The sequence below is a fragment of the Eptesicus fuscus genome, chromosome 10 (assembly GCF_027574615.1).
Source record: "Eptesicus fuscus isolate TK198812 chromosome 10, DD_ASM_mEF_20220401, whole genome shotgun sequence".
Classification (NCBI taxonomy): domain Eukaryota; kingdom Metazoa; phylum Chordata; class Mammalia; order Chiroptera; family Vespertilionidae; genus Eptesicus; species Eptesicus fuscus.
This window is the reverse complement of record NC_072482.1, coordinates 88,691,569-88,763,657: the sequence shown is the minus strand read 5'-3', so window position 1 is coordinate 88,763,657 and position 72,089 is coordinate 88,691,569. Positions and strand designations below refer to the sequence as shown.

At 44.5% G+C, this 72,089-nt stretch overlaps 2 protein-coding genes and 1 pseudogene across 3 annotated transcripts; 2 read left to right on the top strand and 1 right to left on the bottom strand.

The window, feature by feature from the left end:
• Positions 1-43,333: 43,333 nt before the first annotated feature.
• Positions 43,334-58,063, bottom strand: IYD (iodotyrosine deiodinase). 2 transcript variants are annotated; one of them, XM_008158593.3, is made up of 5 exons: positions 57,886-58,063; positions 48,218-48,409; positions 46,166-46,325; positions 45,348-45,504; positions 43,334-43,542 (listed from the first exon to the last, which is right to left on the bottom strand). In XM_008158593.3, the coding sequence occupies exons 1-5, from the start codon at positions 58,061-58,063 to the stop codon at positions 43,360-43,362; spliced, it is 870 nt and encodes a 289-aa protein (XP_008156815.2). In that variant the 3' UTR covers positions 43,334-43,359. The 2 variants fall into 2 exon arrangements, with proteins under 2 accessions (XP_008156815.2, XP_027991123.2); XM_028135322.2 differs by lacking the exon at positions 57,886-58,063 and having other exon boundaries at positions 46,166-46,326; positions 48,287-48,409.
• On the top strand, positions 51,371-57,814 carry LOC129150527 (splicing factor U2AF 26 kDa subunit-like). The gene is given in 7 exon segments (XM_054722303.1): positions 51,371-51,374; positions 51,739-51,909; positions 51,985-52,133; positions 52,319-52,452; positions 52,563-52,658; positions 52,958-53,007; positions 57,576-57,814. Coding segments are annotated over 7 exon segments (843 nt in total).
• LOC103301589 (IGF-like family receptor 1) lies at positions 53,933-54,845 on the top strand (annotated as a pseudogene).
• Positions 58,064-72,089: the final 14,026 nt, after the last annotated feature.

Sequence of the window (72,089 nt, the reverse complement as noted above, 5' to 3'; positions counted from 1 at the left end):
GTCTATGTGTGTCAGGCTCTACGCAAACCTCTGACCACATGAAGATAACTGAGACACGACCTATACCGATGTCCAGATTGCACAGTTGTAGGCGAGCCAAGGACATGAAGATGATATACAGAATCTCTTCAAGTCCTAAACTCACAGTCTGAACAAAATGCTCTGGAACCAGAAGGACACAGTTAATCCTATCTGTGGTGAGAGGAGACAGCTAAGGAAGGCTTACAGAATGAGTAGTATTTCTTCAGGCATATGAAGTCGGGGAGACAGTCCAGAGAAATACAGCAAATGCAAAGGAGCAGAGTGTTGACAGAGCATGTTATATTCCGGAACTAATGGTGATTGGGACACAGCTGTGAGACACCAGCAGCCAACACTTCTGGCAGCCAGGAGAATGAGTACTTCAGTCCTGGGCAGCTCATCACAGCACACAGCACCCACTCTACCCAGAGAGACAGTTCATCTGGAAGCTATGCAAATGTTGGAAAACACGGGTTTCTGTTGGGAACTAGTTAGTAGATATAATACATTGCTTACAAACCAGTAAGGGCTCCTCAATGTGTTTAGGCTAAAGTCCAACCCATCATGAGCCCTTCAGGCCCATTTGCAATCTGGCACCAATCTACATTGCCAGTCTTGTCTTCTGCCACACTCCCTCTCTTCAGGCCCTAATTGCAGCCACAATGCCAGACCTGGTGCCTTTGTTAGAGCTGATTAACACAGTGTTGGGTCCATGGATTTGGTGAGTGGTTCTTTTCCACTCCCATTAGATAGGATGATCAGAAACAGTTCTTACATACGAAATAGACAAGAGTATATATTTACAGTGTTGCCCTAGATTTATGGTAACTCCCTCGCCATCTTTCATAATATATACATAGGGACCTAAACATTTCATAGAATATCACACTAGTCCATTAAACCAATGAAATTATGTTATTCAGATGAGCAAGAAATTGGCTGGCCAACTGGAAGTCTTGGTATGCCTCAGGAAAGTGGGAGGTTAAACCCCATAAAGATTCAGGGGCCTGACACATTAGTGAAGTATTTAAGGGTGTGTCAGAATTTTAAGGGACACATTATTGCATCTGTTCCTTCTCAACACTAATAAGGTAACACAATTCTTGGTAGGCTTCCATCTCTAGAACCAGTATATTTCACACTTGAGAATACTGCCTGGTCCATCCACTAAGTGCTAAGGAAGGACTGCAAGATTTGAATCAGGCCCAGAGCAGGAAAGGGCTCTACATAAGTCCTGACAGAAATATGAGCATCCCTGATGCTTAGGCCATTGATCCAGCCGACACCACAGTACAAGAGGTATCTTTAGTGGGAAAAGTCACCATGTGGAGTTGAAAGCTAGCCCCAATAGGAGAAACTCAATGTATAGTCTGGATTTCTAGAGAAAAACCATGCCTTCTATAGGAGACAATTCTGTAGCATTGAAAAACCATCTCCTCATGTGCTACTTGTCACTGGTAAAGATAGAGCATTTACCCATGAGACATCAAGTGTCCATGTGCTTTGAGCTGCCCATCATGAGCAAGGTCCTATCAGACTCACCAAGTCAAAGGGTGGGTAGGTCCAACAGCAATCCATTGTTGGAGTCGTACATTCAGGACTGGCAGAGAGCTGGGCCGAAGGGTATAGAGAAGCTGTAGGCCAAAGTCATCAAAAACAGGAAAGTATGAGAAACCGTCACAACCAAGAGGAAACTAAGGAGACATGACAACTAAATGTAATGGGGTGGATGGGATCCTGGAACAGAAAAAAAGACACCAAGCAAAAACTAAGGCTATCTGAGTAAACTATGAATTTCAGCTAATAATGATATATCAATATCGGTTCATTAATTATAATAAATATAACATGCTAATGTAAGATTTTAATAATAGGGGAGACAGGGTGTGGAATACATGGAAATTTTCTACTATCTGCTTAATTTTTTTGTAAACCTAAAACTGTTCTAAAAATTAAGTCTATTAATAAAGAATATGTAACAACAAAAAAATTGAACTTGGACTCTTACTTCACAGCATATACAAAAATTAACTCAAAATGAATCATAGAACTAACTGTAGAATCTAAAACTATAAAAGTTCTAGAAAAACAACACAGGAGTAAATCTTTCTAACTATGAATTAGGCAAAGATTTCTAAGAACAAAGAAAGTGCAAATCATTAAAAAATGATAAATTGGAGTTCATCAAAATGAAAGGCTTCTACCTTTCAAAAGATATTGTTAAGAAAATGAAAAGATATGTGGCAGACTGGAAGAAAATGATCTCAATACATATAACTAACAAAGCATTTGCTAGACTACATGAAGAACTTTCACAATTCAATAAGAAGAAGAACACTGTAATTTAGTCAGGGAAAAGAATGGTCTTTTTAATAAATGGTTCAAAGTTAGTTAGATATTCTTACAGGGAAAAAAATCTTTGTCCTCTAACTTATACTGTACATATGTATTTAATCAAATCAAATTTATTCATTCAATCAAAATTAATCAACATTTAAAATTTCTGTTCCTTAACATTTTTAAATGAAAACACAAGTCACAGACTGAGAGAAAATATTACATATATAGTCCAAAATATTTTCCATCTAGAATATATAAAGAATTCTTACTGAACTGATGTTTCATAAAAGCTAATAAACATATTAAAAGATGTTCAAAATCATCAGTCATCAGGGAAATGCACATTAAATCCACAATGGAATTCTACTACACATCATTGCAATTGCTGGTGGGACTATAAAATGGGATGATCAGATTGCAAATAAGGAAATTTCTTATAGCTAAACATATACATCATACAACCTAGCAGATTCCACCCTCAGGTGTTATATTAGTCAGGATTCTACAGAGAAGCAGAACCAATAGGAGATATGTATATATACATGGATACTTGTTATGGGGAATTGGCTCATACAATTATGGAGATTGAGAAATCTCACCATCTGCTGTCTACAAACTGGAAACCAGGAGAGCCAATGGTGTTCTTCAGTCTGGGTCCAAAGGCCTGAGAACCAGGGCAACCAATTGCAGTCTGAGGGCAGGAAAGATGAGATGTGATGTCCCAGCTCAAAGAGTAAGGCAGAAAAAAGGGGTGAGTCCTCCCTTTCTCCTCTTTTTGTTTTATTCAGGCCCTCGATGGGCTGAGTGATGCCTACCCACACTGGAGAGAGCAACCTGCCTTACTGAGTCCACCCATTCAAACGCTAACCTCATCCAGAAACACCCACAGAGACAATCCAGAAGTAATGATTAATCTGAGCACTCTGTGGCCAGTCAAGTTGACACATAAAATTAAGAATCATAAACCATTAACCCTCATAGGTGTTTACCCAAGAGAAATGAAAACCTGTATCGACACAAAGACCTGTACACAGATGTCAGTAACAGCTTGGTCCATATTATCTGAAGACCAGAAACAACCCAAATGTCCATCAGCAGCTGAGTGGATAAACAAAGTATGGCTTGTCTGTGCCATGGACCATTACTCATCAATAAAAAGGAAAGTTACATTCAGGAATACAGATGAATCTTAAAAACATTACACTGAGATACTAAGTGAAAGACACAAGGCACAAAAAAGTGCATATGATTCCATTTACTACTATATGAAACTAGAGGCCCGATGCACGAAATTTGTGTAAGGGCCTTGGCCGCGGCCCCCACCCGCTGCCACTTTGTCTGGAAGGAAGCACATCTGGTCTAATTAACATATTATGCTTTTATTATGATAGATCCTAGAAAAGACTCATTTAATCTATGATGGCAGAAAACAGACCAATAGTTACCTGGGGTGGGGATTAGGAAAATTCACTGGAATGGGGTACAGGGAACATTTTTGGGGTGACAAAAAATGCTATATATGGTTGTAGTGGTGATTATGCATGTATTCGTCAAAATTCATCAAAACATTCACCTAAAATGGGTATGTTTAATTGTAAGTAAACCTTACCCCAATTTAAAAGTTTATTGTAAAAAAAAAAAATGGTTCCAACAGTTCATACCAACAATATACCAGCGTCCATTTCCTGATAGCCTCTGTATCCTAGTTATTATTGCACCTTCCGTATTTTTGGTGAAAAGTGTAATTTTCAGCTTTTGAGATAAGCTCCTGTGGGTTATGTGATAGGCATCTAAGAATGAAGACCACACTATGGAGTTATAGCCTACAAGTCATTGCCAATAAAGCTATTGCTAATGAGAGTCACGAGGGTGATCATTTATGCTTCCTCCTGCTTTCATTTTTAAATAACAATCCCAATATTCTACTACTCTCTAAGAATGTCAACATTTCAGGCTCGTTCCAATCTTGTAGTCAATGTCCGTCTTTTATTTTTTGTCATCCTTACTAAATCCTAGGTCCATGTAAGCATGGCAGAACTTTAAAGCTAAATTGTGGAAATAACACCACAGAGTTGCATTAGCCCAAGCACCCTCCATTAGCGTCCTCTTCCCCTTTTTGATGTGGACAATTGCTGTTTCCTCAGTCTTCTGCTGCTCCAGCCTAAGCTACTCCTACATGGGAATGCTAGAGCCATGGCCGACCTTAGAAATCACACGGTCCAACCTTCTCGGTTTACAGAAAACTGTCCATAGTCACCAGCCTGCAGCAGCAGCCGGATCTGGAATTTCAGACTCTTGGCTCCTAGACAACCACGGTTTCTACTAGACTCCAGCTTCGTTAGTCAGCAGATTTCCGCTCACATGAGGCAATCAGATGTGGATCCCCCAAAATTGCAGTTCTTCACACAGCAACGCTTTGGGAACTACTAAAAATACATAATATCGTGAGCTTATCCAAATAGCTTTGTCTGAAGGAAAAAATGTGGTTGTGATTTTTAAGATTTAACAAACAATGAGATAATGCGCTGGAAGGCTCTCCAATGATATCTGTAAGTAGGGCAAATGTATTTGTTTGTCTAGCACATTGATTATATGTTTGCTTAGAACAACCCTCATTTCTGACTTTATCCTGGCATGATTTTAATAGTGTCTTTTTTTTCCACACTGAAAAAGGCCTAGTTTGAAAGATAAATTATATTATCACTGTAATTACATGAGATTTCTAGCTGATAAGCAGCCTTGTCCCATCTGCTAATTTTTTATAACTAGAAATAAGTGTTTGGGAAGAATGGCTTGTAATTACTTTCTAAATTATGCTAAGTTAAAAAAAAATAGCATGATTCTCTTTTTACTATTTTAGGAGAAAAAAATTCAGCCAACTCTGTTGCTCGATGTGATCAAGGATTCCAAGTATCTGTCCATCTGGTATCCAAAGCAAATTATGGTCCCACTCTGTTAGAAAATATTTTTGATAGAATGTGGTATTAAAGCTTATCAAATTTAACTTGTATACAAATGGAAGGGTTTGAATTTTGCTGCCCATGAAATCCCAAATTTGACAGTACACATGTGCTAAATATATGCATTTGTAAAATCTCTTGTTATAATTTCAGCCGCGTAGGGCTAAGGGGAAGGCCTGAGTTTCTGGAGGCTGCCTCATGCCAGGAGGCTGGGCCTGGAGGAAGATGTCTTCTTAGACCACAGAGCTCCTTAAGACAAGGACCTGTGACTTCCTCTCTGAACCCCACATTTACCAACCATGGTGCTTTCAACCACACGTTTCTCCATAGACATTGGACCAATGAAGGACGCTTTCATTCAGCACAGGCTAGTGAGGTAAGGCTGTGACTTCATGTCTGAGGGCGATTGTAACCACTACCACAGACTGGTGGCTTCAGCAACAGAATTTCATTCTTTCACAGTTCTGGAGGCTGAAGTCCAAGATCAAGGTGTTGGTTGCATTCTGAGGCCTCTCCTTGGCTTGTAGGTGGCCGTCTTTTCCTTTTGTCTTCACATGGTCTTTCCTCTGAACATGTCTGTGTCCTAATCTCCTCTTATAAGGATACCAGTCATATGAATATATGCTTTTAATGCATTTTTATTGATTTCAGAGAGGACAGGAGAGAGATAGGAACATCAATGATGAGAATCATTGATCGGTTGCCTCCTGCACCTTCCTACTAGGGGTCAAGCCTGCAACCTGGGCATGTGCCCTGACCGGGAATCAAACCATGACCTCCTAGTTCATAGGTCGATGCTCAACCACTGACTCACACTGGCCTTGCAGGACACCAGTCATATTAGATTAGGACCTACCCTGATGACCTCATTTCAATTTAATCATCTCTTTAAAAATTCCATCTCAAAATACAGTCAACATTCTGAGGTATGGGGGTTAGGGATTCAATGTATGAATTTGGGGGAGACACAATTCAGCCCATCCAGGCTGTATCTAGGATTTTTCCACGAGCCACTCTTGAAAAGCATTGCACAATGCTGTTTCATACACTTCTCCCTCACCACCTGGGAGGCTTGTTTCAGACAAGAGGAAAATTAATGTACCAATTCACTCATGGTACAGATGACAAGCCGGGAAGCCTGGGCAATCAGGCGTGTCCCCATGAGGAACACAGTGTGCCCTGGTGCTCCATCCTGAGAGAAGAAATGAAATGTTATGTTCACCAACTCACCATCTGCTCATTCTCAAAGACGAGGCACAAACACCATCTCTCCTGAAAGACACTCCTGGCAGCGCCCCCCACTTCAGCCTCAGCTGTGCTTACCGGAGAGGCGGGAAAGAGGTTCTTACAGCATCTCACCTACAGGGCTTATCTCTTCGACAGTTCTTGTCACACTGTGTTATTTTGCTTTGTTTCTTTGGTGTCTTCTCAACTAGACCAAGTCTTTTCTTTCTATATCCCCACACCCAGCCCAGTGTTTGACACTCAATAGACAATTAATAAATAATCAAATAAATGAATCGAAAAATGCTTTTCCAGTATTCCTTCTCAACCACCCAGAGGATACACACATGTAGACTAAATGTGTTCACTAACAGAGTCCTACATCCAGCCACGTGATCATGTGTGAAATTGTCAGAAGATTTAGAGAACATCAAAATCCCACTAGGCACCACTACATGAAAATGTTACTCATGAACATTCAGATGGAGAGAACATGCAGATTGATCAGGTTGCCTGGTTTTCCATGATGGTTAAGTGAGGCCCAGAATAGGCTAACTTACAACTGCAGCTCAAACTCTGGAGCTCCTCTGCCTAGGATTGTTTCTTACTGTTAGTACTGGCTGCGTGGCCTGGGGCAAGTTACTTAACCTCTCTGCATCTCAGTTTCCTCATTTGTAAAACAGAGACAATAACAATACTTCTTACTTCAAAGGGCTGTTATCGGGAAGGAAGAGTTAATATCTATAAAGTACTTTGGATAGTACCTGGAAGGTAATAGTGCTGTGTAAGTGTTTGCTACTGGGGCCATGTTAATATTGCCACTGTTAATGGAAAGAGAATCATTTAGTTGGGTCCCAATCTACCCCTGAGTGCACCAGGAGTCTCCTCAGGGCCCTCTGTCCCTGTTCTCACGGGCGTCCCTTCCCTGGGATTTCCTGCCTGAGTTCCCGCCCTCCACGCCCGGCTCTGGCCAGTGGCTGCCCAGGTTGAGGCTGCCTGTCACTCTGTCCAGGCCAATGACTGCATCCCCTCCTCCAGTTTGTATGTCCTGTGGGGTTGGAGGCAAAAATAAAGGCCATAGCCACCCTCTCCAGAAAAAGGAGGGAGAGGAGTTTGGGAGGGAAGCCTTGGTGCTTCTCAACAGGAAAGCACCGCAGGGAAAGCAATGGAATGGAGGGAAAAGAGGGGGTGGGGGTTGGAAGGAGATGGGAGAGGGGAGAGGGGAGAAAGAGGGAGGAAGGGGGCAGGGAGTCCACGGGAGCTTGTGATGGACACTCCAGGTCGGGTTTGAGAGCTTTTTTAGTGACTCCCCCACATAGACTCGACCCACGGCCACCAGCTCCCCAGCACCAGCTGTTTCCACTTCCGGAGCATATGTTCAGTCACATAAATTGTTTACTAACTTCACATCCAGAGGAAAACCTGGGGCGCATCTACACCAACCAGAAGAGCACAGATAAGAAGAAAAAAACTCAACAACAAATGAAACGAGAAAGCAGATATAAGAGCTACTGGCCCAGGAGACCTAGAGCAGCACATTCCCCTTTACTTTCGTGGCTTCCAGGATATTGGGGGGGGGGGGGGGGGGGAGGCGGGGGCAAGTGTTGCGTGTGCTCAGCTTCCAGCACCACTGCAGCAGGTTAGCAAAGCCACTGTCCCGACTTCCAGAGACAGCTGCATAACCAAGAACAGACTAGCACAGCAACGCATGACAGGAGGGTGAGAAGTACCATATTTGAAATCAGGGTCACAGTGAATGACTCTTCAATTCATATTGTGTAGTGTTAAGAGGACAGACCAGATCTCCAGGTTGAGCCCCAGCTCTGCTGCTTGTGAGCTGTGTAACCTGGAATGAGTTACTTAACCTCTCTGTACCTCAGTTTTATCGTCTATCAAATAAGGGGTTGTTGTGGGTAAAATGAGTTCATATTAAAGCACTTAGAATAGTGCCTGTCATTCACTAAGCCAATGTAAACGTTCACTATTTTTATTATATACTAAAGGCCCGATGCATGAAATTTGTGCAAGAGTAGCCTTCCTTCCCCTGGCTGCCGGCACCAGCTTCTCTCTGGCACCCAGGACCCAGGCTTCCCTCCAGCCACCAGCAGGCACCCGGGACCCAGGCTTCCCTTGCAGCCCCGGCTTTGTCCGGAAGGTCATCCGGAAGGATGTCCAGTCTAATTAGCATATTATGCTTTTATTATAGATACTCATATATTATTAGCTAATTTTAAAAGCTAGAATTTATTATGCTCTTTGATATTGGTAACACAGTTTTATCCTGGGATTCTGATTTAATATGATGTCAGGCCTGATAGTCCTGAAGCATCTTTGTTAATTTCCATGAAAATACTATTGCTTCACCCTCCAAGCCCAAAATAATACAAGCTTGCAAATTTCCTGAGTAGTAAGTGTAAGGAAAGGCCACATGCCAAAAACAGATGGAATTTCTACAATTAGCATCATCAACACCAAGGACTTGATAAGTACATCTTGATACATCTAACCTGGGGCTGTGGCCAGAAGGAAAATGGATTGGAGGAAGCAAATAAAAAATATGTACGCACTAATTATAAAATCAGAAGAATTAATATTATAAAAATAATAGTGCAACCAGACAATGAGGCTAGATTAATATTTGGCATCTCTTTCCTCAGCATCTCTAAGGCAGCTTCACTTCCTCCAACATACATGTATGCACACACATGCACGTACAAACACACACAAACATGCATGCATGCATACATTATACACACACACACACACAAGCACAAACAGTCTCATAGGTATCTACAATCCAGGGAATTGATTTCCAATGCAGAAATACTGAGCAGGATGGCTAATAGAGCACAAGTTTAGAAGTCAAGAAAAAGAGACCCTCACCCTGACTCTCCTGGATTTCTAGGTGAGGTGCAATCTATACCTTGAATCATCAACTTCTGTGAGGCAGAACATATAATTTTACATTCCCCCCCAGCCAATGTCTTGAGCATACCAAGTAGGAGGGAGAGGATAAGGAGATTCTGCCGGGAACCCCTTTTCCAGGTCAGGTTGTAGGCCCCAAGACTGAGTGCATGGGTTCCCCACCCCGCCCCAGCCAGGTAGAGAGCCCACCATATGACTGCAACATCCAACCTCATGGGTTCTCAGATAGCATTTGGGTTTCTCTGCAGATATTCTTCCCGCATATACCTATCTAATATGGCTTTAACTGAAAATTTATGTCCAAGCAGGTACAGGTTTTGAGAACCTAGTGAGTAGGGCAAATCCCTCTGCAAAAGCAACCAGTTTGGTCATGAAGTTATTTAACATGGATCATAAAAGTCCTGAAAGAGCTTCAGAGGTTAACTTTGCCTCGTGCCTCCATGCGAGCAGTGAACAACACCATGAATTAAGTTTTCTTTCACCAGCATCGCTATAGCCCAACACAAGTTGGAAAAGATGGGAAAACTCCATTTTTCTCTTAAATGAAAAAGGGCTTGCCCCAAACTCATCTTGTCTAATCATACTGTACATATGATTCTTTATACACCACCCCCAGCATGGACTCATCTCTTCGCCCGTATCAACTGTAAATATTATATCAATTGAATGTGTTCTCTGAAAGTTGTCCAGGAATAGCCAACTCTCCATTATCTGAGGTGCAAGTTAACTATGCTCTATAGGGCAACTCTTTTAAAACTATATATATTTTTATTGATTTCAGAGAGGAAGGGAGAGGGGGAGAGAGAGAGAAACATCAATGATGAGAGAGAATCATTGGTTGGCTGCCTCCTACACAGCACCCACTGGGGATCGAGCCTGCAGCCTGGGCATGTGCCATGATTGGGATTTGAATCATGACCTCCTGGTTCAGAGGTCAACCACTGAGCTATGCTGGCCGGGCTGTAGGGCAACTCTTCATTGCCTCAGCCTGCCAGAAGCTTCCTTGTGGGCCGCATTTTGGATATCTATTGTACCCGCCTCCCCAAAGGGCCAGCCACCCCCAGAGAGAGGGTGATGTAAAGGGCTGGGAAGCGAAAGGAAGGAAGAGGTGGGGGCTGGTTACCTACCACCTTATGTAATTTCATCATTTCTCCTTCTTCTTTGTGGATAATTAAAATGTGAACATGCTCTTAAGCATGTTGCCTCCAATCCTGCTGAAATTACCTGGACTATATATTTATGTCCAAATGACTTTCTTCCCCCGGATCTCAGAGTACGTGGTCTGTGTTGTGTTTCATGAGAACATTCAGTAAAGCCACCCAAACTCAGCTGACTATCACTGACAGGTTGGTGTCAAGCTGTGTTAATTAAAGGCGAGTTGACTCATCTATAAACAATAATTCCCTCATTTCCCTTTGAGCAATTGTCAAGTGTGCTTGACGCACAGCAAGTGACCTTCAAATACAAGGCAGGGAGGGGGCTGGCCTGGACTGTCAGTGTGGATTTGGCAGCCTGAATCACTCCAAAGAATCCTGATTTCTTACGCCTGAACTACTGACCCCGGGGCCTTGAGAGCAGGACGGGAAGGAAGGTGAACTCCCGCTGATTCAGGACCCTCCCAGGCAACCTTTTCCGCCGTGTCAGCAGTATCCACCTCACTTTCCTCTCCTCCCTCTTCCGCCCGCCACAAGGCCTGTCCCTGGAAGCACTTGTCCGTTGCCAGGAATCATGACCGTTGGGAAACAATCCAAAAAGCTGGGTGGCTGCTTTATTTTCCATGGCCCCCATGGTAACACGTGGCCCCGGTTTTAGCCGTGGGTCATAGGTGTGGACACATGAAATTTGGGGACCAGAAAGAGAGGCCTTCAGCGACTCCAGTACCAAGCACATGTGTGGCCCGGAGGCCAGCCTTCTTAAGGCCCTGTCTGGGTGAAGGCCGAGAAATGTTCATGGGGTTTCAGACTTTTCTCCTCCAGCTCCATTCCTCAGAGTGATGCTTCTCGGTGTTGAAGCTGCTGGTCTGAGGACCACACTTTCAGTGGGAAGACAAGCAGGTCCCCATGGCAATGTCATTTCCAGGAGGTGGTCATGAAACAAGGAGGAAGGGCCCAGAAGTCAGCATGCCTGCCCAGTGGGACCATAGGAAACTCCTTTAAAACCAATATCAGGTCCTGAGCTGGAGAAACATCTCTTTTCTTTGATTTAAAAACGTTGCTAATATTCCACTTTGCCAGGAATATTGCAGCGCCTTGGGCTCCAAAGGCGAAACCGTGCACGTTGTTCTGTGTGGTCTGCGCAGCCGCATGGGGACCTGCCTTTCCACTTCATTAGCCCCTGATGACAGGTGCAGCCCAGCTTCTGTCAAGTGATGGGTTGTGTGAGCAAACAGCCCTCATTCCCATTTGGCAAAGCCTTCCTAAATAAGGCGATGAAACCTTCCTCTCTTTGTCTTACCCCTTCAACTGCCTCAGAACCTCGTCTTCCACACCCAGCCCCATGGATGCAGAAGCTATTTGCAGATTTCCTCTGCTGGTGTCCTGGGCCATTCAAAGATGCCCATCGACGGCCCACAAAGAGCCCTGTGTGAGTGCACGCGCTGTCACTGATAAAGCCAGTGGGTGGTGAGCGGTTCTTTTCACACTTCACATCCTGGAGCTTATTCTGGATTTGTGGGGGTGGCACCTGCTTGCACCATCCAACCCTCGTCTGAGATTCTGCCTCTTCCCCTGGAGCAGGTTGAGGCCTTCCTTTGCCCCTCCTACAGCAACAGCTCCTTGCCCAGTGCCGTGTGTCAAGCTGGCACGTCTGCTCTGCTCGCTAAAATCCTCCCTGGAACTCCCCAGTAAGATCACCCACTGAAGTGTTTCCTGCAATTGACTTTCAGGGGAAAGAAGCCAGGCCATCTAAAGGAAACAAACCAATCTCATGGCTTTCTGAAAAAATAAATACAAAACATCTTCCAGAATGTGTTGGGTTCTTACACTTAGCTTAGGTTCTTACACTTCGTACATTAGCATGGACTCAGTCATCCTACCTGGTGTTTAGAATGAACGGTTATTGTGGGGCCCCTCATCAAACATCAGACAGAGACCATTAGGTTCAATATTTTACCCTAAAGCAGGAAATCAAACCGAGTTTTCTAAAATAAATATCAACTAACAGAATGAATAACAAAGAAAAAGAGAGAGGGATTGACAGACATTCTTAGGGAAAAACTCATTTTCAGATGATTATGGTCAAGGCCTTATTCTCCTAAACCTCAGAATCACAGCTTAGTTTTCGTTGTACTGGGTACCTGACGTCCATTATCACGGCTCTTCCCAGCAGCCCGGAGGTGTAGGTGTTCTTAGTCCTCTTTTGTCAATGAGAAGGCTGGAGATCGTCTGATCATTAAGCTGCCTGGTCTTAGGGCAAGCAAGCAGGACAGACATACACACAAACCTCGTTCGTTGTGCTTTGCTTGTCTGAACTTCACAGATGTTACATTTTTTACAAATTGAAGGCAAGACCCTCCACCAGCACAAAGATTGTGACTCACTTAATTGCAATGCTTGCTTTATCGGGGTGGTCGGGGACCAAACCCACAATATCTCCGAGGTACGCCTGTATTTTCAACTGAGGCCTGCTTGACTCCAAAGTTGATGTTCTTACCTTTATGTCTAGCATCCAAAAAAAAAAAAAAAAGTTCACTAATTTTTTTTTTTTTTTAGCACCAATTCTTAACAGTCAATTTTGTTCAACAGTTCTTAAGCACTTAGCATGTCTGGGTTGTGATAGGGAGGACAGAATTACAGCTCCTGTCTTCAACTGAACAAAATAACACCTTCTTTTAGGGAATCTTTCTGAACAAACACTTTCAGAAAAAAAAATTTTAATTGGACCTGAGATGGTAACTTGACTCTTTGATTCAATTTTTAACCAACCAGCTAACTTAGACAACCTTCACCAAATTAAGCATCCTGTGTTTGTTCATGCATTTAAAGCCCTGACTACTGAAAAAGTTTAATGTTTTCTCCTAAAAAAGGAGATAAAAGTGTCTTTTCTTGTCATATAATGAAGCTAAGTAAGCAATACAGTGTCAATACAGTTATATTAGCTTAGATTATCATGAGGTGTTGCCAGGTATCAGACCATAAAAAAGAAACAACGCTGCCTGACAATGTGTCTCAGTGGTTGAACATTGACCTATGAACCAGGAGGCCAGGGTTCGATTCCTGGTCAGGGCACATGTCCAGGTTTGGGGCTTGCTATCCAGTTGGGGGCATGCAGGAGGCAGCCAATTAGTGATTCTCTCTCATCATTGATGTTTCTATCTCTCTCTCCCTCTCCCTTCCTCTCTGAAATATATATATAAATATACATATATATATATAATATATTTTTTTTTAGAAAAAAGAAGCAACACTAAGCATTAGTCCAAGGTATTTTACTTAATGAGGTTGGAGTATGATTTCTGAAAATCCTAACTTTATATGCGTAATGGCAACTGCTGAACAGGAATTCTGTAACTGGAGCTAGTTGTGTGAGTGAAGCTGCTTTGTATTACACAGTAGGCCACCATTGCAGCCCACAAGAAATTAGTGAGCAACGTGCATATTGATGAACATTGTTGATGTTTTAGTCTCCTGAAGCACCTGGGCCTGGCCGCCCCGGAAAACTGCGCGGAGTATAAACCGATCATTGTTTGTGAGTGCTCAAAGGATGTTTCCACAAGATGCTTCTGTAAGTGAATAAGGCTGCTTATTGTGGAGCTTTTCTTCACCAAAAAGTAATGACACTGATTTACGAGGCCGATTTGGAATGGAGCCTAGTAAAATCCATCGCAGAGCGAGGCTTTGCTTTGAAAACCTTCTCTGTCCTTAGCGGTACACTAAGGGAGTATTTTCTTTCCTTAAGTGATATTTGTTAAGCTACTTCAACTCTGTTTTGGAACAAAATTAGGAATTTAAAAAAATTCTTATAGTAATTAAATTTAATAAAATATCATTCAACAGTTATAGTCTATGTTCTCTAGTGTCCAAAGTATTTGATTTATTACAAACTTATCTATAGTACCCATTTCTTAAGTTAATGTCTAATCTGTTATGAATTGATCCAAAAAATAGTAATTTTCATAGTAATAGAATAAGTGTTTTCAATGGCATGTAGAAAGATGCATTTGACCAAAATAAAACTTTGGGTATAGCAGTGAGTATATAAATGAAGAACTGATCTAGCAACCAGTGGGCTGATTGGCCATAGAGAAATTGGGTTGGGGGTAGATTTTACTTGTTTTTTAAATACTCCAATAGTTTACCATGTGCCAGCATTGTTCTATAAGTGCTTTATAGTTATTAATGCATGAAACTAGTCTTCCTAACACTGTAATATCTAATTTAGAGATAAGGAAACAAGCAGAGAGAAGCTAAGTTGCCCAAGTTCACACACAGCTAGTGCTAGGGCCAGGACTCAAACCCAGCCAGTTAGATTCCAGAGTCTACACCAGGGGTCCTCAAACTTTTTAAACAGGGGGCCAGTTCACTGTCCCTCAGACCGTTGGAGGGCCGGACTATAGTTTTAAAAAAAACTATGAACAAATTCCTATGCACACTGCACATATCTTATTTTGAAGTAAAAAACAAAACGGCAAAAACACCCGCATGTGGCCCGCGGGCCGTAGTTTGAGGACGCCTGGTCTACACTCTTCACCATTGTGCTAGGGAGCCTCCCACATATGCTAGTCCTCTGTTCATGAACACTTTCAAACTGGCTTGGGTTCTAGGCAGCTGGCCTACTACATCTGGCCTGACGCCTCACCTGCTCACCTGCCTCTAACTTTCAAAAAGTTCATCTCCGTGGGCGAAGCATTGTTTCTAGAAGGACACTGCTGCGATGGAAATGTACTAACTGGGAAAGAAAATTCCAAGGCCGTTAGTACTCAGTGACATTGAGCAGGGAATTTTCTTCTAAGCTGTGAGTCATCAGAGAGGTAAGGGCATTAAGAAATAAAACAGATCAAAGAAGATCACTTTGAAGGTAAAGAGAGAAGACAAATGAGCTAGCATCAGGCCCTGCTAGCAGGAAGTTCAGGTAGGGAATCCGAGAAGCCTGAAAAGAACTTTGTAAAATATTCCTATGAAAAACTCATGGAAGCACTGGTTTTAACAGTGAGAAAAATGGAAATACCCAAATACTCATCAATAGAGGGTTGACTAAATTACATTAATATGATGAGCTGATCCATTGTCATTAAAAGATGAAGTTCAGCACATTAAATAGGGTATGATTCCAGTTTGTAAATATGTACATAAATTACTAGGTGTACCGGTTAATCATGAGGATTTTGTAATCAAAGAAAACACGATAATTTCAAGAGAAACATCAAAAGTGCTTTATTTAAGTAATGTCCTAGCTACACATTTCCCCCATCTTTCAGGTAATTTGTGGGTACCGTCCAATAGAACTTTTCTTGTTTTGAGGCAAACCATTCAGAGACCCAATTTTCCACTTCTTTGTACATTTTGAAGTGCTGCTCAGAAAGTGCCTGTGCCATGGATTGGAACAAGTGGTAATCTGAAGGAGCAAGGTCTGGTGAATACAGGGGATGGGTTAATACTTCCCAGACAAGATCTTTTAATGTGTCTTTAACTGGTTTTGAAGTGTGTGGTGGTGCGTCATCATGAAGCAAAATTACTTTGCTGTGTCTTCTGGAACATTCTGGTCATTTCACAATCAAAGCGTGGTTCGAATAGATTATTTGTTGTCGGTAGTGATCAGTATTAATGATTTCACCTGGTTTTAGAAGCTCATAATACACCACACCTTCCTGATCCCACCAAATGCAGAGCACTGTCTTCTTTCTGAAGCGATTTGGCCTTGCAGTCGATGTTGATGGTTGACCTGGATCAAACCATGATTCTGTGCATTTGGGATTCTCAAAATAAATCCACTTTTCATCGCCAGTCACAATTCGATGCAAAAAAGACTTTCTTTCGTGCTGTTGAAGCAACATTTTACTGATGACTTTTTGGTTTTCCATTTGTCTTTCGTTCAGTTGATGTGGCACCCATTTTCCTTCCTTTAAAATCGTTCTCATTGCTTGTAAAAGATCAGAATTTGTTTGCTGAGCAACATTTAATCTTTCTGCAAATTGTTTTTGAGTTTGACACGCATCTTCATCCAATAATGCCTGTAATTGTTGATCTTCAAACTTTTTCAGTTGACCTGGACGTTCTTTGTCTTTCACATTGAAATCATCACTTTTAAAGCATTTAAACCAGCGTTTACAAGTATCTTGAGATGGAGCATGTTCACCATAAGCTTCCCGAAGTATACAATAACTTTCAGTAACACTTTTCTTCAAAATAAAGTAATGAATTAAAACTTCCTGCAAATGCTCCTTTTTTTGGCACAGAATTTGACATTTTTAAGCGTAAAAATATCTATGATGTTAACACCTTCAGAAAATTTGACATATGAAGATTTGAAACTTGTTTTCAATACAACAAAATAGCACACATATCAAATCGTATATATATCAACATATGTGTAACTCTATCTATTGAAAAACATCTGCATTATTAACCAGTACACCTGGTAGTGCTGTGCACACATGCAAAAATCTCAGCAGAATATACTTAAACTGAAATCTGAGGGATGAGATTACTGGAAATTACACATTTTGCACTTTATATTTTAGATTTTTTTCATCTTTGTAATGAATGTGCATTACTTTTTATAAGAATGAAAAATAATAAAGAAACAAGTTTGTGCTTTTTTTTTTTTCTAGAAAAGGTAAGCACGTGTGTTAAGTGGGGAAAAGGGGAAATCGGGCCATTGGTTTTCCTCATCATCCTATCAGAACCAGCCACAATAACCCCCAAACACTGACTCCAAATACAGCTTTTAGGCTTTTGGCTTCTCAGCAGCATTCAAAACACACTGCACACTGTGGTAGCTCTCTGGTTTCACTCAGTGGACTCTGGCAGACCCCTTGCTCTGTGGGCTTTCCTCCTCTCATTGGCCATTAACACAGAGAGCCCCTCAGAGCCCTGCCTAGGCCCCTCTTCTTACCTTGCCCAGGTTTGCTGGATGATTCCACGCTTGCCTATGTTTTCAATGAGAATGCCCCAGAGTCTCCCAAATTTGTATTTCTAGCCCAGACTCCTCTTCTGACTCCAGACCAATGGGTGTCCATAACTCCATTAGAGTGACTTCAAACCTGCATGACCGAACTGCATCAGAGATGACCTCATGATCTTCTGCAGCAGCCTGTTCCTCTTTTGGGTTTCTTACTCAACTGGTACTCTTTCCCACCTAGTTCTATAAGCCAGAAGTCTAGGCCCTCCCTGTCCCTCAACCCCCAGTGCTTATCCACCTACATGTAGCTCACAAATCTCTCTACACCTCTTTGTCTCCATAGCTACCACTTCAATTCAAGCCACCATCTCCTCTCAATGGAGTTATTTCAATGGCCTCTTAACTGGTCCTCCTTAATCTACTCTTACCTCTCTTCACTAACACTTTACGCATCAGAGTGAAAAATCTGAACACACCCACCCACTGACATCCATTTGAAACGTGTTCTTAAAGCAAAATCTTTCACGTGACCTAAAAGGCCCTTCATGGCCTCACCTTTATCTTATTCTCTCCTATACTGTCTTTGCCCCAGTCTCTTAAGCCTTCTTTTAACATGCCACTGGGCCTTTTCATATGCTTTTACTTCTGCCTGGAATGTTCACTTGCCCTACCACCCATTCCCTGTTCATCTTTACTTTTATTCAGATCTCAACCCAAACATGATTTTTCTTAGGAAAATTTTTGCTACTCCCAAGAGAGCTCTCATGTCACGATTTAGCTATCATTCATAGTACACCACATTTTGTCATTATACATTTACTTGTGAAATTTTTGGTTAATGCTTGTATTCACACTAGATCACAAGCTCCAGATTGTAGGGGAAACATCATTTGTTTGTTCTTATTACATCTCCAGCAACTATAATAGTATGTGAACTCTGTAGGTGCTTGGGAAATATTTCTTGAATGATATAAATGAAATAAACCCTATGTGTTATTTACCTATTATGTATTGATCTTTGTTTCAGTGGACTCTAAATCAGATGGAATTTTTATTAGGTTTTAGATGCAGTGTTATTTTGGTATGTAATGGGTTATTTATAGATTTAAAGAGGAGATAAAAATATTCCCAAACTTGTGAAATTTTTAATCAAAATACTGGGATGATCATTTAAGAGGATAACAAGAATTTTAAACTTATGTATGTGAAACAATGAAGACCATATTTCAATAATCACAGATAATTAGAAAATAATAGTTCCATATTAATTAGAGATTTTTAAATATGAAAATTACTTCATAATGTATTAGGAATAATGGTATAATCTTAGGTAATAAAGTTATTAAACAAGAAAAATCTTGTATTACTAAGTAGTTACCCTTCAAAAACTAATGGTTGAAAAAGCAGACAAACAAAAACCAAAAACTCATGCTTAAATTTGAAAAGTAGAAGACCTAAAAAAAAAGAGCAGTTATTCAGATAAGAAATTTACTAGTAGTTTTTCTCTACATCTGTTGTCATGTCTTAGAAACCTATGCCCTCCTTGCTATATGGGGAGGTTGAGTTGAGGTGATAAAGCAAATCTTCAAAGATTAACAGTACAGGGTGACTTTCTCTTTGTGAGTGACCTTATTGACTACCTAGCACTTCTGCACTTGAGTCTCATTTTAGAATACAGTTCACTTTTGTATCCTCGTTTGGGCATGCTGTTTTTATTACTGTACATTACTGACATTAGAATGGATGACACAATACAAGCAGTAGGAGATGATTTATTCTTTACGAGGGTTTATCGAGGTTTTGCTGCCTCTTGTTCCAGACACCCCAAGTCTTTGTCAAGACTTTGACAGATGGAGATGCTATGCAAACAAGAGATTCTGAGTTGCTCAGTATGATTTATTAGATGACTGGCTTTTCATTTGTTTGAGAAAGTGCTCTAAGTGGAAAGGGAGGACAGAACCCACATAAAAGTGTGGGAGCTGCCAGCCACTGAAACATAAAACTGGTTCAGAGAGGACTCCATCTAATACAAAAAAACACCATGTCCCATAAATGGATAAGTTGAACCTCATGAAAATTAAAAGGTCTGATCTTTGAAAAGACACTGTTAGGAAAATGAAAAGACAAGCCACAGAAGGGGAAACATATTTGCAAAACCACAGATCTGATAAAGAGCCCTTATCCAGAACATATAAAGAATTCTCAAAACTCCATATTAAGCAAACATCCCAATGAAAAAATGTAGCAGAAGGTTTGAGTAGACACTTCATCAAACAAGATGAACAAGTGACAATGAGGTATATGAAATGATGATCAACATCACTGGTTATTAAGGAAATTCACATTTAAGCCACAATAAGGCACTACCACATTAGAATGGCACGAAATCAAACCAAACTGAAACAGAGCTGACACTGTTAAGTGCTGGTGAGCATGTGGAGCAACTGGAACTTTCATCCACAGGCACTCAGCAGTTTCCTGTAACATTAAACACACATTTCATACAACTCAGCAATCTCACTCCGGCATATTTACCCAAGTGAAATGATAACTGGGTTTCACACAAAAACCTGAATGTGATTGCCTATGGTGGCTTAATTTTTAATTTCCCAGTTGGAAACAACTCAAACATCCATGAACTGGTGGATATATAATCCGTCAGTGGCACCTCCATATATTGGAATACTACTCAGCAGTAGAAGGGAATAAAGGACTGATACATACAATAGTGTGAATGAATTTCTTCCACCATCCATGCCCCAGGTGGATGTCATATCAGAAGCTCAAGTTCACTGAGGCTGGCCAGTCCCCTCAGAGAAAAGATGGGTGCCTTTGGTGCTTCTTCTTACCTCTCTAGGTTTCAGTTTTCACTTGGATTTTGGCCTGATCATTCCTTACTATCTTCTCAATGTTTTAATGAGATACTTTAGAATCTTTTGTCCAGAAATTTTAGTTGTCAGCAAGTTGATCCAAATAACATAGCCCCGTGGTCGGGAAACTGTGGCTCGCAAGCCACATGCGGCTCTTTGGCCCCTTGAGGGTGGCTCTTCCACAAAATACCACGGCCTGGGCGAGTCTATTTTGAAGAAGTGGCGTTAGAAGAAGTTTAAGTTTAAAAAATTTGGCTCTCAAAAGAAATTTCAATCGTTGTGCTGTTGATATTTTGCTCTGTTGACTAATGAGTTTGCCGACCACTGACATAGCCCACCATGCTACCAGAAACAGAAGTTGAGGAACTGTATTTAATAACAGTCAAAGAAAAGACCTGGTAAGGGTGGATTCAGGACCCTGGATAGAGAGTCAGGACACATCCTTAGGGAAAAGGAATGTTTTCCCAGTGCTACTCATATCTCACCCCAGAGGAGGGTGCTGGCTCACAGTGCTGGATTGTGCAAGAGAAATTGCAGTGCCTGAGAGGTGTCCTTCCGGGAACAGCATCAGAATAATCTATTATGTTTAGTGAGCCCTATCCCATGGTTTCTTTTAAATTACCACCACTCCCTCCAGTCTATGTAGCCAGAACCATATGAAATGGGACTGTGAAGCCCTGTATCTGGTGGTCTTAGCTTGCCTCTTCCAGAACCACCCTTGCCCTGTTCTTATCTTGCTGCTTCAGACTCAGTTTTCCTGTCTCCCTCTCCAGCTTCTCTTCACTTATCATGCTTGGTACTCACCACTCTTCTTTGGATATGATTTATGTGCCACTCTGACTTTAATACCTTTTTCATGTAGTCTCTGCATCACATCAAAAAGAAAAATAGCCTCCTTCTGCAGAAAGCATACTATGAAAACCATTAGCTTCTTGCCCTGGCTGGTGTGGCTCAGTTGGTTGGAGGGTCTGCCTGCGTACTGGAGGGTCATGGGTTCAATTCCTGGTCAGGGCACATACCTAGGTTGCAGGTTGATGTCTCTCTCTCACATTGATGTCCCTCTCTCTCTCTCCCTTCCTCCCTCTCTCTCCTTCCCTCCCTCCCTCTCTAAAAACAAAGAAACAAAAATACCCAAATAACTTTTTTTTCCCCTTTTAGTCACCAGCACTAAGAGAGATAAAAAGATCAGCTTTGGGGGCATATAAGGATAAACAATTAGAGTCATATTGTGTTGGAACTTACCTATTTCCTAATATCTAAGATTGGGCTTATACAATAAAGATGGTAATTATGTCATAAAATGCTAAGCCTGCAAGTAGATGGTTCCGGGTTAGATTAGTGTCTCAGCGTGTCTGAGGCCCCAGGCTCTTCCTTTCTGCTCTGTCCTCCTCCTGAGAAGGCTTGGTTCTGGGGTGTCACAGGATGGCTGCCAGAGCTTCAGCCCCAAGGCTCCACGCACTGTGTGCAAGGCAGCAGGAAGGGAAGGGACGCTCTTCTCACAACCTCCCCTTTTTACTGGGGATAGCATTTCCTCACTGAGCACAGGGACCAGAATATGCTGTCTTATTGTCCTAGGGCTACCATAACAAAGTACCCAAACTGGGGTTGAAATCATGGAAATGTATCATCTCACCATCCTGGAGGCTCGTGGTCTGAAATCAAGGTGTCCACTGGGCTGGGCGGGAGCACCTGTCCCAGACCTCTCTCCTGGGCTGGTCCCTGGTTGGTTCTCCTTTGTCCCTTTATATTGTCTTTCCTCTGTCTCTGTGTCCAAATTCCTCCCCCCTACCCCCCCTTTTTTTTGAGGACACTGGTCACAATGGATTAGAACTCACCCTTGTGACCTTCGTTTAGCTTAATCGCCACTGTAAGACCCTATTGCCTTTAGTAATGAGGTCAAGTTCTCAGGTACTGAGGGTTAAGACTCCAACAGGCCTTTTCGGTGGTGAAACAATTCAACACAAGGCCACTCCTGAACCAAACACTAGGAGAGTGATCAGCTGGTTCAAAGCTGCTGAGAGTTCACATAAGTGTGGACCGAGGCTTGTTCACTGGACTCAGTTAGATGGCAATGGCCCAGGATATTGTCAAGGGTGGTGACAGAGAGAGCTGTAGGTGAAAACCAACAGGAGTAGCATGAGAAGGGAATGAGAGATGAAGAACTGGAAACATCCAGTAGGGACGATTTTTTTTCAAGATGTTCTGCTGCAACGTCAGCGAGGCTGCCCCGGAGATGGAGTCTGACTGGGGCACGATGCTTCCACTGTCTCCTCTGATCTGACCGTCTGCCAGCCTTGTGCTGTCTGGATGGTGGCACCGAATAAAGCATCTGAAACTCTGCTCTCGGTGATTCGAGGGTTCCCAGTCGGGTCCCAACTAAGCAGTCAAGCCCTCCCCAAACAGAAATCTGAACGCGGTGGCTGGCTTTCTCTGGATCAAGCTGTTTGTCCGTCACCCTCCTGGCTGCAGAGTCTAATCTGAACCACTTCACACTGACTGTCACAGGGCCTAAGGTGACATAGGGTTGAATTATTTTACACTGTTGATGTTGTAAACAAACCAGATGTCCCTTTAAGTGAAATAAAATACTTTCTTCCCTGAACTCAGTTTGAGGTAGCAATTTGAGTGTAAGGCCAGGCCTAAATATAAAGTTGGTCTGTAGGTTTTACCTTCTTCTAGAAGAAAAAATTCCGGTTGTGCATTATGCTTCAGGACAGGAGAGATCCACTGCCCCAACCGCCTGCCCCCATCTCACAGGGAGACACCCCATCTCACAGGGAGACACCCCATCTCACAGGGAGACACCCCATCTCACAGGGAGACACCCCATCTCACAGGGAGACACCCCATCTCACAGGGAGACACCCCATCTCACAGGGAGACACCCCATCTCACAGGGAGACACCGAGGCCGGAGCAGGAAGCTCTGAGCCCCAGCCCAGCCCGCAGGGATCTGCCCTCCTCAGAAGTCAGCCTCTCAGGGAGGAAAACGAGAAACCTGCCCAGAGGGATGTAATAGGAAAATGACTTCCATCTTTTCCTTTTTACACATTTTCTCCATTGTGAACTACAGCATATATTCCAAAGGACATAGGTAACATATACTATGTGCAGTTCCCGCCTGCCTCTTTTCCTACATTTTTACTGTGAAAAAAAACAACAACACACACACAAAAACAAGATGCACAGAATGAGCCTTTGCACTTCAGTGCTCTGAAGGGCGTGCCTACGAAAGGAGGTGAGGTAACATGACGTCCTGCATATGTGAACCCCGACCCCCAGGGGGACCTGGGTAGAATAATAACCTCTTGGCTCACACTGCTTATCTCCCCTCAGCAGCACGGCAGGCGGGTCCTACACAGGCAGGAATCGGGGCTCGGCCAGCCCGCCGCCTGAGCCCTGCACCCCTTGCCGCTGGCTCAGCAGCCAGGCAGCAGGGCAAGGCTGGAGCAGCGGGCTCTTCTTGTCATTGTTTAGCTGCGGCCTCTTCCTGCAAGATGGTGCACAAGGTCACAGCCGGCAGGAACTCCTGCTAACTCAGCACCGCTTGATGCAAATACTTAAAGGCACCGTGCACATATAAATGGGTTATTCGCTCACTGGAAAAAACTTTAGAAGCCTAGATCCAGACTCTCAATTCACATGGTAGAAGCCCTTTTAGCCAAACATTGTACCAATTGGTCATCTAATGAAAAAAATAATTCAAACAAGTAGGTTGTGTAATGCTAACCACATTATAGAAATTGACTTTTCATTGATTCTTAACCAGCCCTAGGGTTCTCATTGGTAAAATGGAGTAACTATCTTCTTAAAAGATTTTATTTACAATTACAGTTGACATTCAATGTTACTTTATATTTAATTCAGATAAAAAGCATAGTGGTTATATAATTTACAAAGTGGTCCTCCCCAATTATTCAAGTACCCATCAGGCACCATACCTAATTGATTTATTCCCAATGCTGCATTTTACATCCCATGACTGTTTTGTAACTACCAATTTGTACTTCTTAATCCCTTCACCTTTTTCACCCATCCTTCATCCCCATACCCCTCTAGCAACCATGTGTCTGATCCAAAACACGTTTAATATTAAACACTGAGATAAATGTGAGCTATACACACACTTAAGAAAGAGTCATAAAAACAAGGAAGGGCATTATTTCCTACCTGCTTACTCTAGGTTTGTGTTCACAGCCCCAGGCCTACTTTTCTGCTACCTGCCCTCCTCCCAGATATAAAACGGTGACAATTTGCTCCTTTAGGGGAAATGACCATTTCAGCCACCTTAAGTCTGCATTTGTGGCAATGGTTTAAAAAGAAAATCCAAAAAGTGAAGAATATGAACATAGTAGGCAGGGCTGAGGCTCAAAAGATGGTTGACTTGAGACGCAGGATGTGGAGGTGGGATCAGGATGGTCATCCGTGGGGCCGGCTCCAGCTGAAATTGTTTTCCTCCCTGAATAAGAGGGAGACAGCCCACCTCCTGGTGGAAGATTACCCACTAAGGATGTGGGATTGTGTTTATGAATATTTAATTTAGACCTTTTAATGGATTGGTTTTTAGCATCCTTATTGTTTAAAAATAATTCTGACTTCATCCCCCCAAAAAATGTAAATGGAAGCAAAATAGTGCTGAGAAAGCATGACCTGTGGCTTCCCAAACATTTGTTTTAGTGCCAGGACTCGGTGCTTCTTGTGAAGACCTGAAGTTAAGAACATTCTCTGAAGTGCTTCATCCTCCCGCAGTTCCTGTCCTTCACCTCTGTTACTGAAAGGACTTCTGAATGATTAATTAGTCATACATAGATCTGGAGTAGTCATGGATCTTGAAGCTCCGCACCCCTTCCCCAAAATATGGAGTATAATTCTCTAGAGCTCATCAAGTGGAGGATGGTTATGCTAGTTCTCTCTGAACAGATTGAATGGCAAGAGAGAATTCACCTATTAGCTAAACTAGTAACTCCTGGACACAACCACATGCTGAAAGTCGCAGGATGGGTGACTCAATGTGAATCGAGAATGAAGACCTCTAAGATAAACAAATAATGATGCATATTGAAGAAAAGACAATATTTAACTATATAAACTGTCCCACTATTATCTCTCAGTCGATCAATAGCAGCTGACATTTCATATGGTACTTTACTGATTATAAAGTGCCTTTTGGAACATTATCATATCCTCAAGTCCCTGATCTGAGAAAAGGCAAAAGGGTGACTTCCCGTTGGAGGTCCTCTTAATGAACTTGGAAAATAAATAATGAGGCCATGTCCTTCATTTATATAAACTAAGTGTCTGAGAAAGCTGTGATGGCTTGGCAGTAGGCTGGCCACATTAACAAAGGATTTAAAGCTTGTATCCTTAAGAAATAGATTAAATCGACTTAGAAAAAAATCATGCTGTTTTATAGTAAACTTCCTTGGTCAAAATTTCACCAAGATTCCTTAATCTAGACAAGTGCTAGGTAAGGGAAGCTATTTCCCAAGGCCAGACTTTGCTTATGCCTGATGGGGCTGAGTATGAGAGGGCCGGGTCTGTTGGAGGAGTGCATCAAGAAGTGGAACACTGAGCAAATGAGAAAGAGAAAGAGAGAGAGAGAGAGAGAGAGAGAGAGAGAGAGAGAGAGAGAGAGAGAGAGGGAGAGAAAACTCATGGACATGGACAACACTGTGGTGATTGTAGGGGGGGGGTGTGGTGGGTGGAAGTGGAAGAGGGCATAGAGGGGATAAATGGTGATGAACAATGAAAAGGAAAAAAAGAGGTGGAACATGATGTTTCTTACCCTGAAACAAATACTTTTGTATCTTTCTGAACTCTGTATTGCTGGTATATGTGTGTAAATACCAGACTATTTTACACCAATATCCAGGTTCTCTTCCTCCTGGCGTGGATTCCTAGGACTAGTTCTCATCAACAGAATGTAAGTAGAAATGGTGTTTGCCACCTCCAGACTGAGGCAGGTAAGTGGACTGTGGTCTATTCATTCTTCTTCTCTTCTCTAATCTGCTGATAGACTGCAAAGCACTGACAGAGGAAGCCAAGGTACCCGAAGAGGGCAAAGCCACCAGATGGGAAGAGCCTGGATCCCTGAGTGGGTATGTGGAGCAGATCTCCTGCCTCCTGAGAGAGCCACGTCAAACTGTGATGAATGTGAAAAACAATCTTTTGTTTTGAAAATCCACCAAAATGTTCAGTTTTTTGTTACTGCTACCAGCATTGCTTGTTATTACTAATGCCAAGTAAAAATCATTTGTAAATATTTGCCTTCCCAGAATTCAATTTAATTATTATAAAACTGAATCGATGTCTACTTTAATATTTGTGTTTTGTCATGGGACATACCATTTTTTAAAAAATAATAAGAGCCCCAGAGCCCCAGAACATAGTTTTAAGGTGCAAGTGTATAATGTCAAAACTTATTACAAGATGTCTAAATCCAAAGAACAGACAGGAAGGTGGGGTTTAAAATTAAAAAATGAGTAAGTGTTATAAAAAATGCAATACTATATAAAATTGATCCAATCTATTTTTAAAAATTGAAAGAACTCTACCTTTTCATAAATGTCAAAATACCACAAGGTTCTTTTTATATCCTAAGGACTAGGCCAGTAAAAAGAAAAAAATCTTTAACTCTATACTCTAGAATTAAAGGTCATCTCTGGAGACCTCAATAATATACTTATAAATAGTTTCTAAAATCCTGTCTGCACAATCAAGGGCTGTTTCTCAACCCTTTTCTATAAAAAACTAGCTCACACCCTTGTTTTGTGATTGAGACTCGATTATTTTTGTCCTCTCCCTGGGGAAGCTGAGCACATGAGGAAATTGGGGAGAGCATGGCCAATGTGTCCACTTCACCGCCTTCACTTTCCATCCTCTTGGGTCGGGTCTGCCAACCTTTTCTTAGCACCTATCACGCTAGGGGCTGCCACTCTCTCAGTGGGACTCCTCTTCACGTTTTGTGAGACCCCTAGCGCAAGCATTTCTTGGGACAGCAGCGGGAACCCAGCATGGGTGGGACGCCCAGTCCCCAGCAGGGCTTCAAGCGTGCAGCTTGTTCTGGCTTCACATTTCCATACCAGGAGCCTCCTGCAGGCCACCTTGGTGACACCGTGACCTCAGGCTAACGAAATCTCATTTCTCTCTCCTCGCCCTCCAAGTCTCTTCCATTATTTTCCTTTGTTGGCTCTGGGTTTGCTCCAAATGATGCCCTACCAAACTTTGCCTCTGGGGGCTCGAGTGTGTCTGGCCCTAGAGCGGGTGTTGGCTGGGGCCTGGGGTAGACTGGGAGGTGATGTCAGGACACGGTCTCACTGACACGCCTGGTCTCGCCGGTCCAGCCTCTGACTGCGAATAAAATGTTTCCTCCACTTTTCTGTCCCCCACAAAGGAAACAAAGACAAATAAAGCTGGGTAAAGAAAGCAATCCTTTACTTTGGTCTTGGGACATTGCTTTTCTCTGACATCTTTCCAGAGGCCGGAGCTCCCTCACACTGTGCACAATGAAGTGAGGGACATCTTGAAGAGGGTGAGGAAGTTGATGTACTGTCAGAGAATTTCCAGTACATTAGAGAGAGCAATGCCCCCCTCCATCAGTGTGTTTACAAAAGAGAAGAGACCCAGGCCACTGATGTAACTGTATAAAAAGAAAAGAATGTGTGGCAAAGGGATAATCCAAATACTTGAACTGAAAACAAAGGGAAGGGGTCATTTTTACAGCCCGGCTCTAGTCCCTGAAGGGTGGATGTGGATGACTAACCCCGGCGCATCTGTATTTACATGAGCTGGAAGACAGAAATTGCTAACACGTAGGGAGATTCAGAGGAGGGCGGGGAAGGACACTGCAGCTCCTTAAGTATCAGATGAAGTAATCCAGTGAGACTCTCCTCCGCCAGCTAACGTTCCATCACATCTAGCCTGACTGTGCCATCTAGTGGTCTCCCCAGGACTGCCTCCAGTGGGAATTCCCCTGCCAAGGGGGTCGAAAGAGGAACTCCACAGCCTCAGCATGAAGCCATTTCCAAATAGCATGTAGCTATTTCCAAATTTCTCAAGTCAGTCTTGGAGTGAAAGCCCCATGAACTCCACTCAGGTGCCCGATTTCACGCCACTGGTTTCATCATATAAGAGCATCCATTCGGTGCCAAAATATGTAGCATGACTTTACCAGAGACACCAACCAGCTTCGTAGACCCAGTCACTGCCCTCCAGAAGTTCAATGCTGAGGAGAGAAGTTACAGACTTCCCTTTCCTTCTCTTAAGGTGGGGAGGGTACTAGTAGCAACTAAGAAAGACACAGAAGAAGAATCCCCAAGCTCAACAGCCATCCTTCAAATAACCAAAAGCTGATGCTCTTCACACAGGAACAACATCGACCTCCCACATTCCTTGCTCTGAAATTTTGATGATCTTTGCTCATTTCAGCTCTAAGTGCGAAGCCTTGTAACACCAACTTCTGGCTCCCTCTCGCTTTACCTGGGACCTCCTGCTTCCTGTCCTGCGCTCTGAAGGCCACCAGTACCTACCTGCCCGAGGTTGTCCCCAGCCCTCAAATGCCCACCACTCTGCACAGTTCCCTGCTCAGCACCTACACTCTCAATGGGTGGGCTCAGTGCCAGCTCAGAAGAAACTCGGGGAAGAAAACGATTTCCATAGTTTACTTTTAAAGTTGGTTAGAAAGGACTGCGCATTTCATGTCCACCTTTAAGAACACATGGACGCTCTGAATGGAATAATAGCTGAGCCGAGAAGGAAGCAGGGCTGTGGCCAACGCCTCTGTATCTTTTGGAAAAGTTGGACAACTGAAATGTGCCAGGATTTTTAAAACGCATGCTGCTTTTGAAACTGGACTATTTCAAATATTTGACTTTCATTGGGTGGTGTTTTTTCTTTCTTTCTTTTTCTTTTCTTTTTTCTTTTTTTTTTTTAGAAACAATGCCCAGAACCTAAAATTCACCATTTGAAAGTTATGTAGTTCAGCAGTTTTTAGGTCATTCTTGGAGTGGTACAGTCATCACATAAAACTAATTTTAGGACATTTTCATTACCCCACAAAGAAACCCCATACCCAGGTGGTCATTCCTATTCCCTCTTCCCACTCCAGTCTTTGGCAGCCAATAATCTACTTTTTACCTCCATGGATTTGCCCGTGCTAGGTATTTCAGATAACTGGGATTATGCAGATATGGCCTGTACTGGCTGTCTCCTTTTACTTAGCATGTTTTCAAAGTTCATCCATCTGGTAGCATTATAGTACTTGATTCTGTTATGGCTAAATGGTATTTCATTGTATGGATATATCACACTTCATTTATATGTTCAGTAGTATATGAACACTTGGGTTGTTTCTATTTGGGGCTATTATGAATTATCCTGCTATAAACATTCATGTACAAGTTTTTGTGTAAACATATGTTTTCAGTGCTTTTAGGTATATATCTAGGAGTGGAATTGATGGGTCACATGGTAATTCTATGTTGAACTCTTAGTAGCCAGCAATGCATGAGGGTTCTCATTTCTCTTTAACCTTGCCAACACTTGTTATTTTCTGTTTTAAAAATTATAATTATTTATATGAATATTATTATTATTGCCATCCTAGTGGGTGTGAAGGGGGTCACTGATTTTTAAGAGCAATTATTAATGCAAATATAGACTGGAAAATAAATGGATGCTATTTGAGCATAGAAAAGACCTCTCTAGATATTAAGGTTGTATAAATTTGACCTTCTCTAACCAGAGGGGATTGATTGCACAGCTTGTTTACATATGTATTCTGCTACCAAGGTGTTTATAGAATCACTGAATCTTAACGTCAGAACCATCATAGAGGAGGTTCCTCCAACCGATGCAGGAAAGTTCTCTCTGATTTTCCTGACAGTCATTTCATTCACTTCAGGCAATGACAGGGACCTCTTTTCCTTACAAGGCTCATTCTATTTATCATTTCTAGAATGCCCTTCCTTACATTTAAAGCTTGCCATCTTATAATTCCCTGTAAAGTTTGAGATCCCATAAAAACTCCTGAACTATATCATGCCACCTACCCTGTCCCTGTCCTCAACATCTCTCTCCATTAAGCTAACTATCTCCAGATCTTCACCTTTTCTACAAAGTCATGGATCCCATTCCTTTGCATCTTTGATGCCTTCTTCTAGGTACTAAAATGTGTCAACATCCTTCAAAACATGCACACACAAATGTGAGCAAGCTGTGCTCCTGGTGGTAGGGATACATCAAGAGCATAATTTGGCCATGACACTTAGCAATGCATTCTGAGACTGACTTTTTACAACTATGTAACACATGAACACAAATTGCGCTTGCACCAATCAGCTAAAACCCTCAAGCTAAAAACCTTTAAGACTTTTTAAAATATATTTTATTGATTTTTTTACAGAGAGGAAGGGAGCAGGATAGAGAGCCAGAAACATCGATGAGAGAGAAACATCGATCAGCTGCCTCCTGCACACCCCACACTGGGGATATACCCGCAACCAAGGTACATGTCCTTGACCGGGAATCGAACCTGGGACCCTTCAGTCCACAGGCCGACACTCTATCCACTGAGTCAAACCGGTCAGGGCCCCTCAAGACTTTTATTGAATGATTTGCTATTATCCCGTTGTTCTCGAGCAGTTAGTTTTTAAAGCTCATGGGACTTGATCTTTTGTTGTTAAAATATATTTTTATTGATTTCAGAGAGGAAGGGAGAGGGAAAGAGAGAAACATCAATGATGAGAGAGAATCACTGATTGATTGCCTCCTGCACACCCTACTAGGGATCGAGCCAGAAACCTGGGCATGTGCCCTGACCAGGATTTGAACCATGACCTCCAAGTTCATAGGTCGACACTCAACCACTGAGCCACACGGGTGGGGCAGGACTTGATCTTTTTTAAATCTCATCTTTTAAATTTTAGTCTATAAAATCAGCTTGCTAGAATCTGTTGGATTCATGAATCTGTTTCCACTTCACTACCTCTCTCAGCTTTATGTCAATTACGAATTAGAAAGGCATTTTTATTGGTCTTTGGCCAATTCATTCTTATGAACCATATGGAAAGTTTCCTTTCCAGGACAGCCTCTCTTCTTGTATGTAGCACTGTTACATCGTTTAAATACCTGTTCACTTGCTCATCTCTCTATTAGATTGGACTCTCTCTGTTCTTGTCAGTGCTGGTCACTCAATAAATGTTTGTTGAATCTAATTGAACTGAATCTCACTTTCAAATGCCAGCTTAGAGCTTTGTTGATAGAACCACTTGCCAAACACATGAGACACCTGTCTCTTGCTAAAATCCTGCTAAATGTTTAGCTATGTGAAGCCATGGTCAAGAAAAAAAATTAAAAAGAGCTGTTCTTGGTTCATTAAGACCTTTTGCATAGCTAGCAATTCATTTCCTAAAACATCTTGCTTATTAATAGCTTATATATTTTTAGTCTTTTATATGTGCTAATATCTGGACTAAGCATTTTTTCTATATTATCTCATCCTATTCTCAGAGCAAACCTAAGATACACAGATTAATGCTGGTGATTGATAACCTTCTTTCAGAATGAATTGAGACCAAGCACTGACTAATAAGGCCTTACGCATTCATTTCTAATGCTTTGTTTGTTGTGCTTAAAACAAGGCTGCAGAATTATAAAATGTAAATAGTCACTAATTTGAAAGGCTGGATTCATGTGTGCTTTTCTGTTCTCTATACTTGCCTGCATTTTTCAAGTTACCAAATGAATATTTCAAAGAGCAAATCCACAGATGTGTGGACATTTAGATGCACGGGGAACTGCTGGGGCCACCGTTCTTTCTGACCCGGCTCAAGGAGGCGGGTCAGCAGATTTTACATTGCACCACAACACATTCAAGACACGTCAATCAAAACATAAGAAAATCACTTGGGGATGGTTACAATATTCCTCATAGATTCTTCTAGAAGACCAATTCACCCCACAGCACTGAGGAGAGAGAATAACCAGACTTCCTTTGGGTCTGTGGATTCCTATCAGTAGCTCCAACAATAAGCTTCTATTTAAAGAGTTAGGCCAGGACATTAGGAAATGAACTAATAAAAAATCACAGTGCTCTGCAAATTTACTGCACATGTTGGCAAACAGGAGGAAATAAAACAAATGGTTAACAATAATTATTTTTAAGTTACAAGATCAGGGTGTGTGTGTTTTTCATACTCTTCTTATATGTTCCACATTTTCCACAGGGAAAAAAAAATGTATTTTAATATATCCTCCTTTGTCTTCCAATGTTTTACAGTTCACCTAGAGGTGTGCACACATTATCAGAATGCCAACCTTGAACACTAAAAGCTGCAAGTACTCTAGGTAGTTAAGTGCCCCCAGCTGCTATCAGTAAGGGCATCCGAGCTCACAGCTCTCTGCCTGAAGAATGTCAGGGAGCTGTCTCCTTAACGCTGGCTTTGAAATGGACAAATCTTCTGGTAATTGGCTGGCACACAGCCCACGTTTTATGATCGATCATAGAAATATGGCTGATGAAAAGGAAAATGACATTTTAAATCATATCTATTTGTATGTAAGGCTCGGAGCTGTTTTAATGCCTCTGTATAATTCATCATTTTGAAGTGAGCCGTTTATCTCAATGGCTGTGATCTATAGCTTTTTCCACGACTGATGGGCCACATGTCATAGTAGAATGGGCTGAGACAGCAGCTGTAAGTGATGAGCAAACACTGACGTATTCCTTAGAAACGTCTTTCCACACTCACAGTTTTCAAGAGATCTTATGTTGAGATAACAGTGTAATGTGATCATCTTAAATTCTATATCTTTGCACCCAAGAATGCTGGAAGAAGGAAGTTATATTATTAGAAGTTGCCTTTCTTGTTGTTCTTAACTTTTCTGTGTTTAGTTTGTTTTTAAATATGTTTCAATAGTGTCAACTGCCTTAAATCTTCATCAAAATAGACATTCAAAAAATAAGTAAGAGAGATTCATGCATTTAGCAAATACTCATATTTCGACAAGTATGGACGTGGCCATGAAAACTAGTGTTTGGATATTGAAGTCTTAAGGAATTCAAGCTTTGATTTTCCTGTTCGATTAGTTTTAATTAGTAGATATCTGCCTCTTTTAAGCTTCATTTTCTCTGCAGCTTCTGCCCCACCGTTTTCCCTTTCCAGGTCACTGCCGGAGTGCACGCTGACACTGCTCTGCTTTCTGCCTCTAAGCTAGGAAACTCCGAGGTTTACTTTCAACATGGGAAAAAGCCCTTCATGCGTGGATGCAAACTGGCACAAGTTAAATCACTTCATTTCCTTAGACCTTAATTAAGGGGACTGCAAACGTGTTAATTTAATTACACTTAAAAACCTAATTGAAAATCAGAAGCCCACCAACTTCTAGGTACACAAAGAATTTGTAAAAAGGAAAAAAAAAATGTGGTTTTTAGGCTGCTTTTAAATTAGATTCCATTTTAATTTTATGAACTGAATTATTGATACTTGGGTGGTCTCAAATGCTTGATATCTTGTGTGTGTGTAGGTTTTGTTTTGTTTTAGTGGTTAATACGTTGAGTCTGAGGCCAGATAGCCTTCCGGGATCACTAGCACAATTATTGTTCTTTCAGAAATTAATACTATAACTTTAAAAGCTAAAGAAGCAAGACCATACAGAAACCAGTGGGGCAGCTCATGCGAGAAACCAACTTGCATGCTTTGGACGAACAGGCCCACCTGCCATTTAAACAGCGTGGGAGCCGCACCTAACCCTGCACCGTCCCTGCAGGTGGCGTGGACTCACAGGCCCTGTGGCCGGTGGGGTGGCCCCAGCACAAGCTGACCCCCAGGGCCCTAACCCCGCAGGTGCAGCACCTCACCCCTGGTCTGTGCTGGGGCCCCCGCGGAGCCTGGCAGCCTTGGAAATGCCATCCTGAGATGAGAGGGGGGCTTATTTTGTCTTTCGTCCTTCCTGTTGCTGGTTTAATTGGGTCCCAACTGGGGGACATTTGTCAGGATGCCAGGACAGCACTGACTCTCATTGGGGGAAAGGGTACGTGTATGATTCAAGGCTGAAAATGGATGCTACCTCACCTCCGAGCCTCCATATTTCCATCAGGGCAGGAGAGGTGGAACAGGCTCTCTATCCGGAGCTGTCACAGACACCGGGGAGCCCAGGGCCGCTTGGAGTCTTCTCCTGCTGTTTGCCAGGCACTGTCCTAGGCCCCTAAGCGTGTCAACTCCACGATCCCTACGAGAATCCCAGGAGGTAGGACCACCGTGATCATCTCCAGCTTCCCGCCCCTGAGGACCCCGATGGTGAGGTGGGCACTTGCAGGGAGCACACGGCTGACCTGGAACTCGAGGGAGGAGCCTGGCTCCCCGCTCCCGCCACCGGGCCCACCTCGTCTCCAGTGAGATGGGGCCGTTCGCCTGTGGGCTGTGTGGCGCCTGGAAGTCAGGAAGGGAAAGGCAGAGTTCCTCGCTGCTTTCAGGGCTACCTATAGTTTTTCCTTTTTAATTTTAAATGTGTGGTTTTTCTTTGCTAGATATGTCTGGAAAGCTCCGGAAATGTTTCCCCTGTTCTTAAAACAATTTTTTTTTTTTAAATCTTAAAACAAAGATAGAGAAGGAAGGAAGGAGGCAAATAGGCAGGGAGAAAGGAAGGAAGCTCAGGCAATGGGAAGCATTTGTGGGAAGTTTGTTTGGAGGGTGGGAGGAAGGACAAAGTCAGGTACCTCTGTCTCAGGTGGTGTCCCCGGGAGTGGCCGAAAAGTCCTTCGAAACCAGCAGCTACCGGCAGCTCATTCAGCTCCAGCTTCCTCCAGGCTGAGCCTCCCCCACCCCCTCCCGCCGGGCCCGCCCCAGGATGGAGAGGGTAATGCTCATCAGCTGTTGCCGCATGGCGACCTTGGGTTTCCAGTGCCCCCGTCACCTGCGCAATCAGTTTCTTGTTTTAAATCCCGTTATGGAAATGCCTAGAGTGCTATCTGATCATTTGGCGGGACCTAATACATCCTGTCGCACCTCCCTTAGCATGCGGCTAAGGGGTGGCCTCCATCCCTTCCAGGGGCAGAGAATGGGCCTTAGAAACAGCCTTTCAATTCCTTCTCTGGTCCAAAACATTTACAGAAATCTGGTGTTCAGTCAGCCCACATGCTCCCAGTTTGTGACCAGAAATGAAATGATAAATGCAGGATGCCAATGAGCGAAGAGGTTGCACTTAGTTTAACCTCATTCCACCCCTGCCCTTCAAACGCATGCCTCCTCTCTGCCCATAATTATGTGGGTTTTGTTGTAGCTGCTTTATCTAGCTACTAAATCTAAGAGATTCAGACTCTTCTTCTTTGTTTTTTGTTTTCTTCAAGAGTTTTCCACCAAAAATGCAGAAATGGTTTTGGGGAAGTCTCCCAACCACCATCCAGTGATATCATCAGATCACAGGGGGGTCGCTGCAGTGGGCGTGCTGTCAGCCAATATTGACCAAGGGCTGCATGGGCCAGGCCACGTGCCGGGTGGGGGCACAGAGCTGAGCTAGACTCGGTCCCTGCTCTCCAACTGCTGAGCTGAGGTAGAGGGCTGGCCTGAGGAAGAGGATGGCAGGTGCCATATGAGAGGCCAGCCCAGCCTTGGTCTTTCCTGACAGAGCCAGACTGGAGAATCTGGCGAGACTCCAACAAAGTGACAGAAAGTTAGGCCTTCAAGATAAAGCCCGGAAGTCTATGGAAAGGTATTCTGGGTCTGAGCAGAAAGGGCAACCATGGGGGATTGAGGGGTGCAGAAGATGGTCCGTGTTGAGCAAGGGGGACCCAAAGCGGGGAAGGCTATCATCTCAGTAACGGTCAGACAACCTGATGCTGGAATCATCTTGTCTTTCACGCACACATTCTCTCTCTCTCTCTCTCTCTCTCTCTCTCTCTCTCTCTCTCTCTTTCTCTCTCTCTCTCTCTCTCTCTCCTCCCCACCCCCCTCTCTCTCGGTATCTGAGTCTGGTGGAACTGGCCCTCAGGGACTGGGAGACACTGTGACTCACATCCCCTCTCTGTGACTCCCTGAACTCAGCCCACTCTTCCCCCCGCTCTCCTTTCTCCAGTTGCCTTTCCTCAACCCCACCTTGGGGGTTTTATTTTCCACCCCTTTGGTGGCCCTGCTGTTTGCTTGCTTGCTAAATGATTTATACATTCCAGGCTGGCTCCAAGACCATGTGGGATGGAAACCAAATGCAAATTGACTAAGGAAAGGCCAGAATAAACACAAACTTAAAGACCTCAAACTAACAGTTTCCACGGCTGTGTATCCATCTGAGCTGTCTGTCCTCCCCAGCTCTCCAGCTCACTCCGCGCTGTCCTCGCAAGGCCGTGCCAGGCGCTGGAAGAAGGTCCCTTGGCGGCCCGTCTTTTCCTTTTGAAGATGAATGTGGTCTCAGGCTTCCACAGGGAGCCGCTGCTAGGCTGGCAGTACTTCTGCCAGCACAGTGGCCTGTCCCCCGACACACACACACACACACACACACACACACGTATCCCCGCCCCCCCCCCCCCCCCCCCCCCCGTCATCCCAGCAGCTCCGTCCCTATACTCCTGAGTCAGATTTTCACCTTCTGAAGGATCTTCAGGAACCACACCTCCCTCCTGGGGAGCGTGCGTCTGGCCCACACCAGTGCAGGCAGGCACTGTGGGAGGGACCCTGGTCATCACTGTGATCTCATTCCAGACTTTCTTCCCAGGACAGGACCTTGGACCTGGGATGGTATTTACAATAACTGCTTCCTCCTAGTCAGGCTTTAGGGAGTCGGCACCCTGGGCTCCAATCCCAGCTTTGTCACTAAAGATCGTTTGTAATCCTGGGCAAGTCACCATACCCTCTAAGTATCTATTCCTTCAGGCATTCAACAAATATTCATGTAGCAGCTACTGGCACTGGGGGTATAGAGATGCACATGATTGAGAAGATGTCTTAGAAGATGCCTGGTCATGGGAGATAAATGGTTTTTAAAAATCATGGCGGGGGGTGGGGGGGGAGAACTTTAAGAAAACAATTTGGTAATATTAAGAAAAGTTGCAATATGAATGCCCTTTGATCCAACAATTCTAAGTTTGGGTATGTACTCTAAAAAATTCTTACACATTTACACAAGGAGAGAAAAAATGAAGATAAAAGAATTTAAATGTCAACTCACAAGAGAATGAATAATGCGTGATATATTCCCACAATGGTGTCCAGCAGTGAAAATGAATGAACCCACGCTGCATACATCAGCATAGTCTGTCTCACAAACATGATACTGGCTTAAAGCAGCATGTAGCAGAAACCATGTGAAGTGCAATGTCATCTATGTAAAGTTAAAATTTGCAAAATAACATTATATATTATTGAGTAGCAGCGGTATTTTTTTAATGGATGGGAATGAATAACGCCAAATTTGGGTTGGTGTCTTCCTCCACAGAGGGAAGGAAGAATATGGAATTGGAGAGGGGTATATGGGTCATCAGCTGTACTGATAATGTTCTTTATCTTAACCTCAGTTGTGAATACATAGCTGCTAGTATTTGCTGTAATGTTCTTTAGAATGTGTGTATATTTTAAATGTTGCCTTAAAATTTTTTTACTTTATTAAGGGTTGATGGGTGCTATGATGTGATCAAGAGTGGCTGGCATGGGGGTATTTGGGTTGAGTGGTCAAAGAGAGCTTCTCAGACAGGTAGCAGTTGAGCTGAAAACATGAATGGCATGAAGGAGCCAGCCACAACAACATCTGGGGGAGGAGCATTTCAGGTAGAGAGAAATTTTAGTGCAAAATGTCAGGAACTGTGAAGGGTCTGAGGTTATACATTGCTTGCAAGCTAGCAAGGTAGCCTGCCATTTTCGTGGGAGCTGGCAGGAGGCACGAGACATCTGGGTCAAAGGATTTTATTCTTCACGCCAGCAGGCAGCGTGAGCTTCATGTTCACATGGGTCCTCCATGCTCCCTTCCCAGGGGCACTGTTCAGAGGTGAAGTCAGGAAGACGTGCTGGTGGATTTGGATGTGGGAGATAAGAGAATGGTAGAAGTTTAAGGTGCTTTCTAGGTGTCAGGCTGCATCCACAAAAGAACAAATTGAGGGTCGAGGCAAGAGAGAACAAGGTCACCCAAGTGCTACTTCGAGCATGTAACCGTTGAGATGCCTAAGGCACATCTAGGTTCTTAAAAAACAGTTGGGTGCAAGCATTTGCAATGTAAGGAAGAGATCACGGCTGGAGGAGCAGACCTGGGAGGCCCTGTGCGATGACAGGTACTTAGAGCCCCGAGATGAAGGAGGTCACCAGAGAATGCTTTCTGAGTTCACCAGACTTCTCGGTCAGTGGAATCACCTGGAGTGCTTGTGAGAAACATAGACTCCCAGGTCCCGTTCAGATCTCTCATTCTAAAACTTTATGATCTATCTAAAGTTTTTGCATAAATTCTTTCACCAATATTTATTGAGTGCCTGTTATATTTCAAGCACTGTGCTTGGTTGTGATGGGTGGAGCTAGAGCAGCATTCTGTGGTCACGAAGAAAGGCCAAGGGAACACTGAGATCTTGGCAGATTTCATGGAACCAATGGATCGGCATCCAAACTTGTCATTATGGGGGAAAATAACCCCCTATTTATTTAGTCCATTATAGTGGGAGGGGGGTTGTTTGTTTGTTGCTTTCTGCCAAAAGCATTCTAACCTAATACATATGTTTTATTACTATATTTAAAAATCTAGTAAATTTAAATAAATCATTATGATTAATGTTTAATTAACTCAAGTTGAGTAGGCTAAACGCCCTTAAACCATCGTTCTCATTTATAAGCATAATTTATTAAAATCTCTTAAACACTTTAAATTGCTTGTATAGACTTAATAATCATTGAGTTTCTGGTTTAACACTTCAAATAACAGACCTGGCAAGTTTACAACCAAGTAAGCCAAAATGTTCTCAGATATTTAAACATCTCGTCTAAGTCTAATAAGTTAAACTTACAAATATCGTGAATCTATCCTAAAACTATTAATGAGCTCAGTCAAATTTTCTTACATCTTCCAACTTAAAATCACAAGCCTAAAATCAATTTCATGTTTTAAGTCAGAATCATAAGTTTCCACTTAAAGAATCCCTTAAATAAGAAACACACGCAAGATTATTCCTAAGCTCAACATGAAAGTACCAATATTACGGGTCTGATTTATTTCATCATCGCCATATTTAATTCTAAACATTCCCAGATGTGGAAAGTCACTTACTCAACCAGGGAGCAGATTTTCTACCTCCAGGGAGTCAGAGTTACCGGGTCAGGAACTCATGACCACAATATGGTGAACGTCTCAGATAAGCTGAGGTCGCTTAGGAGCAGAGTCAGAAGGCATGTGAGCGTCCTGACCCTTTCTGTGGTCACTATGACAACAGGGGACATCCTTCAGTGGACTTTGATTTTAGAACCTTAATTCCAGTCTCCCCTTCATTATTCTTCTTTATTTTTAATTATTAGAAGAGATGAAAATCAGCAGCTCCACCTCCACCCAAGTGAGCTCACTTCCATTATTTCTTCATTGGCTTCTATGCTCTTGGTGCTCTGCTGACATTGCTAGCATATTTCCATGCTGCTCTAAGGGAATTTTAAGGCCGTTGGGTTTAATCCTGAACAATTGGCCCCATGCCATGACTCTAAAGTCATGATAATGACACAAACCATTCCCCTTCCTTGGGACTTTCCCAAATGGGATGATAGCATCTCCCATTTCCTCACAACTACTGTATCTGACTCGGCGGGATCTTGGCTCCAGGTGCTGCTGTTCACCCTCCAGAGTTGCCTGCCAAGGACATCCTGTTCCTTAGCTAATCTGCTTCAACCTCAGATGCATCAGCCGGTTCTCTCCACTGGAGTGTGGGGAGTCTCCTTACCATCCCCACCTCCGTTCTCTGTAGTCACCTCTCTAGCAGGTAGACAGGGGCCTCTTTGTTGGACTGTCCAGCCTTCCTTTTCTTAAAAGAAAATATTTTTATTGATTTCAGAGAAGAAGAAAGAGGGAGAGAGAGAGGGAAACATCAGTGATGAGAGAGAATCATCCATTGGCTGCCTCCTGCATGCCCCCTCCTGGGGATTGAGCCTGCAACTGGGGCAGGTGCCCTGACCAGGAATCGAACTGTGACCTCCTGGTTCATAGGTCGAGGCTCAACCACTGAGCCATGCCGGCCGGGCTGCCCAGCCTTCCTGGTGTGGGAGTGAGGGCACGAGCAGCAGAGCTGGAGCAGCATGTGTTTTCGTCTCATCACTGTGTGTAGATATGCGCGGACTGAAACATTACAAGTATAAATGGCAGTAACAACAGTACTAACCGTAATATCAGGAGCCGACCCTGAAAGCTTAGTGTTCGCCACCATAAGCTACGAACTACATGTGAACCATCACATTCAATCGCCTCAGTAACTCTGAGATAAGTGCTACGTTTATCCTCATTTTACAGATGAAGAAAATGAGCCTTTAAGAGATTGTTTTCCACGGCTTCCAGCTGGCAAATGCCAGAAGAGAAACTTGAATCGGATCCATCTGTGCTGTGCTCTGGGGACCGAGTTAGTTTTAATTCCATCCCCCAGAGAGAAAGCTGGCTGCAGCACGTCCCAAATCTGTGCCTTTGTACCTCTGCTTGCCATCTGACAAATCAGGGCTGTTTCCGGGCGTGGTGATCTGGAGGGTGGCCAGCCCTTGCACTCTTTTCCTCGAGGGCCCCTAACTCATGCGCATTCTAGACTTTTCTTTCCTCTCAAGTGGCTTTGTACTTGAATGACTGTACTCAGACCGCCACCACCGGCCAGATTCCCTCTCCACTCCATACCCCAAAGTCCAAGTTCTCAGCCCACCTGAGCACAGTGAACTGAAACTACCAAAGAGCTCCCTGGGCACAAATAGTTTCTAAACATAAGAAATAGAAGTTTATTTAACTTCAATTTTTTTGTACTGTGATGCCAAAGTGTGTTTATTATCCTGATATTTGGAACTAATAGTGTCTTTCCTATTAAAAACACTATGAATTATAGTGGTTAGATTTCCATTCCAGCCCACTTAAGTCTAATAGCCATATGTACTTTGAGCCAAGCTCATCCTATATAATAAAGAGCTAATATGCAAATGGTCATCATATCCTCATGCTGTCACAATCCATCACCAGGAGGCTGCATGCGCAGCAGGTGCGTGCAGGTGGGCAGGGACTTGACGCTGTGTGCACAGTGTAAAGGCGGATCCTGGTGGCTCCGCGTGGCGAGGCCTGGGGGTTCCGCAGCTTCGCGTGTTGCGGAGGTGGGACCCCCCGGCTCCGGCCTACCTCTTTGGGGCAATCCATCGAGGAGCCCCAGATGGGTGGGTGGGGCCTACCTCTTTGGGGCTATTGATCGTGGGGCTCCTGCACTGTGAGAGGGCACAGGCCAGGCTGCCCCCCCCCCCCCGTGAACGAATTTCATGCACCAGGCCTCTAGTTTACAATAAAGAGTACAGGACAAATGCCTATCACAAAAGTAATGATTTTCTTTTACAAAAAGAATAGAAATAAAATGTAAGAAAGTTTGTATTTATCAAAATGTGTAGACTTGGGGGAAAGCATGTTTAAAGGAAAATGAAGATAGTGATGGAAGATTTGGGAGATTCTAAAAGAGACTTCTGGGTACTTCAAAAGACTTTGGAGGTTGAGGGCTTGGGTACTTGTAATATCTAATTATATGTCAAAGGGGAAAGGTCTCCCTTTTCTCTAACACAGATTTGTCACCAGCTCTGACTCTCAACAATGATACTTGGGCTTTTCTTGAGTCATCTGACTCACACGTGGGATGAAAAGAGGCAGGAGAGGTTTTCCTGAGGGAACTGAGTGGGAAAAAAAGTTGAGGGAGGACACAGTAGAAGGGGATAAAGAGGTGAGTAGAGTTGCCTGGTGAACAACTATTTGATCTATGAGTGTGCTTCGGTGTACAGTCCCCCTGGAGGGGAAGACAGGGGCGACAGGTGAAAGACTGGCATTCCCAATCTAGCACCCGTGACCCCATCAGCTCTGAACAGCCTGACTGCCGTCTGAAGAGAAGGGATAAGTGTGTTTTATGGGATGAAGTAGAAAAAGAAGGGAGCCATGGTTAGTTCTGTGAATGGAACACATTTCTCTTTAAGGAAAAAAAAAGTCCTGATTTATAGTGTCTGCTGATTATGGTGGTATAAATGCTCCCACTGTGGGCATTTTCAAGTGACAAGTGGTTTAATAACTGGCTCACAAATTCCTGAATATTTAACCATCAGCTTCCACATGCTGATGTGAGCCAGCTCCAACATACCACTCCAACAACAGACAGTGCAACTAACCACTTATATGTTTAGACAGTTGCTGATTCAACATCCCTACTCAAGCATTCACTGTTCTGCTGTGTGTGACATTTTACTTTTTCGATGGTTAATTATTCAAAACTGACAGAACATTCATGAAATCCATTAAAAGAGTATCACAAAAAACACCAGAAATCCTAGGGGCAGAGGGTCATTTGATTTGTCGAAGTTTAAATTCAAGAAGCATCACAGCTGGATTCATGGGACTACATTACATTTTCTGATGACTGTGCTTTCTGTGTGATTTTTTAAAGTAAAAGAAAAAAAAAATCAGCCATGACTTTTCTGGAACAATTTAAAACACTTAATGTAAGAAATTAAACACCAGAGCATGTTTTCAGTAAAATTGTAATCCATTTCCAAAGTGGGTGAGAAATGGAAGAGAGTGTACCTGTTGATCTTACTCTATGTTCCCCGAACCTCACTATCAGAAGCAGGGGTCTCAGACTCCAAGTGCTGGGGAATGTGGAAAGTTTTCTGCACACACAAAGTGGCCCCCCTCCCCCAGCGTGGAGTGCTGGGGAGACCTAAACTTAGAGAAAGTACAGCCAGAGGCCCAAGAGGAGCAGGAGAGGGGAGCGAAACCCCCTCTAGCATCTCCCTGCTGGTCTCTGGCCTACACAGTCACCATGACCTGATCCAGAGGTTTCCGTTTGAGGTCGGGCACCGTGGCCTCTTTGCTGGGGTACCCCACGGGGAGCAGCATCAGCAGCTTTTCATTTGTGGGGCGGCTCAGGAGCACCCTCAGACGGGGGCCACAGTTGAGAGGAGTGGTAGTGACAGTCACCAGTCCTGCGTTCTGAAACGGGAGAGGAAAAGAGGACATGGAAACATCAGCAGCAAAGTGGCAGCTCTGCTTCAAGGCTGGGACATCCTGGCCCTGTCAGACCTGCTTGTTCTTTCAGTTCCCAGATGTTGGGCAACAAAGGGGCACAGGGGTAACGTGACTCATGCCTGCTCTCCTCAATCTCCCCAGCCCCCACCTTCTTTTAACCAAACAGTAGGAAGGTTCTTGAAGAAGAAAAACTCCAGTCTTGCATTTCTTTAAGCTTAAGAAATAGAAATGATTATTTCATGGAAAGGAATTTGGGGAATCCAACTACACTAAAGGAATGACAAAAAAACAAGTGGTTCCTATGATCCAACCATGGACTGTCCCAGCTGATAACCCCACATCCAGTGAGACAGGACCCAGCAGCCAAGGGGGGAGGCAGAGAAAATACTTCATCAACCTCTCCCCAGATAATATACAGCTAATAAAAATCATGTGTAGCCTTAAGGCACCTCCCAGCTGGCCCTCTCAACCCTCCAACCCTCCCACCCCTCACTTTTCCAATCACCGCCAAGCCTGAGCCAGAAAGTTCTGGAACTGCCTTTGAGAGTCCTGCACAACTCCAGTCACTATGCCTTCTGTCCAGATGGGGGCTTCGGGAGATTTCTCTTTCCTCCCCCGAAAATCAAGACCTGCACTCAGAATGATGCCTTATGGAACGCTAGAGGGCAGCAAACTCAACGCTAAAGTGGCAAAAGGCTGCTGAGTCAAAGGCCTGGAGGCCACTAGTGATCTGAGCTCGCTCCAGGACCAACGCGCTTCTCCCAGGACACCTGAAACTAATCTAATACTGTACATCAACTATAATCGAAACATAAAAAACTATTTAAAAGGAAGAAAAAGATGGATGGAGGTGCCCTGTGGCACAGTGATTCCTTTATTTATTCGTGTACAGACTCAGGAGAAAAGAAAAAAGATTTCAGCTCCTTTAGGACAAATTTTCAACTAATCTATTTCTCTTTTGTGCAACAATGACTATACTTTGTGAGGTGTTTTTGACGCACAGACTTTTCTTTGAGATGGTGAAGCAGCACACCGTGACTTATTTGTTCCTTGGCAGTATGATCTCTCACTCTTATAGTCTTGTTTGCTTGACTTGTTTACTATCTCTCTCCAAGTCCTATCAGAATGCACAGTTCATGAGGCGACTATTCCTGGTGCCTCCCAGGATCTGTCACAGAGAAGGAACTCAGAAGAGATTTGTTGAGGGAATGAACTGACTCAGGTGAAAGGCATACCTCAGCTACTCTGCTTCATGCTTAGTATTGCTCTAGCTACTAGGTAGATGGACTTTTTTAAAGTACATGAACTTATTTCTAATGCAATACAATGTAAACTCAACTTCTCAGGAAAGGAGCTCAGTGATGATGTCCTCCTTACAGTTTTGAAGCATTCCATCAGCATAGATAATAGCAAACATAGCTAGGAAACCAGTCCCTGGAACTTCCAGGCTCTGAAAGTGTGTCTCCCAACACCCTTGACCTTCACATGTCACAGATGAAGGCAAACAGAAGGGCCTTTCTTCTGACCCTGCAATGACATTTCAGGTGAATTTCCAGGAAGAATTCCAGCGCATTGAACCATTGTACTCACCCAGCCTGGTTCCAGAGTCAGCTTTCACATCAGAGTTACCTCCCTCAGGAATTCAACTTTAGAATAACAATTTCCGAATGTCCCTGAGCCCGAAGCTCAGCTGCCCTCTGTGAATAAGGCCACCGCTTGGCCCCCAAGCATCACCCCTCTCTCCAGGGCCAGGTGGGAGGCTGACATACCTGCAGAGCAGCGAGGAGGATGCCACACGCGATGGACACACTGATCTCGTTGTAGTAGTGGACCTTCCTTTTGCCATTGGCGGTAAAGCCGTGCACTTGTTTGAAAATGAGAATCAAAACAGGAGCTGTGTCCAAGTACTCTTTAATCCAATTAGTTCTGAAGGGGGAAAGAAAAGATATTCCAGAGAATATTTGCTCTTATGATTTTTTGTTCTTTTCACTACTTAGCTTATTTATGTTGCAAATAACAAGGTTTTGCAATGAGAAGACCAAAGCTAAGATTTGACCCAGACCTGATATACACTGAGTGGCCAGATTATTATGATCTCTGAACACATAATAATCTGGCCACTCAGTGTGTGTGTGTGTATGTGTGTGTGTGTGTGTGTGTATGTATATGTATGTATATATATATATATATATATATATATGTATGTATTAGAGGCCCTGTGCATAAATTTGAGCATGGGTGGAGTCTGGCCAGCCTGGCCAGGAGCAGGGGACACGGACGGTTGGCTGGCTGGCCTGCCTGCTGGTCGAACTCCTGGTCAAGGGGACAATTTGCATATTAGCCTTTTATTATATAGGATGTACAGTGAGTGGCCAGATTATTATGCATTCAGAGATCATAATAATCTGGCCACTCAGTGTATATGCTCAAGGCAATACAGTGGTGACACCAGGCCTAACTTCCATAATTCCTCACAGAGGTAGATTCAAACATTTGAACACCTAAAACAAAACCAGGAAACTGAAGCCATCGTTACTTCATTTTAAGAAGTCAAACCAAACATCCCTCATCCCACCAACATTTGTACCTCAGTTTCTTCAGGTCTGTGACCCATCGTTTTCCCATCCTTTTCAAGTAGTTTATTTTCTCCTCCTCCTCAATGATCTCCCGGATCTTATGCTTCATGTCCGGGTCCTTCACAACCACGAAGGTCCAGGGCTCTGTGTGGGCCCCACTTGGGGCTGTTCCTGTCCCCCATTAAAATCAGAAATTAAAACTGCAGGAAAATGTGCGACTGTGAATTAAGAATAAATAGAGCAGTTAACACTTGCTGAAAATGAAGTTACCTCTTCTGGCAAACAGCGCTTGGTGGCAGCCCCTGGTGTGTTGCTGCTGCCTCCTTTCATTCGGCCTCACTGTAGGAGGCTCTGCACCCGCTGGCTGAGATCAAGGCCAGTGGTTCTAGGGTTGGAGGGCCCTATCACTGCTTCTCGAACTAAGTGGGAGAAAATATCTCTAGGAACTGAATCTTGACCACAGAGGGAACTCAGAGGGGGAATTCTGATAGCCCAGATTCTCCAAAATGTCATCTGTTTTGATATCCTTGAAAAAGGATGAAGTCATAAAGCTTATGGTGAAATTTAAATGGTTAAGTAGTTTTAAAAGACACCTCCAAAGGCAATGGAACCATACATTGCTTAGTGCCAACATCAAAGCTCTGAGTATGGACTGTGGGGCTTGTGGTTTCGTTGGGGACACACAAGAACTCTTGGTCCTGGGTTCAGTACACACATCAGTGTGTCTTCTGCCTCTCACAGGCTTCGGGAGCACTCAGCCCACACCTTGATCATCCCAGGGACTCCGACAAAGCTTCATAGTACATCTCGGTGCTCAAGGAGCTTGCATTTCCTTTTAGATTCCAGCCACGGCCTGGGCCAGCTTCTGATCTGGATCTGATCACCCCTCAGTCCTAGAAATGGCCCCTCTGTTCCTAGACCACAGTGATCCTCTGGTGGGATATTTCAGAAGCAACTATTCCTTTCTTCCTGGTGAGTAATTTAATGGCATAAACTCTACATGAGGGGACTCAGGCCTCCAGCCTTAATGACGTCCTTGTTTGCCACCCACGACTCCTCAGGGTAGAGGGGGCATGATTAAATTGTGAAATGCTTTGGCAAGTCAGAAGCTAAACATAAAGCACAAATTTCTACACAGAGGGATTCCAGTTTAGTTTGTACCTATGCTATCCGCCCAATAAGTATTTGCGTCACTATCCTAAGAAATAAATTCAGCCCTAATATTTTCAATTATACCAAATTTATCTAAGCATCACATGTACACACACACATATATATATATAGATACAGATAATATACACAGAAGAAATTTAATAACTGCTATTAGTTAGATAAAGGACTCAACAATTTAGTGCATTTGTACTCGTAATTGAAATGAATAAAACTCCAATCACAGAAGACTCTCAAATAAGGGGTTTGCTCTTACTTCTCTTCCCACTTTCTTGTAGTTCTCATGGTTTTTTGTTTATTTGGTTTGTTTTCTCTGTAGAGATGGCAATTTGCATTGAAAATAGGTGTTTCTTATTTGATTTATTTTGCAAATTCACACAAATAAATTTGGTAGGTCATCAGAATATAGTGTTAGAGCATTATGGAGTATGATATAAGAGACTTGGTTCCAAAAAGAGAAATATATAAATGTGAGTGTATGCGTGTGTGTGAGTGTGTGTTGTGTGTGTGTGTGTGTGTGTGTGTGTGAGTGTGTGTGTGTGTGTGTGTGTGTGTGGTATGTTTTAAGGGGAGGGGAAAGGAAGATGTTTCTCTTCCAATGTATAATAGTGTGTTCAGAAATTTTTGTTTTTAATGGAAGTTCATAATGTTCAGTAATTTCAGAAGTTTTGAACTATTGTCTCATCTGCTCCCAAGGAGTTTAGAATAGTCAAAAGTTTATAGAAAGTGGGAATAATTACGTTTCTGGCCGTCAGTCAGCACCTGGGTAAGACTTTATAGGTAAGCTTATCACTCTAGGCTTCCTTCACTGTGTTTGAGCTTCAACATTGCTCATTATTGTCACAGCAGTAATGCAGCTGACATTCGCAAAGACCCAGTGTGCGATTACAGACCTGCTGTTTTGATGACATTCTCAATGACTTCCATTGGGACTTGCTCGTTACTTATGAATCTCACTGAGCGTCTCTTATTGAGAAGCTCATAAAACTCCTGGGATCTCGTAACCATGTCCTCCTCAGGATACCGGGTGTGGGAGAATGGGATGTGTTCAACACTTTCCTCTGACTCTTGCCACTCATCGGCATCTGCAAATAAGAACAAGAAAAAATAGCAAATTAAATGATCTCTCTCTCAGTCATCAGGTGGCCACTTGGGAGAAGGGGATCAAGTTCTCAAAACTTTAGGAGCTCATAAGCATCAACAAAAAATGAGATGAATAGATCTACAGAATCTTGACTTGGATCTTGACAATCCTTTAAACTCCAGATTGGTTATAAATCAAGAAAAAGAAAAATTTCCCCTACACAAAGATGAGGAATGCAACTTTTTATTAACCATGAACTAGCTACTAGGTGTACCGGTTAATAATGCGGATTTTTTTCACTAGATGGAGTTACATATATGTTGATATATATGCGATTTTATATGTATGCTATTTTGTTGTATTGACAGAAACCTTCAAAACTTCATATGTCAAATTTTCTGAAGGTGTTAACATCATAGATATTTTTACGCTTAAAATGTCAAATTTTGTGCCAAAAAAAGAGCACTTGTGGGAAGTTTTAATTCATTATTTTGAAGAAAAGTGCTGCTGAAAGTTATCGTATACTTCGGGAAGCTTATGGCGAACATGCTCCATCTCAAGATACTTGTGAATGCTGGTTTAAATGCTTTAAAAATGATTACTTTGATGTGAAAGGCAATGTTCAGGTCAATTTGAACCACGCTTTGATCGTAAAACGACCAGAATGGGCCAGAAAACATGGCAAAGTAATTTTGCTTCATGATAACGCACCATCACACACTTCAAAACGAGTTAAAGACACGTTAAAAGATCTTGTCTGGGAAGTATTAACCCACCTGCTGTATTCACCAGACCTTGCTCCTTCAGATGACCACTTGTTCCAATCCATAGCACACGCACTTTCTGAGCAGCACTTCAAAATGTACAAAGAAGTGGAAAATTGGGTCTCTGAATGGTTTGCCTCAAAACAAGAAAAGTTCTATTGGACGGTACCCACAAATTACCCGAAAGATGGGGGAAATGTATAGCTAGTGATGGACATTACTTAAATAAAGCACTTTTGATGTTTCTCTTGAAATTATTGTGTTTTCTTTGATTACAAAATCTGCATTATTAACCGGTACACCTAGTAATTTGAAACACTCTCTCATCAGCTGAAAACCACTAAGATCACTCAATAAAATATTGTTAAAGTCCTTTTAAAATCACCGAAATGTTGACAACATAGTAAGAAATCCCCAGGCCAAACCTAAAGAGAAAATATGAACCTACAGAGGTAAGTAAGCACAGAAGCTCTTTTCCCTAATAGTATTTGTCAAGCCCTACACATTTCAATTTCCATTTTTAGATTTTCAAGAATCAAGAGGGACAGATATCAAAGCCCAGGCCCAAACACAATGGGGAGTCTAATAGTCTGAGACTTTCCCAGAAATAAGGAAAAAATACCAACTCTACATACTTAAGAAGGCCAGTCAACTCCAAGCAGTATAAGAAAAAGAAACCCACACCTTTTATGATAAAATGTTAAAAGCAGTCAGAGGGAAAAATATTACCTTAGAAAGACTAACAAGAATAACTGAAATCCTAACAGCAGCAAGAATAATTGCATTGAATACCAGTGGACTAAATGTTCCTGATACAGGCCAATAAGTTACATGCTTAAGTCCTAATGTGTTTTTTATTAGAAAGTATGGTTGACATACAATATTATGAGTTTCAAGTGTAAAGCATAGTTACTCTGTGGAATTGTACAAAATGAAAGACTTCTATAGGCAGAAGGGAGCAGGGGCAAGGAAGCTGTTGTAGGCAAAAAATCGAGTTGGTGATTGCAAAGTTAGATTCTTTTAGGACATGGCAGGACATGGCAGGGGTCTATTAGGCAGATGGCCTCACTAGTGCGATCAGGCGATTCCTGGTCGACTAGTTTAAGATTCCATTTCTAGGGGATCTAAAATTAGGTTCGGTGATGTGGAGCTTAGCATGAGTGACTCCAATTTGGACCTGTTTTTTTTTTTTAACACATCTAGAACATAAGAATTTAGAGAGGTTGAAAGTAAAAGGCTAGAAAAGTTATACCATTCATCTCATAAGCATATCAATATCCCATTTTTTAAAATTAAGGATCACTTTATAAAGTTATAATATTAAATTATAAATCATAAAATTACATTACATTTTATAATATTAATATTTAATTAAATTATAAATAACATTATTATAATAAAATTATAAGAAAATTTTAAATGTGTATGCAAATGTTAATCATAGCAGAATGAATACATTGTGATATCCTCTTGAAATGAAATAAACACATGAAAACATTTTATCTGAATGTGAAAATGAATGAACTTCAGTCACATGCCTAACCTGGATGAATTTTACAAATATAATGTTAAGCAAAAGAAGCAAGTCAAAAGAATTTTAACATGATGATTCTATCATTTAGGAATGGATACATAGGCAATAAATCTGTAAATAAAAGCAAAGAAATAATTCCCATAAAATTCAAAGTAATAACTACTTCTGTAGGGTCAGGAAGAGGTTGTAACTAGAAAGGGACATAGGGGGTTTTATGGAGTGCTAAAAATTTTTGTTTCTTAACCTAGGTGATAATTATATGGATATTTGCTTTAAAATTATTTGTTATGCCATTCATCTATGTCTTATACACTTTTTCAATAAGTATATTACATTGCACAAATTTTAAAAAATAAGGCCATAGAAATTAATTACCAAAGAAATCAAAAGTGGATCAAGTGACTAGAACTGTGAGGTTAGAACATCTGAAGAAAGAGAGAAAACAGGCATATTCCAGATGGGGTGAGAGTTTAAGTGGGTAAGGTCTAGTTTAAGTGGGTTAGATCCTTAGTGATGAAGTCCTTGCCATGTTACTATTTCTCAAAGCACAACAGCAAAACCAATTTTTAACATTCCTGTTTCATATTTAAAATATCGAGGCTTTCAAGAAAGATTGAGAGTTTGAAACAATCAATGAGAACTGAAAGTAGGAGCATAACTGGCCATGGGTACTTCCGTCTTCTGAGCAAAGAGCATAATTCCAATCAGTGAAAAAGACCCCCCTCCCCGCCCCCTGAGTTGTTCGCTTTCCCGCCCAAAAATGTTGAGGGAGGAAGAGGAGACACAGTTCTAAACCTCGGATGGCTTTTCTGTGTTGCTGTGTCCCTGGCTCGTGGGTTTTCAAGCACCGGAGCGACTGTTTGCCAAAGGAGCGGAGCTGCCCCACCGGACAAAGCGAGGGGAATAGCCTGTGGGGAGAAAAGCCCAGACGCAGATCTACAAAATGGACAACCAGAAGACCTCTGGGGAGTTTGTGAGCGCGCGCTAGGCCCGACGAAGCAGCGAAGAACTCCACTTTCCCATGTTCTGAAGCAACAGAAGTGACTTCGAGCCGATCGAGTTGGAGAGTTCGGGATGGGGGCCTGCGGCATGGGGGCCAGTGCTCCCGGCTTCACGACAAACAAACTTTAAGGCTGACAATAGTGCTGCTCAACCTGTACCGGAACCCACAGAACACCGCCCAAACCGCAGACGGATCGCACTGGAGGGACCATTTCTTGGGGGCAGGACAGACGGCCCTCTGCAGGCCACCTCCTCATTCCACCCTACCCCCTCCAGGTCACGTGCGTGACGCAGAGGTGCAAGAACACTATGATAACTTATTTGAGGAGGTGATCATGGAACGGCAGGAGAAGTACGGGGAGACTGAAGAGATGAATGTGTGCGACAACTTGGGGGACCACCTCGTGGGCAATGTCTGTGTCAATATGCCTGCTTCTCCCTCCCAGCGCCCCCCCCTCCCCGTTAGAGACCAGAGTTGGAGGCATTTCAGTGCCTAAAGGCCACCACTTAAGCCTCATAGTTTGAGGTCCATCACTAAATCCAGTCCAGCCCCAGAGCTGCTTACAAATCCCCTGAAGATTTCTGAGTTTGACTACCGAACCTGACCTACTTCCGGCATGAAGAGGATGCTGAGTGGGCAGAAGCTGAACTCAGTAACCGCTGGTTCAGTGGGCAGGCTGTGCATGCTGATCTGTCTCCTGTCACCGACTTCCAGGGGTCATGCTGTCGGCAGTATGAGATGGGGTATGGCAGTAAGCGGGTGGGACGGGCACCTGGAGTTCCGGACTCCTGTGTGTGTGTTGGTGGGGCTGTCAATGACAGTGTCCTCTTCCACCCATCCATCCTCAACCCAGAGAATGTACTCGTGGTAGCCTTTGCAACTTCATGCACCTGTGACCTGCCTCCCGGAACTTCTGGCAGCAGCTCCATTGGTGGGAACCCAGGCTCAGGTATCTCAGGACCAGCCTACCAAGACTTCTCATACTCCGAAGCTCCTATAGCCTGAGATGAACCTGATCCTATGTCTCGATAACAATATCTCAAGCCTTTGGTATCCTGGGACTAGTACTGAGCCCATTCCAAGACCAGCACCTAAGTCCCAACCCCCAAACCATCCTGAATCCCAAACCCAAGACCAGCTTGGATCTCTAATCCTGAGATCAGCTCCTGCGCACCCTCAGGAACTCTAATTACTTCATCACCTGCTCTGCCCCATGCCTCTAACCCTTCTCCCCACTCCTGTTCCCAGGTCACCCCCAAGGTCCCATACCTGCCACTGTCCCAAAGAAACTGATGACATTCCCAGACCAGCAGGGCCACTTCTGAGATCCTGACCCTCCTGCCCTCCACCCCTAACAGGTAGAGATGTTCCTGGCCAGTTGGAGGCCAGTTGGCAGACCCCTCCTCAAAGCTCCCTTAACTCCCCGGGGCCATGTTCCCCAGCCTCTAGGGCAGTGGTTCTCAACCTTTCTAATGCCACGACCCTTTAATACAGTTCCTCATGTTGTGGTGACCACCAACCATAAAATTATTTTCGTTGCTACTTCATAACTGTGATTTTGCTACTGTTAATGAATCGTAATATAAATATCTTTGTTTTCCGATGGTCTTAGGCTCCACAGCAGCGGTTCTCAACCAGTAGATCACAACCCACAGGTTGAGAACCGCTAGCAGGGTCGCCTAAGACCATCAGAAAACAAAGATATTTACATTATGATTCATTAACAGTAGCAAAATCACAGTTATGAAGTAGCAACGAAAATAATTTTATGGTAGGGGGTCACCACAACATGAGGAACTGTATTAAAGGGTTGTGGCATTAGGAAGGTTGAGAACCACTGCTCCAGGGTCTGCCACCCCTCCCTGAATAAAGTTCTGTATTTTGAGCTTGAGTCTAGCTGTGAGCTGGAGTTTCCTCCTACCCCCACATCCGACAAAAAGGGGAAGTAGCTTGGGCTCTGGCCACAACTGCAGCTGAAGAACTTCAAACAGGTGGAAAATTATTGGACTCAGGGCTCAACGCCCTAGAAACCCCCAAGTGGGACTGGTGGAGCCCCTTTGTGCTGGACACTTCACCACATCCATCTGAGGCTTTTCAAAGGGAAGACGCCTAGTTGTGGCAGATTGGAGGATTCCCAACCCAGAGGAAACTGGGGTTAGGATCGAAGGCACTGTGGCCGCAAGTCCTGCAGTCTCGGGCCTCCAGGCTGCATGCACCACTGGGATGAGGCCCCAGCACCTCCTCTTGTCTGCTGCGCTGTTCCTGGCCCAGGTGGTGCCGCATGAAGCCTCCCAACACTGCAGCCGCCTTGAGAACTGGAACCCCGACAACCTGTGCTGTGGCAGCTGCCTACAGCGCTTTGGGCCTCCCCCGTGGCCCCGACTGTGAGTTTTTGGAAACCTGCGGGCTCAATGACTTTGGTGATCACGTAATGTGTCCCTTCAAAGAGCGTCCTGATGGGCAGTGCAATCCGGACCTCGCAGAGCTGTGTAGCCTCTGTGGCAGCAGAACCAGGGCCCCCACTCCCAAGGGAAGCCGGCAGCGCTGTGGAGAGAAGCCTGCCCCTCCCAAGGAGCCCTGTCCCCTGAAGCCTGAAACACCCAGTGTCCTCAGCTCCCCGGAGACCAGCCATTCCCAGCCCCTCTCCAACATGTGAACACCGCCCCTTGGCAGGCCTTGCTGACTTTTGCCCTGCCCCTGGTGCTGGTTCTGCTCGTGACCTCAGCAGCCATCCTCCTGTTCACCCTGCAAAGGTACAGGCCCTACTACCTCTATCCTGGCTCTCGAGGCTCTCTGGTGGCATCGGAGGCAGAGCTGCCAAACCTGGCACCACAGCCCCTGTCTCGCCTTCTGGATGAGTTGGAGGTGCTGGAGGAGCTGATGGCACTGCTGGACGCTGAGCCTGGGCCAGGTGGGGCTTTGGCCTGTGGTACCACCCGACACCTGGCTGCAAAATATGGACTGTCTGCCTCCTGGCCCACCTTTGCCTACTCACTGCGACCCGGTCACTCCCTCTGCGTGCCATGATGGAGATGGTGGTGGCAAGGGAGCCCTCCGCTTCTCTGGGCCAGCTTGGCAACACCTGGCCCAGCTAGGGCGGGCAGATGCACTGCAGGTGCTGTCCAAACTTGCCTGATCTGGGGCTCACCCGGCCTCGTTCTCAATAAAGTTTCCCTTGAATTTTTTTTTTTTTAAAGGCCTTTGGAAGGAAAAAAAGGCTGCCCCAAACTAATACATTGGGTAAGTGGTTGGGAAGTGGAGAAATCACTGGAAAAAAAAGGAGGGGGGGTGATTTCCATAGGCAAGTAGGTGTGAGTGGGGAGGAAAAACACTGACAAAAAAATCAGGAGGCCGTGGGCTTGAAGCTCAGTGCCACAGGTGGTCGCATGAACCAGTTCTGGACTAGAAGGGGTCAGTGGGGGAAGAAGAAAGGGGACATCTGTAATACTTTCAACAATAACGATAAATTTTTTTAAAAAGAAAGAAAATAGATGTCCAAGAGGCGAGATGTCACATAAAGATGAGAATTACCCATGGAAACAAGAGGGGAGAGAGCAAGGAGATCCAGGCCTGAGGGTCTGGGACATGCCAGGTGGAATCCAGGTAGAGGATTAACCTTCTCTGATACTGGCTCCCACACACTTCACTCCTAGGTATCTGGGGATGGGGAGGAGGAAGGCAGGAGGGGACTCTCATGAAGGGGGACTGACTCCAAAGGGACTGCGAACCCAACTACAATACTAGCAGGTTCCACGTGGCTCATAGCTCTTAGTGAGAAACTTCTTTTGACATTTTACTAGCCAGGGCAGTCTGGCCCGGGACTATATACATTTAAAGAGAAGAACCAGGTACTAAGTTAAAAGGAAGTAGGTGTGATGGGGGAATGGCCACAATCAGCTATCAGCTTTCCAGCCATCAATTCTGAATCAAACCCAGATGTCAGCATCACCAACCCTGAACTTCCTCAAATGTGCCAGTAAAGACTTTCAACACCAATGAGACTTTCTTCACCATTTGTTACGAAGTCTGGCAGCCCCTGTAATCAGTGCACAGTCAGTGCACAAGGCCATGAGACGCTTCCTGAACGGAAACGTAAGTTACGAACTCTTAGGATCCATTCAACCAGCATTTATAGAAACTAAAGGCAGCTTAAGGGCATGACTTGGCAATTTGTGCAGCTTCTCAAGTACAGGGTTGTGGAGAGCGGCTACAGCGTTTGCACAGGTTCAAGCCTGGGACTAATGAGAGGGCACGATCCTCTCCTGGCAAAGCCACGTGCAAGTCCCAGCACAACTATAGTTGTAAGCTTGACTTTATGGTCCAAACCTGTGGCCCCACGTGGCTGAGGGATATGGGCTGCGGGAGGTGCAGCAAGTAAACAAAGCTCGATCAGGTGCACGTAACTGAGCAGATTCAAAACCCGAGAGTACGTTGTAAGCACGCCCTTACTTTGCCTCGTGGGAACTGGCTATAAAACGGAGACTCAGCTTGCAGGCCGTGGCGCCGTCTCTCCATCAGAGAGGGCATCGTCCCACCCAGACCCAGCTTTCTCCTCTTGTCTGTCTTTTCTAAATCATTCACCGCCCCCGGCACACAGGGCAGGTGCTCTCACTCTAGCAGAATGAAGAACTGGCCTGATCACCGCTGGGCTGGGTTGTCCTGCAGGGCAGTCTGAGCAGTGCGAGGTGGGGAGAGGGGGGTGAAGGGAGGCTGCTGTTTCTGGAGCCTCTCCCAGGGCTGAAGGTCTACATCCGGCTAGGCCCTAGGGAAAGAGCCAGGCTCAGAGACAGTACCCAGCAACCACCAGCACATGAACCAACACAAAGGCAAAAGGCACCAATTCTCTCTCCTTCCCCTTGACCTCCCGACGGCCCCCCAGGAATGTGGTCCTTGCGGAGAGGGAAGAGAACCACCTCTGGAAACTGCACAGCTGTCCTGCCTCCATCCTAGGCCAGCCAAGTCACCCTAGCGACTCATTTGAGCTGTGAAGCCCATGCATTTCCAAAACAAATGTGTGCTATTGTGGTCCCTTTTAAATATACCTCCCGTGCTCCCACACTTGGAGTTGGCTATTGATACCAGGAGCAATTCACCTTTTATCATTGCTTTAATGCCAAGGAGCACAAAATTGCTCCATAATTAGGCTTAATGGCCAAGTAATTCTAGGTCACGTCTCTCCTTTAATGCTTAACATGAAGGTGTGGGGTTTTTTTGGCTGCTATCTCTACAGAAGTTTCTTTTCCATTTTCTGATTCTACTCCAAAATTTTGGCAAGAAGGCCAAATATTTTCAAGCTATGAAACTACAGGCCAGTTAGTGTCATGGCATCCTTGTTCCCTCGCTGTGAATTTTGGGAGCCTTGAGGAGCAATGTAATGAGGCAGAGGGAGATGGGCTGGCACAGTAGACAGATTTTGAAGGTGAGGTTGAGAGCAACTTCAGGGACGCATCCTGTCCTGGGGACGCCTCCTTCCCAACTGCCCCACCATCACTCTGACTCCGGCATGGCCTCTCAGCCAGCTACTTCCCTAGCTGCGGTCTAGGCGGACTGTTTCACTGGCAGCAACATCTTACCCGAGATGCATCCTAACCCTTGCTAGTCATGTCCTCCTAATTCGACAAGCCTGGCTCATCCTTGTGCTAACTCCTCATCACACCCCCAAGCCTTCCTTCTCCAAACAGCTTATGATCAGTTCCACCTGGTCCATCTCTTCGTTACCCTCTGTTGCCTGTTGATTGCCGTGTCTGCCGAATAAGACCTTCAGCTCTGAGGACAGCAGCCACTCCTGTCTCTAAGCCACAGGGCCTGGCACATCAAAGGTAGCAAGTCCCTACATCGAGGCCACTTTTTAAATTTCGAAGTCCTTGACCAACACCTGACCACCAATCCCACGGCCGCCTCCAGCCTGTGAGGTGCCCCTTCAGAAAGGTTTCACCTGCCACAGCAGGTGGGAGCCAGGAACACATCAGCCCCCTCTGGCTTTTTACTGAGAATCCAGGAACAAAGGGGGGTTGGTGCCAGCAGGCGAAGGCTGACCACCCAGAGGAACGACCTGTCCCTGTCACTCATGAGTCTGTTAGTAACAGAGGTGGACGAGGAAGCTGACCTGCCATCAGCTAGCGCCCATCCCCAAAACGCCCAAGGTGTCAGCCACACAGCACGGCCCACAGCCTTACCTTCTTCCACCTGCTGGAGGTCAGTGCTGTCCTTCAGGTCTTCATCCACCCAGGGCCGAGCCTCGGACCCGGCTCTCGCCTCCCCCTTCCTTCTCTCCACGCTTCTATCCGCATTTTTAAAGATCCACACGATCAAAACGCAGACAACTGCTATCAAGACCGGAGTGAGGGAAAACATGCTCACAAGTCGGAGAATGGAGAGCTCACCTCCCCAGGCTGGTATTTAAGTCAACAGAGGGAAGGCGGAATGCCAGGAGAGGAAATGAGGGGGAGGGAGGTGTGCCTGGGGGAACCAAGTGAACTCCAGCTCTGAGGACTTGCCAAGGAGCAAAGGTCACAGCTGAGTGGGCTGGGGCGTGTTGTGGGTTTGGTAATGCACGGGTGCATTCACCTTTTTGAATTGTGTACTCAATCAATGCATTCTTAGGCAATGATTGCCAGGATCGCACTGATCTCGCCAATCAGCGGTAGAAGGCATTCATCGTCCTCCCGAATGTTTTCTCTGAGAGCCGAGACGTGTCTTCAATGTGCCCGAAGCTAGGAACCTCCTGGAGAATTCCTTTGTAACAGAGCAGATTTCCAGACACCAGCTCAGATCTGCTGAGAGAAAATTCCCAGGAGAGGGGCCTGATCATCTGCATTTTAAAACAAATTGTTCCTGAAACTGCCCTGAGGTTTTGATATTTAAAAAAAAAAAGCCTGTGTCAACACATAAAGAAATTCTTACTTTGCACTAGAGGGAAATGTTGGTCCAGGAAAAGTGATACAAAAACTTTAAGTGACAGTTGGATTAATTTATAATAATTTAAGTAGGGCCTTTTAAAAAAATGTCTTAATTTGGGTTGCTCTAACAGAAATACAATAGCCTGGGTGGCTTAAATAACAGCAATTCATTTCTTAGCGTTCTGGAGGCTGAAGTCCAAGATCAAGGAGCCGCCGCCTTCCCTCCTGGCGAGGACCTTCTTCCTGGTTCTCTGATGGACGTGTTCTTCCTGAGCCCTCACGCGGCAGAGAAAGATCATCTCTCTCTCTGTCTCTTCTTCAAAGGCACCAGTCTCACCTGGGAGGGCTCCAACCTCATGCCCTAATCACCTCCCCAAGGCCCCACCTTCTAACACCATCCCCTTGGGGGTGAGGGCTTCAACATACTAATCTGGGGGTCATCACAACCCCTGGGTGTTAGCCTAAAAAGGCCCATGTCACTTGCTTCTTCACGGCAAGCTGGGGCGATGGGCCTTTGGGAGGTGATTAGAACATGACAGGGGAGTCCTCATGAGTGAGATTAGTGCCCTTATCCTTTTGCACTCGGATGTCGAGTGTGACTCCACACGGTTAGCATCGGTAGCAGCTCGTATGTCGAATTGTATTGAATGTATCAATAATTTGAAATATAAAAAAATCCAAATAAATAAGTTTGTATGAAAAGAAACTCCAGTTTTTTTATTCTACTGCCACGCTTTGTAAAATCTGGGGTATTTAAAAAATTAAATCCCGAGTAGAATAAAGGAATCGAGAAAAAAGCAAGCGAGTGCAAAGGGTTATGAGAAGAGACCTGGAAACTGGGCAGCTCTGCCTCCACCTGTGAGGACACAGTGCGAGGGAAGCCACCTCTGAACCAGGAATCGGCTCGCACCAGACACCAGACCTACCAGCACCATGATGTTTGACCTCTGGGCTTCCAGAACCATCAGAAGTGAATATTTGCTTCTTGAAGCCACCCAGTTGGTGGTATTTTTGTTATAGCAGCCTGAGCTGACTAAGACCACCCCCCCATGGCTCATGCTTAGCTTAGGAGGAATGCAGAAAAGAGGTTTAAAAATATGTATAGCACAGAAGAAAAGAACTTGGCAGTTCTGATCTGGTAAAGGGTGAGAGGGGAAACCAGCAGAGAGGAGCCGAGACAGTTACTGGTGGATGATGCGTGGAAGGGAGATGCACAGTTTGGTCCCCAAGCTGTCTCTTATCCCAAAGCACCTGGCAGTGCTGGTCTCGGCAAAGGGTAGCCTTCCTAGGGCTCTTGTTCATAGATTTCCATTAGATATTCCCCTTTCACTCCATGTGAATTCCTGCACCGCTCACCTGAGCTCAATTGAGTGGCCCTTTCCATTTCTCACAACCAACACAATCTCCATGGCCAGGCCTCCCACTCATGAAAAAATTCAAGAGAGTAAAATTATTCAGAGACTGTGGTGTGGGGACAGAGAGATGCCATACTGTTGAATTTTGGAAGGCCCAGATACACCTGTCTACTCTAGGTCATCCTAAAGTATCCTGGTGTGGTTGTTGTCCCAACCCTTTTTCCTCATCAAGTTAGGAGTCCTGAGGGCAGATGCTGTGGAGGATGGTGTGAGATACTTTTCCATCACTTATTAGAAACTAGTGGCACAGTGCATGGATTTGTGCACATCGAAAGGGAATCTGGTGTGGGTGAACCAGATTTGGGGCTGACAGGGCCCCAGCAGCAACCTAACCTATTGGTTGGAGTGTCTGCCCCAGGTGGTCATTGTGCATCATAGCTACCAGTCGAATGGTCAAATGGTTGCTTAGGCCAGTGGTTGGCAACCGCAGCTCGCGAGCCACATGCGGCTCTTTGGCCCCTTGAGTGTGGCTCTTCCACAAAATGCCATGGCCTGGGCGAGTCTATTTTGAAGAAGTGGTGTTAGAAGAAGTTTAAGTTTAAAAAATTTGGCTCTCAAAAGAAATGTCAATCATTGTACTATTGATATTTGGCTCTGTCGACTAATGAATTTGCCGACCACTGGCTTAGGCTTTTACAGTCAAATGGTCACTTAAGCTTTTATATATATAGGTTTTTGTTACTCCAGATTCCTTGGCCATATTAATTATTTCATTTCCACTGATAGTAGAAAACTTAATGTTGCTATCAGAACAATTCTACCCCTTCTATTCTACAATGGAGAGAATAAGATTTCTCTCTTCCCCTTCCTTTCCCTGGTTATCTGCATCATATTCTGGTATCAGAGGAGAGGTGTCTGGGCCTGGCTGGGGGGCCCTTTTTTTCTGGGTTCCAGCAAAGGGTACAGTCTTAAGAGATAGGAGCAATATGGGCTGCCTCCACATCAAACAACCCCACTGCCTTCAAGCCCAGATCACAGGGCCCTTGGCTGCCCAATCTCCATGCCCCTTTGAGTGGTTACAAAATCTCTGGGAGATTCTCTTGGGAATTTGGATACTGGGGGAAGGATTGACAATCTCAGGCCTCTCATTCTTTTTGCCTTACATATATCTATACTATTTAAGTACTTTTCTATTACCATGTACTGTTTTTTTGTGTGTATTTTTTGATATGATAAAATATAATAACATAAAATTTACCATTTTAGCCCTTTTTAAGTATACATTGGCATCAAATACAGTCACGATGTTGTACACCCATTGCAGCTATTTCCAAACTGTTTCCCCCACCCAAATAGAAGCTCTGTAACCATCAAGCAAAATCACCCACTTCCCCTTCTCCCAGCTCGAATATACTTTCTGTCTCTATGACTCAGGCTACTCTATAGATACTTTATGTAAGTGGAATCATACAATATTTGTCCTTTTCTGAATGGCTTATTTCACTCAGCCTAATATCTTCAAGGCTCATCCACGTTTTAACTTGTATCAGAGCATCATTCCTTTTTATGGCTTAAATGTGCTGCTTTCAGTAACTGAATAATAGGCTCCTAAACAATGCGTGTGGCAGTGTGGTTGAATTACCCGGACTTACGCACTAGTGCACGTTCCATGTCTCAGTCTTGTGACTGGTGACCAAGGGGGATGGACTGGCCCATCTGCAGAGCACACTGTGAAAGCCTCTATTCTAGAAAACACATTCCCAAGGCACACATGTGCTTTTTAACTTTCAATGCTGATGTGAAATCTGATGGCCCCTGTCCCATTTCCTTCCTGCTTTCCTAACATCTAGCCATTGTGTGTGCAGGGGAAGTCAACTGAGTGAAGGGGGACTTCCCAGGAAAGAAGCATCTTGGGTGCTGAGTGAGGTAACCCCGTTCTAATGATTCATAAGAGCAAACTGTTATCACACATTTTTATCAAGTGCTCATTTAGCAGGTATTATACCTAGTGTTTAAGCCAAAGGCTTGAAATAGGATGTGCTGGTATCTGTGCCATAATCGTATTTCAGTTTAAGTGTGAAGTTGAGGGGGGGAAAGGATTAAAAATGTTTTAAAACTAACTGGCTGCGCCTGAAAGCAGTCCACACTCACTAATAACATCAGAGGGGTTTATTATATGTGTCCTAGAGGCAAGGTGCACGAATTCATGCATGGGTGGGGCCCCTCAGCCTGCCCGGTGATCGGGGCCGATTGGGGCCGGCCGGCCAGGAGGAGGGACTGAGGGAGGTTGGCTGGCAGTGGGAGGTTGGCTGTGGCAGCACACTGACCACCAGCGGGTAGTTCCTGCATTGAGCGTCTGCCCCCTGGTGGTCAGTGTGCATCATAGCTACCAGCTAGTCATCTGGTTGTAACGGTTGCTTAGGCTTTTATATATATAGATTCCTGCCCAGAGGGCTGCATGGTGCAGACATTTATGTTACCATGTGCCAGCACTGTGTCGGCCCTTTACCCACATTATCCCATTTAATCCACAAGATGAGGCACTTCCTAAGAAACTCCATTGCTCCACCAATTCCACTTCTGGTCATAGACACAGAGAAATGAGAACAGGATCTCAAAGAGATATTTGCACACCCATGTTCATAGCAGCATTTTACAACAGCCAAGAGATGGAAACAACCCAAGTGTTCCTGGACAGATGAATGGATAAATAAAATATGGTATATACAGTCAAAGGAGTATTATCTGACCTTAAAAAGGAAAGAAATTCTGACACATGGTGCACCATAGATGAACTTTGAAGACATTACCAATGCTCAGTGAAATAAACCAGTCACAAAAAGACCAATACATGATTCTGCATACATAACGTACCTAATACAAACACGGGCCCAGCCACAAGATGGCAGTCATGTACTTAGAGAGGGTCAGAGGGTGGTGAGAGAACCAAGAAAGGCTCTTGCCTGGGCTGGGGGAGGGGAAAGGAGCATTGTTGTCTAATGGGTGCAGGGTTTCAGTTTTGCAAGATGAGTTCTGGAGATGAGTGGTGGTGATGCTTGCACACCAACATGAATATCCTTAATACTATTGAACTGTACACTTAAAAATAGCTAAGATGGTAAATTTTATGTTGTATGTATTTTACCACAATTTTTGTTAAAAATTAAAAAATAAAAGAAACTCCTCTGATCTGAAGAGAAGAGAAAATGAAGAGCTTGTACAGTTATTTTTTTTTACCACAGCAGCTGAGTTAGAACAAAGTCCTCAAAGGCACACTCACAGGTTCCAGATGGACGTGCACGTATCTTTTTTGGGGACACATTTCAACCCCTAACTCTTAACTTTTCCTATGAAGATACGTTAATTGTGAAGCACTAATCAAATCACATATCATCTCCAGGGTTTTGGTCTTCCTGATTGTGAAATGAGGGGAACAAGAGAAATTCCACAAATTTCTCTTTCTCTCTCCTTGAAGACAACGAGCTCACCCAACCAACTTGTCTGTCATCGGTGTGGGGGGTGAGGGCTTGTCAGTGATGGCCTGTCACCTGGGACTGTGTGATTGCTCAATACAAATGTGTGTCTAGATCCAGCCTTGGATTCTGGAAAGGCCATAGGTCCAAAGGTTACATATTTTAATGGTGTTAATTCTACCAATCCATGAACATGTACATTCTTCCACTTGTTTATATCTTCCTCTATCTCTCTTTTCAATGTCCTAAAGTTTTCTGAGTACAGGTCTTTTACCTCCTTGGTTACATTTATTCCTAAGTATCTTAACTTTTTTTTTGTTGCAATGATAGATGTGTTTTGGTGTTTGTTGGTTTTTAAGTTTCTCTTTCTGGGGAATCATTATTGGTGTGTAAAACTGCCATCAATTTCTGGGTGTTAATTTTGTATCCTGCTACATTGCCAAATTCATTTATTAAATCTGGTCGTTTTTGGTAGAGTCTTTCGGGTTCTCTTTGTACGATATGTTATCTGCAAATAATGACACTTTTACTTCCTCCTGTCCACTCTGGATGCCTTTTATCCTAGTGGGAGGCAGAAAGCAAACAAGCAAGCAAACCAACAGTAACTTCAGGAGCTACTAAGTACCAGGAGGAATATGAAATAGGGGAAGTTGGTAAGCAGGGATGGGGCAGAGATCCTGTGGTCAGGGTAGGCCTCTGAGGAGATGGCTTAGGAACTGAGACAAGAAGCACCAAAGAGGTCAAAGGTCAGGATTAGTGTTTGCAAAACAGCAAGAAAGCCACTGAGCTGGAGAGGCGTGAGCCAGGGCCAATGCAGAACGAGACACAACTGGAAAGGGCCCCTTCCACACTTACGTTTAAAGGCCCTGAGAAGGAGTCTGGGTTTCATGTATGTGGATGAGAAGAAAAGACCCTGGAGGTCTTTAAGCGTGTACTTGAGAGACCTGATCTAATTTCGGTTTTTAAAAGATTATTCTTGCTGCCGGGTGGAAAACAAATTGAGGAGAAATGAGGATAGATGCAGGGAGGCTGTTCAAAAGATTTCTGCCTTAATCTAGGTCACTTTGCTCAAAATGCGAGTTGAGTCACTTTGCTCAAAATGCGAGTTGCAGCCTATTCACGCTTGGTGAACCACATCCAAAAGTGAAATAGCCGAGGCTAAACTTGAAAAGAGTAAAATAGAATAGAAAGTGGAGTGTGAAGCATTCTGTAGAAGTAAATATTGTTTCATGATACCTAATGGAGTTAAAAATATTTCTGTATGGGTGTATTGGTTCAAGATCAAAAGCAAACTCACTGTCGCCCTTGGTCAACGAAGTTAGAAAGCCACGGAGCTCATTGACTGATAGTTACAGGTTGGGTCCATTAACCAAGACCAGAAAAGATGACTTACAAAGGAACTAAGTGTAGGGCAAAGCAGTGTAATGTCCTAGGGTCATCCGTGGGGTCAGAGACACCTGTGAGAAGAGACAGACCAGGCCAAACAGCACTGGTCTAGCCTTATGAAGACCAGTGCAAAGGCGAGGTCTCCTACAGGTTTCAGGGGGAGCACGGCCCTGCTGAGGAGGGCAGAGAGCAGCTGGAGTGGCCGCCTCCGGTGGTTTGGGCTTTGAAGCAACATCAGTCTCTGGAGAGGCAAAAATAAGTCTTGTTTTACTTTAAAAAACCGAAAGGAAACAAAACACACAAAACTCAGCCACAAGATGGCAGGCATGTACTTAGAAAGGGTCAGAGTTTCCCTTTGAGAGAGAAATAGAAATATCACACACACACACACACACACACACACACACACATACACACACACACACACACACACACACACACACACACACACACACACACCGCTCTCAACATGCAGGGGCGTTCCTCACCTCACTCAGGAGGCAGTCCCCCGGTTCCCCAGGAAACTGAAATGGGAAGCTGAGGTGTGAGAGCCTGAAAGACCTGGGAGCAATGTGGAAGGCCACGTTCCAGGCACACTGAAGGGCTCCTTGGAGAGCATCCAGGGGGCCACCGGCATCGTCTTACAGATAGGTCCCACCCGTCACCGGCTCCCCGGGATCCTCTGCAGAAGCTCTCTGCGCACACACGCTGGAGAAAGCTCGGACTGTGTCTTCCCCCGGTGAGGGTGAAATGGTGCCTGCCAAGGAGATGTGTTGAAGGCCTAACCCTGGCACCTCAGGGTGCGGTCTTAGGTTGAACTAGGGCCATTGCAGATGTAATTAGGTAAATTAAAACCGGGTCATATGCCTGGGGTCCCTATAAGACGAGAGATACTGGCACGGAGATACAGAAAGAGAGTCCCGGGGCGTGGGAGGCAGAGATCAGAGCGATGCGCCTGCATGCCAGGGAATGCCAGGGCGTGCCAGCACACACGGGAGCCAGCGGAGGCAGGCCGGCCTCTCCTACAGGTTTCAGAGGGCGCACGGCCCTGCCGACCCCTGGACTCCAGCCTCCAGGCCTCGGACACAACCCCTGCCGTTATAAAGGCCCCTGGTTGTGGTGCTTTGTTAACACAGCCCCGGGAGCTAAGACATCAGACATCTCCGTATGTGCCGTCAGGAAACGACCATCCCGCTCCTGAGTCCCAGGGGACATAAGCCCCCCTGAAGGGCCAGGAAGCCCACACGTGGAGACACACTTAAAAGTATTACTTAAAAGAAACGGTTCTAAAAAAAAATACCTTCTCGTCCCTCTTTATCTTCTCTTCTCAGCCTGGATACTTCACTGGGGCATCATAGTATCACACTGCAGCAGAGACCTCACACGAGAGGCCCCCCCCCCCCCCCGCCCCAAGGGATGTGGCTTATGTCTCCACCTCACACCCTGAATCTGGGGGAGGGGGCAAGAGAGAGGACTAGACTAGAGAGGGTAGCCGTGTGAACCTCCTGAGTGAGAACCAGGAGCCGCCGCCCGCCGGGTCCCAGTAGAATAAAATTAAATCAGAGAGTCAAGTGGTTCAGCCAGCCCCATGGAATCAAACCGTCTTTTAACTAAGGCTGCTGGCTCAGCGCCCGTCCGTTCAATAGAACATCCACATCAATTAGCCCAGCCCTGCGGGAAAGCAAGGGCTACCAGTGATGCCGAAGGCGGGATTTTTTGGCGGGGGGGGGGGGGGGGGGGGTGGTAAGGGGGGGACAGGAAGGGAGTGCTGCTGCGCAGAAGGGCAGTAGTGGGGGGAGGCGAGAGGGCTTCCAGGAGGCGGTGGTGTGGGTGTGGGGGGGCTGTCTCACCCGAACAGATCCATTTCCCCACGTGGATTTTTTGAGATGGATTTTCTATGATGTGAAATTATTTCTTTGTTTCTCCCGTGGGGTTTACCATAGAAATCAAGACGATATTCAGAAAACCGCATTTCATTACTGAGAGGGAGAAGGTCCGTTTTGAAGGTCAGAAACACTAGCAGAAAGGCCACTGAAAGAGACGTGGACGTGACTTCAGGGAAGTGACAGGAGTCCAAACCACAGCCCCCTCCGAGGCTCACACCACAAGATGGCCCTCTTCCTGCCAGGTGGCTCGGTTGGTTGGAGCGGCATCCGGTGCGCTGGAAGGTGGGGGGCTCCCTCCCGGGCAGGGCACATGCCGAGGCTGTGTCCCATCCCTGATCAGGTGCTGATGGGAGACAACTGATCAATATTTCGCTCTTACACTGATGTCTCTCTCTCCCTCTCTCTTTTTCTCTTCCTCTTTCTAAAGTCAGTTTAAAAACAAACAAACATATCCTTGGAGGAGGATTTAAAAAAATGAGTTTTCCTAAGGCAGAATTGCAGATAAAGGTTAATTGTTGTTCTGTGAGGCATAACAGAGATTCCTGCTTGTAATCAGACGGGCAGCTTGCTGCTCCCACAAAGCGAAGCCTGCCTTGGCATTCAGGCGGCACACATCACTTAGGGAGATTTGTACATGCCCGAGGGCTTGTGCTGATTCCCTGGCGATTTTTCAGCGTATCTTTACTTATCGGAAAGAAATGGGACCTCACTGGACAGCATTCCCCTGTACCCCTCATTTCCATGCCAGAGAATTACTTCCCAGGGGTCTGTGGGCGAGAATAGTGGATAGCCCACTTCCCACAGCACAGAGAACCACAGAGCTTTGGGGATCCCCCCCGTAGCCGCAGCTTCTCCCTTCTCAGTTGAGAAGTGGCATACTAGGGTGACCACTGGTCAGTCCTAAAGTATCCACCAGGTCTCCTGAATGTCCTCCCAGCCAGCCCTCGGGTCCCCCTCAACCACTTACAGGCTGTTTGATCCTGGGCAAGTCTCTTACCCTCTCTGATCCTCGTTTTCTTATCTGCAAAACGAGGCCCACAAAGCCTTTTGCCTCTTCCTACTTCGCAGGTGGCTGCTCAAGTGAGACAGGCGAAGAAAGTGGTCCTGCTTGGCAGGCAGATGTACAAAAGGGAGACTATCATTCTGACCCCCCCCCCCCCCACACACACACACACACACACACACTCCGAGGGCTCCTGGATCCTGACGGGAAGGTGCTAACCCAAACGCACAGAACTTTAGACGCCTTGGAGTGCCGAGGTAGGCCTGGGCTGGGCCTGTCAGGCTGCTGGGACAACAGGCACATCCGAATTGCTTCCAGAAGGTTTTGTGGCCAAACCTCCTCCCACAAAGTATGTCATAACCTTCCCTCTCCCACTTCCTTCAGACCCGGAGGGCCACTCGCAGCCACCGCCAGCCCGCACCAGCACCTGCCAAGAGAGAAAGCCGGAAGCAGGAAAGAAGGAGGGCATTTCTGGCACCATTGTTGTTCTGCTGTTTATCCTTCCAGCCAGACCTGCACCTTCACCTGAAAAGGGACACAAGCGTTACTGTAAGAGCTTAACCGCCTTCTTCGATTTCAGTTTCTCTCTGTAACAGTCTCAGTCGTACTTCCCACTTTCAAACCTGTTATGAAGTGGTAAGGATGTGCTATTGTATGTGTACACTGATTTCAGTGCCTCAGTCTGAGATGAAATAGACTTAAAAGGGGACATTGGTGGTGGGCTAGGCTCACCCATCAGCCGAGAGATGTGTTCCTCACACCAGCTCTGAGGCACACCCCGTTCCTAGCCTCAGCCAGCCTAGAAGTTGCTACACACAGGCTTTCAGATCATTGCAGACCATTGGGACTCTGGAGGTTACTTTGGAGATACAGGTATCTAAAAGAGAAGTCATCTGAGACCTCACCCAAGGGCAGTCAACCCTGCTACTTTCATCATAAGACACCACCCAGGAGTTCCAACACTGTTCTTGCTAATTCCAGAGCAAACATCCCTCCCAGAACGTGATCCCAGAGTTCCACCACCCTCTTTAAAGGTTAATGTCATAAAATTCTGCTCCTACCACCACAGATGTTCGCCAGCATTCCATCAGTTTGATATATACACACACACACACACACACACACATACACACACACACATATATATATATGTGTATATATATACACACACACACATATATATACATATATATTTATACACACACACATATATAATTGATTTTTTACAGAGAGGAAGGGAGAGGGATAGAGAGGTAGAAACATCGATGAGAGAGAAACATCCATCAGCTGCCTCCTGCACACCCCCTACTGGGGATGTGCCCGCAACCAAGGTACATGCCCTTGACCGGAATCGAACCTGGAACTTTTCAGTCCGCAGGCTGACGCTATATCCACTGAGCCAAACCGGTTTCGGCAAGTTTACTTTCTAGGATTCTGCTTTGACTGGGAGTTTTGAAAGCTATAATAAAATTACAATAAAAACAAAACTCAGTACAGACTACAGACATAGGGTTTCTATTTCAAAATGAGCCAGAATACATGTAACTGGGAATCCCCTACCACTCACTAAGGTAAATTCTGACACAAAATGAGAAATCACTGTCATCACTGGAGCAGAAATTATATAGGAGCCAATAAAATCCTCCAACATCGCCATCATTACCAGGAACATAAATGCATTCCCTTATCTAGAATGATTCAGGAATCTTCTCCTAGGGAAAATGTAAACAGTCTAAATAATGTTCTTTGTACCATGTGTTGTACTGAAAGGATTTGAGGCAGCTTAGAAAACCAAGGTAAGTACAAAGATACAAGATGTTAACCATTGGGAGGAAAAAAAGACAAGATTGTACCTAAAGTAATCTGCACTCGCTCCCCAGAGTAAGGCAACCTGGCGCCCCTTGGTGAAAACACTGGGTTGCAGGTTTTCTTATCTGCTTAAGCCAACAGGAAAGCCCACAGAGAAAATGCAGATCTATTTCTGGAGGTCGAGTGTGGCACATCCATCACGTTTCTGAGAAGAGGTAAGAGGTGCATGGGACACAACTTCAAAAAGACAAAAGGTCAGTGAGGAAGATCCCCTCCCCAAAGACAGCCACAGCCACCCAGGTTGCCCAGCGCTCCGGAGGTAGTCCATGGCCATATGAGCACATAAATATAGTGTTCTCCTCGCCCACCTCCTTTTCTCTCTATTTGTTTTTGTTGTTGTTGTTGTTTTGGGGGGGTAGCATTTTCAGCTACTGAATCCCAATTAATTTGCAGATTTCACAAACCCTGCTCTGCCTTCCCTGGAACTATGTCAGTGCAGGGGTCTCCCAGAGGCCAAACCATTGATCCAGCCACTGGTCTTCCAAGGCCACACTGAGCCGTCCCTCATCCTGCCCACCTGGGACCACATGATCAGCTGGGCCCAAAGACTCTTTTGACAGCTTCCCAGCCTTTCTGGGACACAGTCCAAGACCCAACGGGCCGCTGCTTCCCAGCTGGGAGGCTGTCCAAGACCCGACCTGCCTGACTTCCCAGGGCACTCCCCGGGCTCTGCAGGGAAGCCGGACCCCTCTAGGCAGAGCCCTCAACACCCATCACCCTGCCCCTTTCCCTCATCTCTCTTCCTTTCTAGTTGGAGGGAAGGGGCCTTTCTTTGTCTCGTGACATCTCTCTAAACATTTGGCCTGAGCTCAGAGTCCCCTGCATTCCTCTAACGTTTTTATAGAAAGCAACCGAAGCCTGGAAGAGTCTTGCCAGGCATTTTCTGCTTTCTGCCTTGTCGCATTCCTCTCCTGAGCGATGAGAAGGGATCTCCTAGGCATTTGAAAGGGGACATGAGAGCCTAGCACACTATCCATTCACTCCCAGCATGTCCCTGAGAGCCCTGCCTCCTCCAGCTCTTACCTGCCTCCATCAGTGGGCAGGTACCACCTGCCCCTCCCTGTACAGAAGCCTCACTGGTCCTTCCACAGTCCTTGGTACTCACTGGGCTCCTCAAACCACAGGGCCTTTGCACATGCTGTTTACTCTATCTGGAAGACTCTTACCCTCTTCTCTAGTCATTAACCCCTTTCACCTCAAATGTCAGTTCCTCGTGAGTCTTTCTGGACCTGTTAGTCCCTTTTTAAAATATTTCATGGTGCAGCATACCCTTCCTGGAGGTCTTTCTTTCTTCCTTTCTTTCTTCCTTTCTTTCTTCCTTTCTTTCTTTCTTTCTTTCTTTCTTTCTTTCTTTCTTTCTTTCTTTCTTTCTCTTTCTTTCTTTCTTCTTCCTTCCTTCCTTCCTTCCTTCCTTTCTCTCTCTCTATCCTTCCTTCCTTCCTTCCTTCCTTCCTTCCTTCCTTCCTTCCTTCCTTCCTTCCTTTAAATTGATTTCAGAGAGGAAGGGAGAGGGAGAGAAAGATAGAAACATCAATGATGAGAGAATCATTGATTGGCTGCCTCCTGCACACCCCCTACTGGGGATCGAGCTTGCAACCTGGGCATGTGCCCTTGACTGGAGTTGAACCCAGGACCCTTCAGTCCACAGGCCGACTCTATTCACTGAGCCAAACCAGCTAGGTTGGCAGGCACTCTTTAACTGGATACTTAATATTCATGTACCTATCTCCCCCTCTAGGTTATAAGCTCCATAAGCCCAGAGACAGCCTGGCTTTGGTATACTCTTCCCTAAAAGAGAATCTGGCACGCAAATGCTGAAGTGAATGAATAAATAAATAAATCTAGGAAGAAGCTCAATAAAGTCAATAAATAAATGTTGAGTCAATAAATGAGCTACACGACCTCTTTACCACAGCTCTGCTCTTCTCTCAGCCCCTACGATTTAGTTTTTATACCCATCAGCTATCAATGACACACATAGTTTCTACAAAGTGCTAAAATAACCTGGATCATGTGTCTTTCAACCTCCCATCTTAGCTTCTCTTCGGTAGTTACACTGGGAGGCTTTGTGCTTAATTTTGGTTTTACCATTGACTTTATTTGTGGATGCTGTGACAATTAGCCAACCCCTTTCAAACAACTTCTTTCTTTCATTACGCTTTTATTTTAAGTATGAATTATGCATCCTCGCCTGAAATCTTGAATACTTTTTGACCTCGCCTCAGCTTGCAGTCTTAAGGGTCATGGGAATGAGAAATGTGAATTGCCAGCAATTTTCAGCGGAAGGAAACTAACTTGGGAGTTGAGCCTCACAGATCAGGCAGTTAAAGGCAATGGGTGGCCTGCTTTGTTCCATGACTGGCAGTCCTGTGAGTCACACTAGTGAAATCCACTAGTTCACTTGCCCAGCTGGTATGCACCTTGTCAAAGCGGTAACCATAGCCACCGGCCAGAAAGTTCTTCAGTCCTTCAACCAGATGACTCATCCATAAATGCCAGCCCTGCTCAG

Bases quoted from the DNA above. Each gene is read 5' to 3' on its own strand.
- IYD (XM_008158593.3), bottom strand. From the start codon at position 58,063: ATGTTTTCCCTCACTCCGGTCTTGATAGCAGTTGTCTGCGTTTTGATC. The intron at 48,410-57,885 runs GTAAGGCTGTGG...TCTTATTTGCAG, and splicing joins CCTCCAGCAGGTGGAAGAAG to ATGCCGATGAGTGGCAAGAG. The intron at 43,543-45,347 runs GTATGTCAGCCT...CTCCCGTTTCAG, and splicing joins TCCTCCTCGCTGCTCTGCAG to AACGCAGGACTGGTGACTGT.